Source organism: Schistocerca americana, chromosome 5 (assembly GCF_021461395.2).
Source record: "Schistocerca americana isolate TAMUIC-IGC-003095 chromosome 5, iqSchAmer2.1, whole genome shotgun sequence".
In the NCBI taxonomy this organism is placed as follows: Eukaryota; Metazoa; Arthropoda; class Insecta; order Orthoptera; family Acrididae; genus Schistocerca; species Schistocerca americana.
In genome coordinates, this window is record NC_060123.1 from 675,101,044 (window position 1) to 675,173,132 (window position 72,089).

Genomic DNA, 72,089 nt, shown 5'->3' on the forward strand with positions numbered 1-72,089 from the left:
AGGTATGGGACCCTAACTACTATTTAAAATAACTGAGGTATCCGAAGAATTTTGTTTTTAAAAATAGAAATTTTCGTGTTAATCTTATTGCATTCATTTTAGCTTGGGTAAGGAAAAACTGTGTGATAGTCTAGTAATAGCTAGTTACTAATAACGGTAATAAACAGTCCCATATCCATGATATGAGTGTTGGGGGTCACATGCAGGAACCCTTCACAGCTGATGTCAAGCTCCTAGTGCAGATGATCTTCCGTTGCCTTCCTGCAGCCTGTTATGAAGTGTTAAGTGTGTATCCGTGTCGTGTGATTGTGGTGAGTGTTTGTGCAGCGTGGCGATGGATTTGCGTAGTAACGGACGAAGGGAATCGAGAAGGTGAAACACGGTGCTTGCACGTAACCATTTCCTTGCGAACAACACCAGTTGTGCCGCCGAACTTAACGTTCCCATCCGACTGACGGATCACCAGCCACTGTGTCACCTGCCCTCACTACATGGGACACTGCGGAGAGGCTTGGAATGTAAAACAGGACGTTGGCGCAAAGTCTGGTAATAACTTTACGCAACCGCATCTCCTCCGCTTGCCAGCCAAATACTGTCAGCGAAAATTTCGTCCACCACTATGAACTGAACTGGCTTACCTCCGGGTCAAGCGCGACCGCAGAGGCCTGCATTTGCAACCATGGGTACGGAGGAGGTATAGTTATCAATACGGCACAAATATTGATATTTTTACAGTTATTACTGTTTGTAACGTATGGCTTCCGTCGTTTGTAGTTACTTTTTCCATAAGAGGATTTACAGAACACGATCACTGATTGAATGACTCCATAAATTTAGAACATTTTTCTAAAGTTTTGTCAAAGCATTATCATTTCAACCACCGTGCTGTCGCTGCACTACAGGAACAACTGCGCCGCAGAAATACAGGTGCAATAAATCCGTAAGAACGGGGTCGTTATGCAGAAGGATAGACGTGAACATGGCTACGTATTCTTGTGTCACGCAATGCCAACAGCAACCAGACAACGCAGGAGAAAAGTGTGCCCACGTAGGTTACTATGTGAACGTAAATATAAGAAGATTTCAGATTCTTTCACAACTTCTTCTGCAGCACCCACTGAGACGGTAGTGAACCTACGCCACTGAGTGACTCCGAAGAACCTAGAGTGCAAAAGCCGTTAAGTACCGGTACGTAGATTATTTGTCAATTAATAAAACAGTCAACACCGCAAATTTTGTTTTTCAAAAATAACCGTTTCCAGCCTTTATGCTGGCCCGTATGGCTGTGGCAGACGGTGAACGGAAAGCTGCAATAAACAACAGTGATCTTACTCAGCTCCTAGGTGCACCGACTTATGGTGCGTTAGATGTGCAGATGGCCAGACATAAAGGTCGGAAAAGGTCATCACTTTTAAATAAATGATAACTGCGATCTTGGCTACATTGATAATTTACAACAGATCGCTATTAAATCACCAAACCGTATTGTCTAAAATTACAATTATTTGTAGTCATACATCATGATAGTATTAGGAATAATAATGGCGGAGACAGACATACTGTATGTAGATGTAGTAGTAGCAGTAATAATATTTCGGACTTGTTGATTTCCTCTAAGAAAGGTCACAGTTCATAGTGAGATGATGGGAGGCTCTGAGCACTATGGGACTTAACATCTATGGTTCAAAAATGGCTCTGAGCACTATGGGACTTAACATCTATGGTCATCAGTCCCCTAGAACTTAGAACTACTTAAACCTAACTAACCTAAGGACAGCACACAACACCCAGCCATCACGAGGCAGAGAAAATCCCTGACCCCGCCGGGAATCGAACCCGGGAACCCGGGCGTGGGAAGCGAGAACGCTACCGCACGACCACGAGAACATCTATGGTCATCAGTCTCCTAGAACTTAGAACTACTTAAACCTAACTAACCTAAGGACATCACACACATCCATGCCCGAGGCAGGATTAGAACCTGCGACCGTAGCAGTCGCGCGGCTCCGGACTGAGCGGCTAGAACCGCGAGACCACCGCGGCCGGCGATGATGGGAGGTCATGCAGTGAAACCGAAGTGATATGTGGTGTTCCGCTACGAAGTATTACAGGCCCTCTGCTTTCGTTAATCTGTATAAAAGATTTAGGAGACAATCTCCGGATCTGTCTCAGAATATTTGGACCTGACGCTGTCATTTATCTTCAGTAAAGTCTTTAGAAGATCAAACCGTACTGTAAAATGAAATTGACAAGATATCTGCACAGAGCTGAAGTTGACGATTGATCCCGAGCAATAAGAATTGTGAGGGACTCCACATGAGTACAAAAACACTCCCGTTAAAGTACGGTTACACCAAAAACCACGCTGGTTTAAAGATTGTCGATACCGCTAAATGCCTAAGGTTTACAGTTCCGAGCAACATACATTGGAACTACTAGATGGAAGATGTTGTCATGAAGACGGGCCAAATATTACGTTTTATTGGGTGAGCACTTACAAGACGAAAAAATCTGTTAAAAAGACAGCCTATACTGCCCCTATCTGTACCGTCTGGAGCTTAGCTGCACGGTATCGGGTCCTTACCGGACAGGATCGATGAAAAACATCGAAGAAGTGCAAAGGAGGGCAGCCCGTTGGGGGAGACAGTATCACGGATTTGATAAGCAAGCCTTCATCGTGTACGTATCTTTTCATGAAGTTTCAATCACCATCTTTCTCCCGCGAATGGAAAACTATTTTATGTTTACTACCAGCTACATAGGACCATGGTGATAAGAGAAATCAGAGCCTGCACGGAAAGAGTTCATTTTTCCTATGTGCTATGCGAACATTGAACAGTAGAGAAACAGACCAATTCTTTCTGTTAGCCCTTTGCCAAACACGTAAGTGTGATTTGCACAGTTATTATGTGATGTATAGAGGCAGGGCGAAAATATGGAAACACCACGAGAAACGCATGCTTGAACATAAACGGAGATGTTGGTGAAGCCCGCAAGTTGATCTGTATTTGGCCACTAACGGCACCTGTCCAATGTCATCATTGCGTTGCAAGTCTCAGCGGCCGTGATAACGGTATTATCAGTAGTGGTGAGAACAGCTCAATTAATTCATTTTCGGTATCGTTAGTGCTTTCAAAACCAAGGTCGCCAAGTGTTTGGTGTTTTAAGACGGAGATTTATACTTCATGCAGGGAAAGCGGAAAAACATACGCAAAGTCTCAGCCCGAACAAAAGTGTGTATTGAGTGATCGTGACGGGCGTTCTTTGAGAAGGACTGTGACGAGAAATAAGACGACGACAGCTGCACATGATAAGATAACGAGTAAGGCGTGGTAACTAAAGATTCACTCTAATAACAACTCGCGAGCCTTATATGCAGGGTATTGCAGGATGAACGGCAATTCCAGGACAAAGGATCAGTGATGCAAATGCGCATAACCGGGAGGTGTGGTGCCTAGACCATGGATCAATGGAAGAGTGACATTTGGGGGGGTGAATCTTGTTTCACACTTTTTCAGCTTATGGCTGAGGTTATGTTCCAAGAATGAAACGTGGCGTGGTTCGGTGATGATTTGGGCGGCCTTATCACGGTATTCCATGAACCCCCCCCCCCCCCCCCCCCCACCCATGGTTAGTTAGTCTGCAACGTCGCAGTCGCACTACTGCCAATGATAATGTGACCATTTTGTCTGGTCACTTACATCCCATGGTACAACGTTTGTGCCCCAATGGTGATGTTTTTCAAGACGACAGGGCTCCCGTCGTCCAGTTTAGGCTTTGTCAACGTGAGGCTGAATTGTCGCAATTCTTCAGTTAACTGAAGCGTTTCTTTCAATAATGGGCGTATAACAATGTATCCCTGGAGGTTCGGCCAATTCAAACATACCTGTTAAGCAATAAATATAGAATCATGGCAATGTAAGCTCACCGAGACATACCTACTAATGAGGGAGGTCATTTTAAATTATCTATATTTGTATGATATGCTCAATAATAGGTTATCAATGTGTGTGTACACGACGTAAACGGGAATATATTAAATGAATTTGTTGAAAGTAAAATGATTCATATATAAATGTGGCTGATGGCTCTAGTTAACACACAATCAAAGAGTGACAGAGGTTAACTGGGTACGAAAAAATTGAAAATAGCATTCAGTTAGTGCACATTTATTTCAAATGGCTCTAAGCACTATGGGACTTAACATCTTAGGTCATTATCCCCCTAGAACTTTCAACTACTTAAACCTAACTAATCTAAGGACATCACACACATTTATACCCGAGGCAGGACTGGAACGTGCGACTGTAGTAGCAGCGCGTTTCCGGACTGAAGCGCCTAGAGCCGCTCGGCCACAGCGGCTGGCACATTTATTTGACAAGAACTTGCAGACATGAGGAAAAACTAGACATAACGAACATCAACATGCAAAAATAACGAAGTGGGCATGAAACGTTGTATGTGCTACACGTAATACACACATGATTGGCTCACAAGACACTGGGAAATACACATAGTATCAAAGAAGTGTTACCTCCAGAGATCGCGTACGAATCAGCTTTAACACGTTCTGTGCCACCGCCTCACCAGGCGTGGTAATTCGGGGAATGGCAGATGGCCGACGCCACGCCTAGCGTGATCTGATTATCGGCCCATGTTTCGTTTAGTGTGCGGGTGCGATCTGCCTCAGTCCCTGCCCGGACACTCTGCAGTGAACGTCGGACAAAAAGTATCCCAAGTTTCATACTATACCTTCGTTTTCGGTCGAGCCGGTAGAATTTGAAGGTCCTGGTAAATCACAAGAAGAAATCCCACCCTCCTCGCGGTTCTAGGCGCGCAGTCCGGAACCGTGCGACTGCTACGGCCGCAGGTTCGAATCCTGCCTCGGGCATGGATGTGTGTGATGTCCTTAGGTTAGGTAGGTTTCAGTAATTCTAAGTTCTAGGGGACTGATGACCACAGCAGTTGAGTCCCATAGTGCTCAGAGCCAAATCCCATCCTCGGATTCAACTGGACAAAATGTTAATTGTCAGAGATGAAGTGGAGAACAAAGAATGCTGAGAATGTTGCATACATTGTTTGGCAGATAATCTCAGAATACTTCACTGAGAAAAGAAATTGAACATACAGTAAAATTCCATGTTGGGCGGCATGTGTCAGATGAGGAAGCGTCCGTCGGCAGCAGGAGCACCCTGAAACACCACACTGTCACATTCTGCTCGGCCGTGCGCAAGCCCCCTGCCGGACAACGGAAACAAGATGCGTCATCCGCGAATGCCGGAGGCCACGCGCGCCAAGCGAATGATAGGCAGTGCATCGAGTAGCTCTGCGTATCAATTATGATATCGAGTATAAGATATTTACACAAAGCAGGCAGTGAAGAAAGATAATAAAAGACAAAACAAAATAAGAAAGATACGCATGTTAATTTACTTTTATAACAAATTGACCAAATTTATAACAAATTTCCTGTTACACCCATTCCTGTATTGAGACATGTGTATAAAAATGAAATTAGTGTGCAATTACGCTGAAAATATTTATTTTATAGATAAAGAATGATAAAATGAATACAAGTGCACTTAGCTGGACAAGTTTTACCACAGAATGGTAGAAAGATAAACCAACAGCTAAATCGGAACCGACGTTCGCTGCAGAGTACCCGGGCATGGACTGAGACAAATCCGACGAACACTGAAAACAAAACTGGGAAATCGTTGCCGGTAGTAAGGACACGCTAGGACGATTGATCCTGAGCAATAAGAATTGTGAGGCGTCGGCCACCTGCTGTTTTCCCAGCTACGCCTGGAGTGGCGGGGGCACCGAACGTGTTAAACGATTTGTCAGAAATAACTGCATTGCCCTTGCTGCAACGTGAGGTGCTGTACAGAAGTGGACAGGAACTAATACATGTACATGACAAGGTAACGGGCAACACTTGCTAACTCAAAGTTAACAGAAATAAGCATCCATTCTTGAAATGGGAAAGCTGTCGGTGCCAGTCTTGATATAAATTCAAACACTGAAGAAAGAGCTCCTACCAATCTTTGAAACATCCGGGTCGAACCCCACCTATCCTGCTACCGAATCGGAGCCGAAACTATACTGCTGCAGCATCGGACTCCGAATGCATCGAAGAACACTGCGGCCCTGTGAATTCTGAAATCCCACCGAAACACTCAGCCAAAAACCAGCGTCACCCATCCACCGCTGATAGCTATTTGTTGATCTACTAGAGAAAAGAAATTTTCCACCCGAATCGTCTCCACTTCTAATACGCCACCGAGAAAAATCAACACAATAATATCAGTGGCCAAGACAAATGTCGAGAAATACCCGAAAAGTGTATGAAAAATGTTGAACATGTTACGAGACATCCAAAATACAGAGTGTACTTTTGAGCCAGCGCTTGAAATGATAACTGAGTGATGCAATACTTGCATTCAAACAAATGGCACAAATTTGGAACAATTTTGTAAATGTGATATGTTGAAATATAGAATTTGCAAAATTATTATCCTCTTACTTGTGACGCAGTGCGCTATGTTTTTATACTATACTTAGAAATAAAACAGCGGAGACAGGAGACCGGTACATAAATTAATGAATTAGTACCTCAGTGTAAACATATAATTCTCTAGCGCAATGAAAAAAATTGCTGCTAGACCCATGATTCGAACCCTGTGCCCTACATGCTAAAGTCGCGTACTTAGCCTCAGGGCCACGCCGACATGAAAACTTGACTTGGGGTGGGATGACCAGGTATGACAGACAGATGGGCTGAATCACTGCACTGTAGCGAAGTACAGCATCTGACGACGTCGTATGTTCAATCTTTGTCATTCACTTTCGGGTATTTTCCGAGATTTATGGCCCCGTGTTTCCTATATTGAATTACTTGTCTAAGCATCATCTATATGGCTTCGGAGGTTTTTCAACGTTAATAAGAACCACCTCGTATGTAAGGAATTACGATTAAATCAATACCATTACTTGCTGACAGGTGTTGATATACATCAACGGGGACAATTGAAAATGTGTGCCCCGATCAGGACTCGAACCCGGGATCTTCTGCTTACATGGTAGACGCTCTATCCATCTTTTTTTTTTATTTTGTTCGTTGTATTTGGTCGTAACTGACATCACATGACATCCGCTGAAGTTCGCTGTTGATCCTTTCACTCAGTTTTTTTATTACAGAGACCAAACAGCTCTCTGACCGAACACGCTGAGCTACCGTGCCGGATGCCACCAAGGGCAACGTATCGCCGGCACGCTCCCCGTGAGACCCACATTCTCAACTTAACGTCCACACACTACATTCGTAGTGCCCCTGCCATTATACACATTACTCGCGGCACACAACCCACCGAGTCCCGTAAGAGTTCAGACAATTCGTGTGCATCCTCACTGAAGAAGGCCATCAGCCGGTTAGCCTTAATAATATGAAGATGGCATCTATTCTGTCAGACACGTCCGAAAGAACAGATGCCGTCTTCATATCGTATGTAAGGGGTGATCAAAAATGTTCCGCTCGAAGGTCCCATATGCCAATAAGGCAAAATCGCTATGAGCATTGATGCAATTATCCCAGACATGCACCAGGTTGAAGATACCTTTTGGAAAAACACTGTGCCCTGCTGCTTGAAGAAATCCGTAACTCCCTGCTGCAGTCAACTCTCCAACGCTTTTCTAATGGACCGAAGAAGTGAAAATCACATGGGGAGGGATCAGGACTATGGGGCTTCCCAGATCGACCGACTTGTATTGAATTCCGAACACCATGGAACTTCGTTCACAATTCCACAGTGGTGGTTTTCGACAGACATGCTGCTCCATACACATTCTTCACTGTCCGATTGATGTCTACCGCTGTTAGTCCTTCAGGAAGCAACAAAAGAATAACAGCACAGTGGTTCTTTTTTATACGCATTTGGTAATAACGTCGCCATAGTTCACGTTTTCGCATTTACTGCAAGCTCCTCGAAAAAATTCGAATGTTGCGTAAATACCTAGCCTACGTATCGGTGGTACTGAAGAGCCAAAGAAAGTAGTGAAGGGTCACCGTGAGCACACAGAAGTGCCACAGTACGACGTGGCATGGACTCAACTAATATGTGAAGTAGGCTATCCATAAATCGGTAAGAGTACGAGGGGGTGATCTCTTCTGAACAGCAAGGTATTCCAGATATGGTTCAAATGGCTCTGAGCACTACGGGTCTTAACTGCTGAGGTCATCAGTCCCCTAGAACTTAGAACTACTTAAGCCTAACCAACCTAAGGACATCACACACGTCCGCAGCTCGTGGTCGTGCGGTAGCGTTCTCGCTTCCCGCGCCCGGGTTCCCGGGTTCGATTCCAGGCGGGGTCAGGGATTTTCTCTGCCTCGTGATGACTGGGTGTTGTGTGATGTTCTTAGGTGAGTTAGGTTTAAGTAGTTCTAGGGGACTGATGACCATCGATGTTAAGTCCCATAGTGGTCAGAGCCATTTGAACCATTTTTTGACATCACACACATCCATGCCCGAGGCAGGATTCGAACCTGCGACCATAGCGGTCACCCGGTTCCAGGCTGTAGCGCCTAGAACCGCTTGGCCGCTCTGGCCGGCCCCAGATATGCTCAATAATGTTCATGCCTCGGGAGTTTCGAGGCCAGCGGAAGTGTTTAAACTCAGAAGAGTATTCCTGGAGCCACTATGAACGTGCAGGATGTCGCATTGTCCTGCTGGAATTGCCCAAGTCCGTCGGAATGCGCAATGGACATGAATGGATGCAGGTGATCAGACAGAATGCTTACGTACCTGTCACCTGTCAAACTCCGATCTAGATGTATCAGGGGTCTCATATGACTCCAACTATACATCATTACAGAGCCTCCACCAGCTTGAACAGTCTCCTGTTCACATGCAGCGTCCATGGAATCATGAGGTTGCCTCCATACCCATACATGTCCATCCCCTCGATACAATTTGAAGGGAGACTCGTCCAAACAGGCAATATATTTCCAGTCATCAACAGTCCAACATCAGTGTCGACGGGCTCAGCCGAGGCCTAAAGCTTTGTGTCACGCGGTCATCAAGGCCACACAAATGGGCCTTTGGCTGCGAAAGCGCATATTGCTGTGGCCTTCTCCACCAGACATCACGACGCCTAGAGTATCAGCAACCAAACTGACAGCCTGCAGCCGCGGGTTGCCCGCTTCACAGGCACACCGAAGCACTACACAACCGACAGGCAATATTGATGAACTGCCACAAGAACAACAACACCACAGCAAAGACACCAGCGGCCACCAGGGGCCACTACCGGCCCACATAAACATAAGGAAGAGGTCGCTGCAGATTCTGGAACTATTTCCACACATCAAACCACGTGATGGAAAATAGTTCTGAGGTTCAAAATGGTTCAAATGGCTCTGAGCACTATGGGACTTAACATCTATGGCCATCAGTCCCCTAGAACTTAGAACTACTTAAACCTAACTAACCTAAGGACAGCACACAACACCCAGCCATCACGAGGCAGAGAAAATCCCTGACCCCGCCGGGAATCGAACCCGAGAACCAGGGCGTGGGAAGCGAGAACGCTACCGCACGACCACGAGATGCGGGCAGTTCCGAGGTACTCATCCGCAGAAGTGCTATAAAGGCCGGCGCTCGGCCGCACATCGGCAGTTCATCGACCGCCAGCAGAAGTGGATAGTTGCCGCCCTGGCAGCCCGGCTTGGATCTTTTCGCTGATCTCTGGATTAGGCTTGGTGTATCGGTGAAGTCTCTGGCAGAGACTAATAGGAAATTATTTCGGTTACTTTCTATATTATTCTTGTATGTAGTTGTGATTCGAAGATGGATCACTGTTGTGTGTTGGTGTTATACTTGGAGAATTTGTTTTGGTTAATTGAATAGTCCAATAAATTGTTTTCGGACTTTGATCGTTAGTTTCTTCTGCTTATGCCAACATATCACATACCGATGATGTTCCGTTGAATGGTTCGCACGCTGACACTTGCTGATGACCCAGCATTGAAATCCGTAGCAATTTGCGGAAGGGTTGCAGTTCTGTCACGTTGTAAGATTCTCCTCAATCGCCGTTGGTCCCGTTCTTGCAGCATCTTTCTCCGGTTGCAGCGACATCGGAGATACGATGTTTTACCGGATTTCTGATATTCACGGTACACTCGTGAAATGGTCGCACTGGAAAATCCCCACTTCATCGTTACCTCGAAGATGCTGTGTCCCATCGTTCATGCGCCGACTATAGCACCACGCTCAAACTCATTTAAATCTTGATAACCTGCCATTAAAGCAGCAATAACGGATCCAACAACAGCTCCGAACACCTGTCTTATATAGGCGTTGCCGACCGCAGCGTCGTAATCTGCCTGTTTACATATCTCTCTATTTGAATCCGAATGCATATATCAGTTTCTTTGAAGCTCCAGTGTACATCCACGTCGGCGTCGCGCTACGTTGCATATACGCTGCAGCAACTCCCTCAGACTGAAACTTTTTGATCGCTCCTTATATTACGTGGAAGGATTCTCCATTGTATGAGGAACAAACAGGCTCATCTCCCAGAAGGCACACCACTCAAGTAAAAACCATAGAGTGGGACCATTACACCAGTCGGAAAATACTATTTTTTTAAAATCTTTTTTTTTTTTAATTCAGTCTTGATCGCACCACTATGCTGCAAGAACATAGGTGCTTACGTGGTGCGATCAAGACTGAATTTTAAAAAGAAAAAAAATTTAAAAATTTTTTGCTCGCTGATCCAATAATGTTTATTAATACTGTTTTTTAAATGAAATGTTACTTTATTATTGCTTGCTGCGTTAAGAGGGGCATCTAATTATAAATGCAAGTTGAGTAAAATGAACTAGCTACTAAGCTGATTGCAATTGCTCCTGCTCTAACTGGCAACTGCTTATACTTACACTGAAATAACTGACAGAAATTAATTTTGCACAGCTACACATCACAGAGAAGGCATGTCTCACTTGAAATTCAACCGTGCAACGTCTGCCAGCATCTTCTTCGGTTTATTTTATTTATTCTCTGGTTATTATCCATTGCTGAACTGATTTTTCATATTAGCTGACTTGGAAAAGCATTAGGTAGGGAGAGCACATTGATTATGAAAAACAAAAGAAATAAGTGACACACTTCCTTCTGAGAGGTTTATCACCTTCGCAACCATGTAGCGAATGGTAAAGCAAATAAACTATCAGAAATCTGAGTAATAATAGTGATAGAAATAGTAATAAAAATTTTGCTACATTTTAAACTGTGGAGTCATTGTTTTATTTCAAGTGAAGACAGCAATGAAACTGTTGACAGAAATTATGCCCTATTGCAGAATATTAGGTAATAATATAATGTAGAATACACATAAATACATGGTTGTTTATAAGTACAGGTTGGTGAGAATGAAAGTGCATCTGTTCAGAGAAGTCCACATTAAAGCATCAGCATATGTACCAAGTTTCGCTGTCATACGATAATTACAACCCACTCTAGATCTCCGTGAGTAGCTACACTTAAATTGCAACCACCAATTATCTTCAGGCTGTAATATCCACGACACTATGTTATAGCCACAAGATGCTAAAATGAACTAAGTGTACAAACTTCAACAAGTATTATCGATACTGTGTATAAAAAAGACTGTATCATGTAAAAATGACGATAATTATTTCATTATTTCTGTAATAAATTAATTTCTGTGTGAATTAGAACTATTCTCAGAAAACTACATTCATGGACAACGACAGTTATAATCTTTTTTTTTTTTTGTTATCTGTGATAATTGTGGTTCAATTGTTCTTCCTGTGCTAACCGATGAACTGTTCGGACGTGAGACGTGTAAAGTCCGTAAAGAGAAAACCTGTAATTACATACTGTTAATTATTATTTGAAAAATAGAGTCGCTATTGTCTAGACGTGGATTTGTATTTATTTCAATTGTAATCCAATTTAATTAATGTTTTTAAGTGTTAATTTTCAGCTCCACAATTACGAGTGCAGCCGTTAGCTCTAGTAACTTACAGCGGAGTTTGCTAGTGGCTGGTATAAGAAATATGTCGGTATTTGTAAATGATTTTAAATGCTAAAGAATAGAGATAAAAGGCTTAAAGAGTTTTATCTAAATATATTACCTTTATAACATAAATCGAGAATAACAATAGACAAACTGACTGTCGTCTGTCTGTCGACATTGTAGCAAAAATATCTCCATGTCAGTTTTGAATCAAGAATTTTCACAAACATAAATGTTGTTAGAAATAAATGAATGGAAATAAATGTGCACCGGTGGTCCCGAAACTACTTTAAAAGACAGAATTCAACTTAGATTGAAACTTTAAAAATAGTGTTCACAGTATGTTACATCGTATCAATTTCATATTTGCTGATCTATGAAGCCCAATTATTTCTGACGATTTGCATGAATTTAATAGGAGACATACGTCAGTGTTGTGGGCAGATAGTATTTTGTGACTAAATGTTCCTTTTGCTAAAGAAAAGTGCTTGCATGATAAGTAACAATTGTGTAAAATCAGATAAATGATATGCAATTTAGTGCCACTCACACGACTTTACAGACAAAATTTCTACACAACGTCAAGGCGAGATTTCTTTAGCAGAGTGACAAATATTAGCCGGAATAATCACTTTTGAGATTAAACAAATTGTTACGATGACAATAGGTAACTGGTTTTATATTTTTTGTCTACCTGAAATATCATTTATAAGTAATTAAAGTCACGAAATACTATAAACCGGTTCCGCCATAAGGTTCAGAAGACAAATGTGTGAAAACTGCAACACATATGTACCTATAGATAGAGCGCTCCTCCAATTTTCGATTCGTAATATCTTCATCTGCATCATCTGGTCTGTTCTGTCAGATGGAATTTTCTGCGCCTGCAGATAGGCATCCAAATGAACAGATTTTCAATGCTCAGTGCTGTCGGTGCGCCTGCCCGGGCAGCAGCAGCACCAACTACAATATCAATGAATGGCATCCATATACTGACATTTACTGCAAGAAAATTGGTGACATTTTGAGCAACTGTAACGTGAGCTAAAATCTTGGAAAGATGTTCAGTCCACTGATATATCTTATAGTTTTCAAGCTTGTCATCTTCTGAAATCACAGAAGCATTTATGAACAAACCTATTAAGTACAGCAAGTCTGGTTAATGCAGACCTGAGACTGTACATATAACCTAAAACACAAATAAGCCAAAACATCAACGTTTTAGGGGCAACTGCTGTATATATATATATATACACAAAAAATTATGCATGTCACATTCGAAAGAAGACAAGTGCATTAGTTTCCACAAGCACTGGTCTTTAGTTGCTAGAGTACGGGCTTTGAAACAATATCAATCGGAAACTGGCTGTGCAAATGTTACAGAGCTTCCCACCCATTTACGTGAATATGAAATGTAAAATGACGGAAATACAGTGTATAACGGGTATAAGTGCAGACATTTTTATTGATCATTGAGGACAGGACAGTGTGCTGAACAACATCACAATAGTATTTACATCAACTGCAGACCAATAATGATAACTATTACAAGTCATATGTTTTTCGGCTGGCTAGTATCTCAAAGTATGTGTGGCAAGAGCAAGCCATTAATGCTTATTTTCTTCTGGGTAGCAGCTTAGGTGCTGAAGTGTGGATGTGTAGACGCACACCGGTTAATCTACACTCACATGTGTAGTCTACTTAGTGGCGCAGTTGCGACAATGCAGAAAACATCAGGTTGTAAGGTTTTCGATGTGTTTGTGGGAAGACTTGAATCGAGAGAATAAACAACCAGCACACTAATGCATGTACATATTAAGGAACCACATCAAAAAATGTTTTGCATAACCGCAGTTTCCAGAACTCCTGAAGATAGATGTTGACTGTGGATATTGTATCACAGACACAATCCCTCTGATTGTTCAAAGATGCCACTTAACCCACCCAAAGATGTAACCCACCATCCATGAGCAGCGCCTATTAGACGGAGGGGTCCGACAGCCGATCAGTTTCAGCCATTCCACTAGGAAGAGGGTAACAGATCGTGTTGTCTTTAGTACAACCAAGCCTAAACTGTCAATACCATGGTTCGATCACGTCCACATTGTTACTTTGTGCCAGGAAGGGCTGTCAACAAGGGAAGTGTCCACGCATCTTGGAGAGAACCAAAGCCATGTTGTTCGGACATGAAGGATACACAGAGAGACAGGAACTGTCGATGACATTCCTCGCTCAGGCCACCCAAAGGCTACTACTGCAGTGGATGTCCGCTACCTACGGATTTTTGTCGGAGGAACCCTGACAGCAACGCCACAATGTTGAATAATGCTTTTCGTGCGGTTACAGGACGTCGTGTTACGACTCAAACTGTGCACAATAGGCTGCATGAAGGGCAACTTCACTCCCGCCATCCATGGCGAGGTCCATCTTTGCAACTACGACACAATGCAGTGCAGTACGGATGGGCCCAACAACATGCCGAATGGACCGCTCAGGGTTGGCATCACGTCCTCTTCACCTATGAGAGTGGCATATGCTTTCAAGCAGACAATCGTTGGAGACGTGTTTGGAGGCAACACGGTCAGGCTGAATGCCTTAGACACACTGTCCAGCGAGTGCAGCATGGTGGAGGTTCCCTGCTGTTTTGGGGTGGCTTATGTGGGCGAATGTACGCCACTGGTAGTCAGGGAAGGCGCCATAATCGCTGTATGATACTTGAGTGCCATCCTCCAGCCGATAGTCCAGCCATATCGGCAGCATATTGGCAAGACATTTGTTTTGATGGACGACAATTCGCGCCCCCATCATGCACATCTTGTGAATGACTTCCTTCAAGATAATGACATCGCTCGACTAGAGTGGCCAGCATGCTCTCCAGACATGAGCCCTATCGAACATGCCTTGGACAGATTGAAAAGAGCTGTTTATGGATGACGTGACCAACCAACCACTCTGAGGGATCCACACCAAATCGCCGTTAAGGAGTGGGACATTCTGGACCAGCAATGGCTTGATGAACTTGTGGATAGTATGCCACGACGAATACAGGCATGCATCAGTGCAAAAGGACGTGCTACTGGGTATTAGAGGTACTGGTATGTACAGCAATCTGGACCACCTCCTCTGAAGGTCTCGCTGTATGGTGGTACAACATGCAATGTGTGGCTTTCATGAGCAATAAAAAGGGCGGAAATGATGTTTATGTTCATCTCTATTACAATTTTCTGTACAGGTTCCGGAACTCTTGGAATCGAGCTGGTCAAAACTTTTCTGATGTTTGTAGAAATGTCTACACTGATACCTGTTACATTCTGTATATTACAGAGACGTTTTATGGTAGCATTGTGGTGAAATAGGAATCAAATGTACAATAGGGTATTCTAAAAGACAGCATTCGGTCTGATCACAGCATGATACAATCATAAAAGAATATTTCAGTCTCTGTTTTATTACTTATTTTCTTTTCAAAATCCTAACTATGTATGGATAAGGGCCAAGAATCTGCATCTGTACTAACTGTAGCTTGCTGTAAATAAATAAATTTAATGTGTCACATTTAAGTGTTGATCCTAAAGAATGTGAGAGTGCAACATATTTTAGCGACGAGGCTAAACTGTGGGTAGGCCGCAGAAGGTGCCGGCTGAGCTCGAGTATCCGGTACGAGGATTTATTGCAGCAGCTGCGGCGGCTAAGGAAAGGACTTTGGCGGGTGGGATGGGGTTGGAGGCGGGCCGCGCAGCCAGGGAAGCGGGCGGGGCGACCGCAGGTGCGTGGTGGCGGGAGCCGAGCGCAGCCCAGGCGGGCACGCTGGGTCGTTAATTACGCGAGCATTCCGTCGCTGGCTGCCTGCGCCGCGCCAGAAAGACAGCAGCACGCCTGCTGTGCCTGGCGCCTGCTGCAACTATCGATTAGCGAGGTCCTCGCCCCACCCCCACCACACTGCGCCCCAACCCTCGCAGTCCCACTACTACTCCCACAACCCCCGACGTCAGATTAGCCCGCCGATTGTCTCGGCAGTCACTCTCTCCACTGTCGCAACTCTCTCTCTCTCTCTCTCTGGCACTCTAACAGTAGCCTGAAGCTGGCGAAAGCGTAGCATAACCTAGGACCGGCTTAAGGCCTAAGGGGACTCGTAACACAGATGAACCCTGCCCACCTGTTCAACAATAAGTGCTAGTATTTCTTTAAAACTTTTAATTTTGTTTCCTAGTAGTATGCTGTATAAGAAAGGTTCAGGAGTGGAATTAAAATTCAAGGTATCACTGATACTATTCGATGCTTTTTTATTCCAGTCTCTGATCACAAATGAATTCTTTAGACAATGACCGGTTTCAGTCTGTAATGAGCATCTTCAGATCTTTTCTACACCGTGTCCTAAAGTGATACGGCTGCATCACTGAAGATGGTCATTACAGACTGAAACCGGTCATCGTCTAAAGAATTCATTTGTGATCAGAGACTGGAATAAAAAAGCATTTTACAGTATTGGATCACTGTTTGTACACACGATTATGTCACAGTTGGTGATACTATTCGCTGATGACATTGCTATCCTGAGTGAAAATGAAGAAGATTTACGTGATTTGCTGAATGGAATGGACAGTGCAGTGTGTACAGAATATGAATTGAGAGTAAATCGAAGGAAGACGAAAGTAACGAGAAGTAGTAGAAATGAGAACAGTGAAAACTTAACATCAGGTTTGATGGTCACACAGTAGATGAAGTTAAGGAAATCTGTTGCAAGGGCAGCAAAAAAACCAACGAAGGACGGAGCAAGGAGGACATCAAAAGCAGACTAGCACTGGGAAAAGGAGCAGTCCTTGTCAAGAGAAGTCTACTAGTATCAAACACAGGCGTTAATTTGAGGAAGAAATTTCTGACAGTATACGTCTGGAGCACAGCATTATATGGTAGTGAAACATGGACTGTGGGAGAACCGGAACAGAAGAGAATCGAAGCATTTTAGGTGTGGTGCTACGGACAGATTTTGGAAATTAGGTGGCCTGATATGGTAAGAAATGAGGAGGTTCTGCGCTGAATCGGAGAGGAAAGGAGTATTTGGGAAACATTGACCAGGAGAAGGGACATGATGGTAGATCATCTTGAGCCAGATCGCTGGTTGATCATCAGCGATTGGCTTGTTATCTTTGGCTCGTCCCCGGGCATGAGTATCTTTGCGATTTCGGCTGGGGCCAGAGGCAGTCGGTTTGGGGTGGCCGGTGAGACTGGCGGAGATGTGGCTCGAGCGTAAGCACATGTGTGATGTCTGTTACGCTGGGTCTATTAGCTAATCGTGAAACCCTTGCGGCAGTTACTGGTTGCCTGGAAGGCATTTCATATAATTTGTGCCAAGTCCCACAGTGAGAGGGGAATCCAGAGTTGGTGTTGGCCTGGATGTTTGTACAAATTGAGGTGCCTGTGTGAGAAGTTTCGTCCTTCTGGCAGCCGCCCAAGCGGATGTTCAGCTGGAATGTCTACAGTTTGTGGTGAGCATAGTGTGAACAAGTTCTCATAGGATGTGCTCCCAGCCTGACTCTTAGCCTGTGTTATTTGTGGGTGCCGACCCCTTGTCTGTAACTGCTTCTGGGTGTCCTGTAAGATTGCACAGCAAAACTGTGTTTTTGTGGCATTCTGTGTTTCTGGCTCAACCTCCGCCTAGAAAGGGGAAAGATTTGTGCCTCAACTGAAAAGGGGAGGGGGGTTCGATTGAACATCTATTGGAATTCCTTAATACTGTAATTTAAACATATAAAAAAATTGTTCTGTCAGAATAAGCGCCTGTTTCTTTGGGGCACTGCTGTTCAAACAGGAGTGGCGTAATGTTAATGAGTATTTGTTATTCGTCAAATGAAGTGTATTTAATGTCTTTCAGTTTTCTGTGGCACGCAGCTGTGTTATTGAACTCATTTTGAAGTGTTCTGTCGGGTGAATAACTGCTCCCCACTTCAGTGATTCTTTTGAGTCGTATTGTAAGGTTTTTTGGATATTTGTTAGTGGGGTGTATTGATTCAATTTTGTTTTTCTCTTTCTTTTGAATTACGGAGAATTGTTTAGTTTATCTAGTTATTGGCTTAACTCGCGCTTCACGCACTAAATCAGCTGATATTGATTTTTTTAAATTTCTGTTTAATGTCAGACAGATTCAAGTGTAACTTCATTTATGTTAATTGAAATAAATGTCTTCGATTGGCCTTAATGAATTATGTGCAATCGAAGTAAGGGACCCAGTCCTTCATTAGTGGCGTGTGGTTCGGGTTACGAGCCCCGTGCTCGGACCCCATCTGTTAAAATATCAGAATCTTCATCGGGTTACCTTCCATTCAGAAGGCTGTTGCACTCAGTAACTGTTTTATTGCCTTCTAAATAATAAATTTCAGCTATCAGTCGTCCTTTTTTAAATTTTATTGTCAGATCTAGAAACTAGCCATTCTCAATGCACTATCATTATTGATCAATGCATGTAATGCCTGTTGGTCGAGCTTCATCCACAGTTCATTGAATACTTGAACAATATTCAATGAAATGTGGATGAAGTATTCAATGTATAGTATTCAATGAACTATGGATGAAGCCCTACCAACAGGCATTACATGCATTGATCAAAAATGATAGTTCATTGAGAATGGCTGGTTTCTAGCTGAAATCTAGATCTGCCAATAAAATTTAAAAAAGGACGACTGATAGCTGAAATCTGTTATTTACAATATCAGGGTCTGACTTCCGTGGTACTAGAGGGAGCTGTAGAGGGCACAAAACTGTTGAGGAACACAGAGATTGGAATACATCCAGCAGATAATTGACGAGACGTAGGTTGCAGTGCTACTCTGAGATGAAGAGATTGGCATTGGAAAGAAATTCGTGGAGGGCCATATCAAACCAATCAGGAGAATGAGGACTCAAAAAACCGGATATGGTAAGGTCATGGTGTTCCTGGACATTGAGAGGGCATAAGATAGTGTGAAAAGATGCAAGATCTGGGGAATTGGAAGGCTGACTGTGAGAAGTATCAAGGAAACACATGAAGGAAGTGTAAGTCGTGGAAAAGTATGAGGAGAGAAGACAGACTCGTTTTAAGAGAAAAACGAGGTTCAAATAGGTGGGCCTGCAATAAGTATAGGGTGGTCAGAATCAGTCTCAGAAGTCTGTAACAATGTTGCAAGATAGGTTGTGCTGAGAAATAATTGCTAAGAAAAAATTTTGATACGCTGCACCGAGTAAATTATCATTGAAATTAGCTTATCAGGTCGTTGCACTCGCGAATTCAAGCGGGCCACTAAAGACGGTGTCGCCACGCGTGTAGTTTGTCTCGTTTCCCAAAAGCGAACAACAGAGCAGTGCTCTGGACATGGGCGGTAGTAAAGATCGAACCAAAGCCAAAGACCGAGCAGTATAGTGCACTGTTATCTACGCTAGGATAACAACTGACACAAATAGCATCTGCAGGGCTGCTTGAATCTGCGTACGCAACGGCTTGATTGGCTAACTTCAATGCTAATTAACTCGGAAATGGAGCAACGTACTGAATTTTTTTGTTAATTATTTATCAGCATAAACTCCCCTGCGACACCCTTACAAGCTTTTCACACTGTTTCTGATCACACTGTCTATACGAGTGTCCCTTCCATGGGACGTTAACCAAATTTTCTTTGGTTTTTCTCGGGTACTTCCAATACAGTTTTTTCAGTATGTAGTTGGAGTCAGCACAGACAGATATTGTTGAACACGTCTTTCATACGATACCGAGAGTCGACGGAAAATTATATATACAATAGAATTGTACATGTTCATTCGATGGAACGGTCCCAGGCTAATCGTTTTATCGATATGTACTAACAGTCACAGAAAAAAGAAGGGTAAGCACTACTCCAGCAGTAACTGAGCTCTGTCCAGAATCGCCCTGACTGCTGCCGCCATGCAGCAACTCTGCTCAGTCGCTGTTGCAGTACTGGTTACTTTTCGTGTTTTGGTGTACCTGTTAGTGCATGCCTTCTTAATCCTCTTCTGCTGACCAGGGTTTCCCCTGTTTCTCGGCCTCATTCCATGCACGTTCTGGACCAACTGCTGTCCCATCTCTTGACTGGTCGCACGGATAGATGTTTCCCTTACGATCATCCGCGTTTACGTATTTTAACGTCTTGTGGGGTCCAAACATTCCACGTGACCCTTACAATTTTATCTTCTTCCATTTATTTTTCTCTTCTGTTCCACACTGTTCCCTTATCGACACTTTTTACCTATCGATAAAATGAATATTGCCCCAAGCTAATCTGTGACCACTCTTTTGATGGTGGTGGTGGTGGTGGTGATTGTTGGGATATTTAAGGGGGACTAAACAGCTAAGGTCATCAGTCCCCCACTCTTTTGAATCCTCACGTAAAATTCGATTTAAAAATCGTTTTATTTGTAACGAGAAACAATCCGACGCTTTCCGTCGACACTGGTGGTCTCATGAAAGTTGTGTGGGTTCACTCGAGCTACACATTGCGTAAAGGAAATTGCTCTATCTGCCGAAACGTCAGAGAAAATGTGCCTCGTGACTCTTAGGAGGGACAAGCAGTATATCTTGATATAGGTACAGATATTGTGATCATTGATTAATATGTACCCACTTTAGTGTGTTAGCTGTTTTTTTTTTCTCTGTGTCTAACAGCATTCCTTAAAACATATCACAAAATTTACTACCTGATGTTTTTTTCACAGTCATAACTCTATCACAGAGAGGACTATGGCATTCAGTATACATTATCTGTTCTGCATCCACGCATCCACACTGCAATGCCTGACCTGCTGCCCAGGGAGAAATAGACTTAAATGGCTTACTAGTGCCACATGTACCTGGAAGTACTAATCAACCTAAAATAATATTACTCTTAATAGCCATGATTATTTGTCTGCAAACGAAGTAAATAGTGATAAAATGTTGTTCAATATACTGTCCTAAGTTGTCAATAGAATTATCTGCTTGTACACCATAACACCCTGTATATACAAGGTGATGCAATTAGCACAGGCTACCCCAAATGGACTGTGCGGCTGGTTCTGGCGGAGGTTCGAGTCCTCCCTCGGGCATGGATGTGTGTGTTTGTCCTTAGGATAATTTAGGTTAAGTAGTGTGTAAGCGTAGGGACTGATCACCTTAGCAATTAAGTCCCATAACATTTCACAGGCATTTGAAGATTTTTTTTTTTGCTACCCCAAATGTTTCCAGAATGAATAAATATATCTAGATGCGCTTTTTGACTAGTAATAGCGGACAATAAAGCGAGTTTTCCTGTCGTTGGAACTGATTTATATTGTTTATAGTTGCTGAATTATGTTTCTTTTGTTATTGGTACTACATACCTTTTTTCTTTGGGAATTTCAGTTTGTATTTCTAAAGGTTCTCATACTGAGAAGTCTGTCTACACATACAGTGAAAATGTACTTCATTCATTAGACAATAAATTAAAGGCTACTGATGTCTTTTGTGATCTGTCAAAGGCATTTGAATGTGTAAATCACAATTTCCCTTCAAGTAATTTAGAATATTACTGTGTAACAGGAATGGTTCTACTCCTATATCTCTGACAGGAAACAAATATGTAATTAGGAAGGAGACATGTGTTAAACTATCAGGCCTCATTCAACTGGATACTAATTACATGTGCGTATCACGAGGTTCCATCATAGGGTCCTTTCTTCTTCTTGTGTATATCAATGACTTCGTCAGTAACATTACCAGACACAAAGTTTGTTTTGTTTACAGATGATACAAAAATTTCAATAAATAGCAAATCTAATGTAGTCTTAGAAATATCAAAATACACTACATGTAATACTGAACTTGGAAGAGGTTTCCGACCAGTATACGCCTAAAGTACGATAAAGAGATAGTAGAAGTGGACAGTGTTAAATTCTTGGGATTACAGCTTAATAATATGTTCAAGTGGGAGGAACACACCTGAGATCTGCAGAAGGGCATAAACAAATCTCCATTTGCTGTGGGAATATTGTCAAACATATGGCATTTAAAATGAAAAAACTGACATAACATGCTTACTTTCATTTCATAATGTCATATTGTATTATTTTTGGGGGTAACTCACCAAGCAAAGCTAAAGTTTTCCGGGTACAAAAACGTCTAACAAGAATTTTTCGTGGGGTGAACTGAAGAACATCCTGCAGAGGCCTGTTTACGAAACTAGGAATGTTAACTAAGACTTCCCAACATATTTAATCCTCAATGAAATTTGTCACTAAACATATAGCTTTTTCAAACCAACAGCTCCGTTCATGGAATCAGTACTAGAAACACGAACATTCTTAAAAAAAGTTATTTAGTATAGTCCAAAAAGGTGTCCATTATTCAGAACCAAACTTCTTCAATTACTTGCCAGCAGCAATACAGAGTTTAACTACCAATGAAGCTCAGTTTAAGAAGAGGGATTTATTGGTGGTCATCTCCTTCTGTTACAAATTTTTTTGATTCGTTCCACATCTATGACAATCATTCCACTTGGATATGTGGAAGGTACATTACCATACCCATACTCGTTTTAAATTGTAAACATTTTTGGTGTATTCTTCTTCCTCTGACATTTTCCACATTCTGGAACATCTCTTCGCTATAGATCAAGTAGGACGGAAAGTAAATCTAATTTAATGTAACCTGAAAGAAGCCTCTAAGAGAACTTCATCCGCATAACACTTACGGGACGTGATCAGACAGTATCGAGGTAACAGCGCCAAAAAGCACTATCCCATCGTCAAAAGAGAAGGCTTCACAAACGTTTGGCACATTACACCAAATGTATGGAAACACGTATCCGATGAACGGTTTTTGTGTTTACCTGCCCATCAGTCTGTGTTCTGCTTTTGTCGTACTGAGGTGCCCTCCTTGTAAAGCTACTGAGGCACTCACAACGTACATGTCAATCAAATAAAGAATAATATTGTTGCGAAAATCGTCAACTGTTCGGGCGGCGGTGCGCTTTGATGGAAGTAATGAAACTAACATTCTAGCAGCAGTAACACACAGTAAAAATGTCACTAAGGGGCATCTCGGAAGTACGAGACGTATCAACCAAACGAGTTTTCTTCGAACACCACATTCCACAGCTTTTCATCTGCTTCAAATTTCGTTGCATCTTCAGTTTCCTGGAAATGATTTCACAAACCAGGTACAGTTCTCTTACTTTTATCTACGAAAAATTCAAAGTGATGCAAAATTTTGCTTCAGGAAGAAGCATCATTTACAAACCATGGCCAAGTCAGTCCTTGCAATATACGGTGATCGTATGCTAAATATCCACGCTGACTCAAGGAGGTCGATAAAAATAACGCACTTGACTATCGACGTTTGGTGAATGTTTTCCAATACTTCAATAATTTTTTCCTGTTTTTTTAATTTTTTTATTTGTTATGGGAATCTAAATACACTCAATAACCTCGCGTTCCTAAGATGTCCTGCAGACGCAATTACTGAAAGACATCAAACTCGGCTTAAGACAATCAATGTGGTACCAACATGACATAATTCTCTCCCGTTCCGCATATGTAATGACAGATTTTCTTAATAGAACTTCTGGAGAACATTAGACCGGTCGTTCAGAAAGCGCAAAACTTCTATACTTTTGTCTGTGGCGAAAATTAAAACAAAACATCTGTTAGGACACACCGGCGACTCCCGAAGGGATGAAATGCCTTATAACAGAGGCCGCTAACCCCAGATGAAATTCAAAGTACAGTATACCTGAAGGTCAAGGTCAACACTTTGAGCTGCGATAGTAAGCAGACGAACAGTGTCTAAGTTATGCGCTTGCTCACGATTGTAGAACCTCTAGTCCTAAGGGCGGGATTTTGGTTTGCGGCACTGTTATCGTGATATTGTTAGATCAAGTCCCATACATGTTCTGTCGCTGACATTCTCTCCAAGTCCCATACATATTGTGTCACTGACATTCTCTCTAAGTCCCACATACGTTATAATACTGACATTTTATTAATCTTCTTTCAAATACAACAGAAAAAGGACATAGTTCCATTAGGAAAAAGAGTAGTCGAGTATAAACGATAAAAAAATCAAGAAATTCGCCATATTCACCTCTTCAACATGACGAAAGCTACACCTCGATATACAGGGTGTCTTAAAAGATACACTACAACTTGAATGTGTTATAGCATCCAAATTAATTAAGATTTTCACACCATGTTTGGTTCTTGTGACGGACAGATCTACCGAGTTTCCTTTGTGTATGGCTATCATTGTTAGCATTCAACCGCGATTCTTATACATATATTTTAACAACGCGTTTCAAGAGACAATGCTCTCATCATCAGGTTGTAAAGTCTATGTCATGAAATTAAACGGACTAAAAAGACAAAATACCATCACAAATAGTTGGGAAGTCCATAGAGTAAAACAGAATTAAAAGTATATTGGACTGTGGGTCCTCGTCTTACAGTGAAGTTGTTGACACAAGTCGATGGCCGTCCCATAGCTACCAAGTATGCTGTCGCACTGTGCCGGCTCGGGAGCTGTTGTGGACTGACGTGCCTAGGTGATGTGGCGTGGTTACAGCCGTGTGCTTGACGGTAACGCTATGCTATTGGGCGCCTTATTTCCTTATTGCATTGGTCTGCCATCGTTAGCCTCTCGCAACTCCGTCAGTGACATGCTACAAGTTTAAAGTCGCATACATACCCTAAAATAATTCCAAAAACCCGCTAAAAAATCTCATTTCTTTAAAATTATCTTGTGCATTTAGAATATTGCTTTGTTTCTTTTCGTGGGTAGCTATCTCGAATTCCTCTAGTAAATGAAGTTTCCTCCCTTTCTTTTCTACATGCAATATTTCTACGTTATCTTCTATGCTATTAAGGGGATGGCCTGTTTCATATATGTGGTTCGCAACAGCTGATTTGTCATAATTTCCTAACCTGAACTCATCTTTATGTGCTTTATACCGGATCGCAAATGATCTTCCTGTCGGCACTATATATTTTGCATCACAAGTTCTGCACTGAATCTTATAAACTCACGATCTTTCAAACTTATTTCTCTTCTCACCAATATCGCGCTTAAGGCTATACCTCACTAGGTTATTAGTCTGAAAAGCTATTTTAACATCGTATGGCTTAAAAATATTTGCTATCTTTTGTGTGGCTGTTCCGTAGTATGGCATTGTGATAATTTTCCCTTTCTCTCCATCAGGATTTTTCTTTTTGCGCTTATTACTCTTCCGTAACAGTTTTTTAACCATATCTATTCTTTAACCGTTATTCATCGCTATTCTCTTAGCGGTATTAATTTCAGTCTCCCTATCTTTTTCGCTCATAGGTATACTGACTGCCCTACGCACGAGACTACGGAAAGCAGCTTCTTTATAAGCCTGCGGATGGCATGAATCATTCGGGATCATGACATCAGTCGTAGTTTGTTTTCTATAAACGGAGAACGCATGTTTGTTGCCCTGCTTTTTTATATTCAGGTCCAGGAACTGTAAACAATTGTCAGTTTCATACTCCACGGTAAATTCTATTTTATTATGTGCGTCGTTGAACTTTTTTACTATTTCCTCAATGTCCTCACGGGAACCATCGACAAGTAACAGAGTGTCGTCAACATAACGTTTGTAATAAACAATTTTATCCATAATGTTATCGTCAGAATTTAGAACTTTATCTTCAAGGTCGTTGATAAAATGTCCGCCATAGTTCCTGAAACACTGGACCCCATGGCTAACCCAACGTCCTGAATATAAAATTTGTTATTAAACGTAAAATAATTAAAACTTGTAATGAGTTGTAGGACTTCAATAAATTCAATTGTCTCTTGCGTTGAAATTTTACCGTATTTAAGGAAACGTCTCTTAATGATTTCTATAGTTTCGTTAACCGGAACACTGGAGTATAAGTTCTTAACATCCAACGAAACCAAACGGGAAGTGTCAGTGACTGGCTTATCTTTAATTTCACCCATCATGGTCATACTACCACGCACCGAATAGTTATTTTTATACACGTAAGTCTTTTTCAGAATTTGGTTCAACAATTTCGTTATTTTATATGCTGGACTATTTCGACCGTTAACAGTCGGACGAACCGGATGCAGATCTTTATGTATCCACACCTGTGATCTTAATTTGGGGGCCGTTGGAGTCGTGATAACACATCTTCTTTTTTCGGCTTCTGTCAGCAGGAAGTGTGTGCGTTTAAGAACATTTTTTAGTTTAATTTGGAAATTGGCTGTTATGTCTTTCGGAATTTCCGTAATGCTATTTTCGACAAAAAACCGCTAAGGTCTTCGAAACGCACTCCTCCTCTTTTAATATTACGACCGTATTTCCCTTATCCGCTTTCGTGGCAATAGCTTTCACTTCATTAAGTTTTTTATTTATAGAATCGACAGTTAGTCGGTCTGCTCTAGTCTTATGATTAACACTATTTCGCTTATTTAGTTCATTTTTTTCTATTTTATGTAGCTTATGACCGACATGCCCGGTTTCGTTATTATTTAATTTGGCGATTTCTGTTGTCATTTTATTGAGGGCAATTACTTCTTTCGCGATCTTCTTGTTAAATGACGGCTCAATATTAAACTTTATTGCCTTATTTAACATTTCTACTTCGTCCCGCCCATGATTTGGAATCACAAAGTTTCAACTTCACGTAATTTGGGATAGCATGATTCTTAACACATTCTTTGTTAAAGTTTGTGTTTCTGTGTGGAAGTTTCAACTTCACGTAATTCGGGATAACATGATCCTTCACACATTCTTTTTTAAAGTTTGTGTTTATGATTGCAAGTGATGGGCTGGACTACTAGCTGTTGAAAAAGCAAAAAAGTTGTGGATACGCACAGAAATTAAAGATCTGTATAAAAAGAAAGACTTAATTAAAATACAAATAGTTCAAGCAGAGACTAAGGTCAAGGAAATATTACCGGTGAACGTATGGGAAGAGGTTACATGTAGACTTCACAAAGTACTACAGACGGAGTTTATAAAGAAAAAAGAAAAACAAGATAAAAAACTTCGTAAATTGAGTAATAACACGCGCGAAGATGGAAAAGATCAACAACAGAGCCATTCGTCTTTAGACTTTTATTCACGGGTGGTTAACAAAACGGATATTGTAATTGATAATACGGAAGTAGAAATGTTAAATAAGGCAACAAAGTTTAATATTGAGCCGTCATTTAACAAGAAGATCGCGAAAGAAGTAATTGCCCTCACTAAAATGACAACAGAAATCGCCAAATTAAATAATAACGAAACCAGGCATGTCGGTCATAAGACTAGAGCAGACCGACTAACTGTCGATTCTATAAATAAAAAACTTAATGAAGTGAAAGCTATTGCCACGAAAGCGGATAAGGGAAATACGGTCGTAATATTAAAAGAGGAGGAGTGCGTTTCGAAGACCTTAGCGGTTTTTTGTCGAAAATAGCATTACGGAAATTCCGAAAGACATAACAGCCAATTTCCAAATTAAACTAAAAAATGTTCTTAAACGCACACACTTCCTGCTGACAGAAGCCGAAAAAAGAAGATGTGTTATCACGACTCCAACGGCCCCCAAATTAAGATCACAGGTGTGGATACATAAAGATCTGCATCCGGTTCGTCCGACTGTTAACGGTCGAAATAGTCCAGCATATAAAATAACGAAATTGTTGAACCAAATTCTGAAAAAGACTTACGTGCATAAAAATAACTATTCGGTGCGTGGTAGTATGACCATGATGGGTGAAATTAAAGATAAGCCAGTCACTGACACTTCCCGTTTGGTTTCGTTGGATGTTAAGAACTTATACTCCAGTGTTCCGGTTAACGAAACTATAGAAATCATTAAGAGACGTTTCCTTAAATACGGTAAAATTTCAACGCAAGAGACAATTGAATTTATTGAAGTCCTACAACTCATTACAAGTTTTAATTATTTTACGTTTAATAACAAATTTTATATTCAGGACGTTGGGTTAGCCATGGGGTCCAGTGTTTCAGGAACTATGGCGGACATTTTATCAACGACCTTGAAGATAAAGTTCTAAATTCTGACGATAACATTATGGATAAAATTGTTTATTACAAACGTTATGTTGACGACACTCTGTTACTTGTCGATGGTTCCCGTGAGGACATTGAGGAAATAGTAAAAAAGTTCAACGACGCACATAATAAAATAGAATTTACCGTGGAGTATGAAACTGACAATTGTTTACAGTTCCTGGACCTGAATATAAAAAAGCAGGGCAACAAACATGCGTTCTTCGTTTATAGAAAACAAACTACGACCGATGCCGTGATCCTGAATGATTCATGCCATCCGCAGGCTTATAAAGAAGCTGCTTTCCGTAGTCTCGTGCGTAGGGCAGTCAATATAACTATGAGCGAAAAAGATAGGGAGACTGAAATTAATACCGTTAGGAGAATAGCGATGAATAACGGTTAAAGAATAGATATGGTTAAAAAACTGTTACGGAAGAGTAATAAGCGCAAAAAGAAAAATCCTGATGGAGAGAAAGGGAAAATTATCACAATGCCATACTACGGAACACTCACACAAAAGATAGCAAATATTTTTAAGCCATACGATGTTAAAATAGCTTTTCAGACTAATAACCTAGTGAGGTATAGCCTTAAGCGCGATATTGGCGAGAAGAGAAATAAGTTTGAAAGATCGTGAGTTTATAAGATTCAGTGCAGAACTTGTGATGCAAAATATATAGGGCAGACAGGAAGATCATTCGCGATCCGGTATAAAGCACATAAAGATGAGTTCAGGTTAGGAAATTATGACAAATCAGCTGTTGCGAACCACATATATGAAACAGGCCATCCCCTTAATAGCATAGAAGATAACGTAGAAATATTGCATGTAGAAAAGAAAGGGAGGAAACTTCATTTACTAGAGGAATTCGAGATAGCTACCCACGAAAAGAAACAAAGCAATATTCTAAATGCACAAGATAGTTTTAAAGAAATGAGATTTTTTAGCGGGTTTTTGGAATTATTTTTGGGTATGTATACAACTTTAAACTTGTAGCATGTCACTGACGGAGTTGCGAGAGGCTAACGATGGCAGACCAATGCAATAAGGAAATAAGGCGCCCAATAGCATAGCGTTACCGTCAAGCACACGGCTGTAACAACATGCCACAACACCTAGGCACGTCAGCCCACAACAGCTTCCGAGCCGGCACAGTGCGACAGCATACTTGGTAGCTATGGGACGCCCATCGACTTGTGTCAACAACTTCAATGTAAGACGAGGACCCACAGTCCAATATACTTTTAATTCTGTTTTACTCTATGGACTTCCCAACTATTTGTGATGGTATTTTGTCTTTTTAGTCCGTTAAATTTCATGACATAGACTTTACAACCTGATGATGAGAGCATTGTCTCTTGAAACGCGTTGTTAAAATATATGTATAAGAATCGCGGTTGAATGCTAACAGTGATAACCAGTATAACGACAACTGCTACCTCGACTCCATAATGGATTATATTAAATTCATTGGGTATGTTTCAGGTTCTCGTGAGTGAAGCACAATCACAACGGTTCAAGAAAAGTGTCAATGTGTGGAAAGGTTTGTTCAGACCATATCGGACACGCAAATTCAAGGCAATTTTCAGACTGCCACAATGGCAGAAGTAATTATTCACGCCACTAAATGTTGGAATGATGCTGTGAGTTGGTTAGGAGGGCAGCTGGTATGTAGAGCCAGGCTTATGTCCGACGACAAATCATATGGGTTGTAAAGACGTAAGTTAATTTATTGCGCATTTAAAGTTCAGCAGTTATAATGTTATCTTGCTGAACTCAGCTCCCAATAACGCAGTTTACCGCAGGCAGTGGTCAGTGTTCTTTACTCAGCACATGGCGTCAAGAGACGGCCAGGTCACAGCGTCACGCAGTCGAGCAGGCAGCAGCAGCAGCAGTGGTGGAGTTACGTTGTCAGCAGCTCGATGAATGAAGCCCCAAGTAGGAGGTAAGCACACAGCAACCACAGGTTTCGCAGAACTCGGTCCAATGAGTGGCGCACATGTGAAGCTCACTGCAGGTAACACCAGAGTGCCGAAGCGTAGTGGGAATCACAGCGTGGGATGCAGAGACAGAGTCCTGCGAATGCAGGTCTACAATAGTAGAGTGCTCGCACTGTGTAGGTGGCTCAGCAGCTAGTCGGCCCCACGTGTGAACCATTCACCTTGCGGTAGACGTTCTGAAGTCGGCAGTAGTCAGCCACCACGTGACCCTCTCGCTAGAAGGCTCCAGTTCAGCTCCCAGCGTCATTTGGATTCATGCGCAGCCCATAGTTCCACAGCTAGCAGGGGCAGAATTTAACAACAGCAGGTGGGATGACCCATGCCAGTACTTTAGCGGAGTACCTCTTTATTGAAGCCTCAAACCACCCCTGTTTTGACAGGTCATCGTTCTTAATCACATAGGCCACTGTAGTGCTCGGACCTGTGTCATTACAGGTTACCACCGCAGTTTGGCTCCCATATTTTGCTGTACTGGCAATATTCCGGCCCTGCAGCCAGATCCTGAGCTGGTTATGTGTTCTAGTGCCGCGACAGAGCCTTCCGTTACGTCATTTCAGTCCCTGTTTCTTGGTAGCAAGTTTCCGTCAGCACGATCACGGGTTTCAAATGCCGAATAAAAAGCGGGTTAAATAGCGTGAACAGCTTCATATGTTGAGTGATTACTGTGAAGGACATGGAAATGCATGGTACTCGTGAGAGACAGCGTTATCAACATCTTTCAGAATTTGTAAATGGTCTCATTGTGAGTCTACACTTGGCCGTTTGGTGGAACCATTCAGTATTCCGATCTGTGTGTCATTCAGATGGTAATTTGAAAATTTGTGGTAAGATCTTATGGGACCAAACTGCAGAGGTCATCGGTCCCTAAGCTTACACACTACTTAATGTAACTTAAACTAACTTACGCTATGGACAACACACACACCCGAGGGAGGACTCGAACCTCCAGCGGAGGGAGCCGCGCGAGCCGTGCCAAGGCGCCTCAAACCTCGCGGCTTCCCCGCGCGGCTCATTCATATGTGACAATGGCCCTTGGTCAAGCAGAAAAGCATGGGGATCTTGCAGAATTTGGTGAAAAGAGCTTATTTCATTTCCGATGCTGAAAATTTGGTACACGAATTGGACAATCTTAAAATTGTTTTTAAGCAAAATTATTATGCTGTCAAACAAACGCATTGTACTCTTCAGTTCGCACTGCTGGTGAAACCATCAGTGAATACTTGTAGATCTGTTGCTGTTTTTACCCCTCCATTGTGAATGTATCCCCGAAAATTTCAAGAAATTTAACAAGCTATGACATCAAAAGTGTATTCGTGCAACCAGCTGAGATTACAGCTATCCTTGGATAAATGGAGACTGACTAGGTCCGGAGAAAATCTGGAGTCTACAAAATTCCTCGTCATTGTGGGAAGCCTTATATTGATCAAACTATCCTTACTATTCACGACCGATGAGTAGAACACCATCGGACACAGTCGTTTTTCTCCTGCCAGGAAAATCTGCAGTGACAGAACACTGTCTTTACGAGGGATACAAAATGTCTTATAATGAGAAACAAATGATCCTTCCCGCTTCAGAGAATGACTTTTAAAGGATACACGATAATTAATTGAAACCCTCAGCTGCGACAGGTGTTGTTGATGTACCTCGATGGGGACAGATGAAAATGAGTGCCCCGACCGGGACTCGAACGCGGGATCTGCTGCTTACATGGCAGACGCTCTATCCATCTGAGCCACCGAGGAAACAGATGAAGAGTGCAACTGCAGGGACTTATCCCTTGCACGCTTCCCGTGAGATCCACAATCCCAACTGTCCGCAATCTACATACGTAATGTACCTAATAGATATTTGCCCATCCACTAATTACTCGAGACTTTTAAAGGAATCTATTGACATTCGACTGTCTCATAATATTGTTAATAGAGAAAAGGTTTTGAGCCAGATCGCTGGCCGATCATCAGCGATCGGCTTGTTATCTTTGGCGCGTCCCCGGGCATTAGCATCTTTGCGTTTTCGACTGGGGCGCGCGGGACGGCGAGAGGCAGTCGGCTTGGGGCGGCCGGTGAGACTGGCGGAGTTGCGGCTCGGGCATAAGCACATGTGCGATGTCTGTTACGCTGGGGCTGTTTGCTAATCGTGAAACGCCTGTGGCGGTTACTGGTTGCCTGAAAGGCATTTCATATAAACGGTGCGAAGCCTCGCAGAGAGGGAAGTCCGGAGTTGGTGTTGGCCTAGATGTTTGTACAAATTGAGGCGCCTGTGTGAGTAGCACGGCGTGGGCCTGTCGGTTGCTTCGTCCTTCTGGCAGCCACCGCAAGTGGATGTTCGGCCGGAATGTCTACAATTTGTGGTGAGCATAGTGTGAACAAATTCTCGTAGAATGTGCTCCCAGCCTGACTCTTAGCCTGTGTTACTTGTGGGTGCCGACCCCTTGTCTGTTACTACTTCCGGGTGTCCTGTAAGATTTCACGTCAAAACTGTGTTTTTGTGGCATTCTGTGTTCCTGGCTCAGCCTCCGCCTAGAAATGGGAAAGATTTGGAATTCCTTAATGCTGTAATTTAAACATATAAAAAAAATTGTTCTTTCAGAATAAGTTCCTGCTTCTTTGAGACACTGCAGTTAAAACAGGAGTGGCGTAATGATAATGAGTATTTGTTAATCGTCAAATAAATTGTATTTAATGTATTGCTGTTTTGTGGGGCACGCAGCTGTGTTATGGAACTCATTTTGAAGTGTTATGTCAGGTGAGTGACTGCTCCCCACTTCAGTGTATTCTTTTGAGTAGTATAGTAAGCTTTTTGGATATTTGTCAGTGGGGTGTATTGATTCAATTTTGTTTTTATCTTTCTTTTCAATTACGGTTAAGTGTTTAGTTTACCTGGTTATTGGCTTAACTCGCGCTTCACGCACTAAATCAGCTGATATTGAAATTGCTTTTTTATTCCTGTTTAACGTGAGACAGATTCAAATGTAACTTCATTTATGTTATTTGAAATAAATATGTTGGATTGACCATAATGAATTACGTGCAATCGAAGTAAGGGATCCTTCATTAGTGCTTAACAGTGGAGTGTGGTTCGGGTTGTGAGCCCTGTGCTCGGACGAGTTTTCTCTTTAAGAAAGATGTGGAATCAGATTTTATCTGATGTTAAATAACAGTCTACATTTCGATCAGCGGATTGTTATAATTACTGTTCTGCTAGTGATATATACAGGGTGTTACAAAAACACGCCCGGGTTCCCGGGTTCGATTCCCGGCGGGGTCAGGGATTTTCTCTGCCTCGTGATGGCTGGGTGTTGTGTGCTGTCCTTAGGTTAGTTAGGTTTAAGTAGTTCTAAGTTCTAGGGGACTTATGACCACAGCAGTTGGGTCCCATAGTGCTCAGAGCCATTTGAACCATTTTTGTTACAAAAAGGTACGACCAAACTTTCAGGAAACATTCCTCACACACAAATAAAGAAAAGATGTTACGTGGACATGTGTCCGGAAACGCTTAATTTCCGTGTTAGAGCTCATTTTAATTTCGTCAGTATGTTCTTCCACCTACGCTCAATGGAGCACGTTATCATGATTTCATACGGGATACTCTACCTGTGCTGCTAGAACATGTGCCTTTACAAGTACGACACAACATGTGGTTCATGCACGATGGAGCTCCTGCACATTTCAGTCGAAGTGTTCGTACGCTTCTCAACAACAGATTCGGTGACCGATCGATTGGTAGAGGCGGGCCAATTCCATGGCTTCCACGCTCTCCTGACCTCAACCCTCTTGACTTTCATTTATGGGGGCATTTGAGAGCTCTTGTCTACGCAACCCCGGTACCAAATGTAGAGACTCTTCGTGCTCGTATTGTAGACGGCTGTGATACAATACGCCTTTCTCCAGGGCTGCATCAGCACATCAGGGATTCCATGCGACGGAGGGTGGATGCACGTATCCTCGCTAACGGAGGACATTTTGAACATTTCCTCTAACAAAGTGTTTGAAGTCACGCTGGAACGTTCTGTTGCTGTGTGTTTCCATTCCATGATTAATGTGATTTGAAGAGAAGTAATAAAATGAGCTCTAACATGGAAAGTAAGCCTTTCCGGACACATGTCCACATAAAATATTTTCTTTCTTTGTGTGCGAGGAATGTTTCTTGAAAGTTTGGCCGTACCTTTTTGTAACACCCTGTAGTTTTGTCTATTTCTTCCACCGGTGCACTACTAGTTCTCTTGCCCTTGAGGGCAGCAGCACTGTTGCCCGCGGAAGCACGGTAGGCCGGCCACGGTGTACACAAGGAGCTGCCGGTTTTGCTGTAAATCACCGTACTCACCTAAGCATGGCGGCCAGTTGATACGTTGAAATATTGTGTCAAGATGACAACATTACCCGGCTACATACTCGAGGAACGTATCGTCAATCATTACGCCATCAACACTTGATTCGCATGATTTTGTGGTGGGGAGCATCAGAATTTCGCTATGGACAAATGTGGACCTTGGCTTACCAGGTTTGTATATTACGTGAAGTAGAACCACTGGAAGGCAATGCAGTATTGGACCTAGCATGTTCTTCGATAAAACATAGTCATGTACAAGTACAAGAGAGGGACGGAAGTATATTATTTACCTTGAATGAGGATAATTTTGGCACCGAGTAGGTAAAGTTCTTCAAGGGAACATTACTGGCTACGCTGGACGTTTCGGAAGAGGAAGATTGTCATACAGACGGTATTGGGTATAAGAGGGCAGGAGGTATTTAGATACTTCTAGGACTGCATTTCGTGAGATATTGTAGCATTTGAAGGGGCCAGGACAGAAAAGACGCAGATGGAGGACCTGTTGCTAGAATTTCAGGATTTAATCGAAGGCTGTACAGAATGTCATGGTCGCTGCAACCGGTTTTAGAGGACCTTGTAAGTCCGCCATTAACTGAAGGGATAACAGAAGAAAGTAAGTAGCTCCTGGCAGGTGGTAACTGCAATCATGACCAAGAAATCTATCGATGCCACAAAGACATTTGACAGTAAGACTATGATGAGTACTTCCTAATTCCAAACATCAGATATACAATAGATAACCTATTGCAAAGACAGTATTCCTCGACAATGGACTTTAGGAGTGGGTACCATTTGTTAGATGCGGTTTCAGGCGATACACCGGAAACGCCGTTTCCGCTACTCTGAGGACTCTACCAGTATAGAAAAATGCCTTTTGGGTTGAAGAATGCGTCAGCAACATTCCAATTTTATTGAACAGTGTGTCTTAACGACATAACCTTCTTTTCAGGGTATACGCCAGAGCATAGAAAACACCTGAGCTTATGAGCAGCCAGTTTGAAACTAGCCACAGAAAAATGTCACTTTGCGTTGGAGGAAGTTAACTGCTCGCCCTATATTATTATTAAGGACTGCATAAGAAATGATTGAGGGTTAGTATAAGCAACACAAGATTTTATGGCTCCAGGAACTACCAGGGAGTTGCAGACGTTTCTTGGCCTCATGAAGGTTCGTGAAGGGGTTTGCAGATATCGCAAAAAGACTTGCACATTTGACATCGAGACCGTGTTGGTTCTCCCAGACTTTCAAAAGGAATTCATACTGTCATAGGATGCATCGAGTCATGCTCTTGGGTGTGTTTTAAGTCAGGAAGTGGGTGGCCAGGAACATACTATCGCCTTTGCATCAAGACAGATGAAGATGAACGTTCCAAAACACACAGACACACACACACACACACACACACACACACACACACACACACACACAGAGAGAGAGAGAGAGAGAGAGAGAGAGAGAGAGAGAGAGAGAGAGAGAGATAAAGATATGGTTAGCTACCTGTTTGGTAGAAAAATCAAGGTAATGACAGACCTTGCTGCTCTGGAGTGGTATCTAGGTTTGAAGGTCGTACCCCGTAGACTGACGAAGTGAGCACTTAAACTCAGCGAATCTGAGTATGCAGTAGATGACAAACTTTAAAATAAACACTGTACTGCAAATGGGTTGAACAGGAAGACAACAGTAGTAGAAGCACTAGGTCAGTACTTTGGGGGACGACAAGCAGCTCAGAGCGCTGATTGAAGAGTGTAGACAGTACAGAAAGCAATAACAGTTCAGCCTGCATGACGGAATTATTATCTAGAGAAACGAAATTAGGACCACGAGTGGTGGTGCGGTCCAAGTTAAAGCTGTAAGTATTACGTGAAATGGACGATCACATCTTATCACGCCAAGGGGATGCAGGGCGACGAATTGGAAAGTAGCAGAAAAATACTCGAGGAAGGCAAGGAAGAATTTTTTGATCAGTGCACTAGAAATTCTGTGGATTGTGCACAGCGGGCAGATTTCAGTCATAAGCAGGTACTGTTGCAGATATTGTCTGCAGGAATAAAACTATTTAGTTTCGTTGAGGTGGACATGTTAGGTTCACTCAACCAAACAATGTCAGACCTCATGAAGAGCTGTGTCGGTTCCTCAAGAAAACGAACTCAATGCTTGTCGGCGTCCACATAAACTAATGGAAGGGCAGAATGAGTTCATTGGACAATTACAGAAGCTTAGTGATTATATAAATACACATCATTCAGATTGGGACACATACCAGTCCTCCATAGTGGGTGCATACAACTCCGAAGTACACACCAACATAGAATTGTCGCAATTCGAAGTGGTGTGTGGGAAAAATATGCCACTGGCATTCGGCATGATTAGCCAGAAAGAAGACTGCAAAAGAGAGTCGGTTCAAGAATTTGCAAGGACGGTAAGGGAAGTCTGGAGAAAGGTCCAGTAGCCATACTAAAACACTAGATAAGCAGGAATAGCCAGTGAAACGAGCGCTAATATTACCTAAGTACATAGGAGGCCAGTGGGTGATGTGTCAAGCTCATATACTCCAAAGGGGGAAACGAATAAGTTTGTAACATAGTACAAGGGCCTATACCAAGTGCTGAAACTACATCATCAGTAAATGTTAAGCTGCAGCTGCCAACGAGCGAGAATGTGGGACATTTATGACCAACAGAGAGAGCGCCCGAGGCAATTTCACGGGAGGTAATAAAAAAGGCGAGGAAAGAGGGCAAGAAGAAGAAGTGGGAGAATAAGGAACAGGAGACAGGTGTTCAGATACCTCATACTTAGTATGCTTTGAGATAAAATAAGTAAGTATGTGTTGTAATTGTGTGATCTTGGAATACGTATTTTTCTTTTATATGCAGTATATTACTGGGCGTTAACGTGGTTTTTCGATAAGGTTACATTTTTGTTTGAAGGTCAGTTTTACAGTTAATGTTCGGAGACAGTTCGTTTCTGAGAGGAGGGAAGGTATTATTAATCCGTGTTCTCAGGTTATAGTATGGGAGAAGGACGAGAAAAGAAGAATGCTAATTTTGGCACTGCACCTCTTTGCAGGGGTGGAGTGGAGGCGCTGTAGGATCATCGCGTGGACGAAAGAGTTCTGTTTTCCAGGCAACCAGACGTGGCGTTATTCAGTCACAGACAGTCAGTAGGTTTAGTGTTTAATGTGTGGGAATTAGGAGACTGGAGGAGGAGTTTTCAGGGGTACAGCAGTTAGCGAAGTGGGAGGCTGAGACAGGCCTCAAAGGAGCAAGGGAAATTGCTCAGAATGACATGCACCACTAAAGGAGCAGATGCTGGAGGTGACAGGAGGGTGAAGAGGGGTTGGATAGATGTTAGAGGTAGAACATATCCGGCAGAGGATGCCAGGGGTTTAGCAGAGGCAAATAAAGTAACTATGGAGCGGCTACCACATGATTGTGAACTTGAAGAGTGGCTTGCGAAACAAAGCAAGCGTGCTTCAACAGCTGACTAAGGAACTAATTGATTGTGCCAGGGTCTTGGCTAGCACCCTGTACAGGGACTTGGAAGCTGTATAAACATGATGCAAGTTCTAGATCTCAGACTAATGATGTCGAGACTATTGTTGTCATTTGAGGGAGGGAGGAGGGGCGCATAAAAGGAGTTAACGAATTTGCAGGAAACCGTCCACCAAACGCTCCATCGATACTTAAGTCCGTTTCTCTGTCGCCTAAGCAGTATCTAAAGCGGATATACACTGTAGATCCAAAGAAACTGGTACACCTGCCTAATATCGTATAGGGCCCCCGCGAACGCGAAGAAATGCTGCAACAATTGACGTGACGTGGACTCCACTAATGTTTGAAGTAGTGCTAGAGGGTACTGACTCCATGAATCCTGCAGGGCTGTCCATAAATCCGTAAGAGTACGAGGGAGTGGAGATCTCTTCTGTACATCGTGTTGCAAGGCACCCCAGATATGCTCAATAATGTTCATGTCTAAGGAGTTTGGTGGCCAGCGGAAGTGTTTAAACTCAGAAGAGTGTTCCTGGAGCCACTCTGAAGCAATTCTGGACGTGTGGGAGCGTGGCACTATCCTGCTGGAATTGACCAAGTCCGTCTGAATGTACAATGGACATGAATGGATGTAGGTGATCAGACAGGATGCTTACGTACGTGTCATCTGTCAGAGTAATATCTAGACGTATCAGGGGTCCCATATCACTACTCCCTTGCTGACATGCACGGTCTATGGATTCATGAGGTTGTCTTCATACCCGTACACGTCCATCCGCTAGATACAATTTGAAACGAGACTCGTCCGACCAGGTTACATGTTTCCAGTCATCAACAGCCCAATGTCGGTGTTGAAGGGCCCACGCGAGGGGTAAAGCTTTCTGCCGTGCAGTCACCTAGGATACACGAGTGGGCCCATATCGATGATTGTTTGCACGCTGTCACTTGTTGATGGCTCTAATTAAAACCTGTAGTATTCTGCGGAACTGTTGCACTTCTGTCACGCTGAACAATTATCTTTATAGTCGATGGTTCCATTCTTGCAGGATCTTTTTCCGGCGGCAACAATGTCGGAGATTTGATGTTGCACCGGATTGCTGATATTCAGGGAACTTTCGTGAAATGGTCGTAGGGGGAAATCCCCAATTCATCGCTACCTCGGAGATTTTGTGTGCCGTCGCTCGAGCGCCAACTATGACACCATGTTCAAACTTGCTTAAATATTGATAACCTGCCATTGTAGCAGCAGTAACCGATGTAACAGCTGCGCCAGACACATTTGCTGTATAGGCGTTGCCTTACGCAGCGCCTTATTCTGCCTGTTTACATATTTCTCTCTATATTTGAATACGCATGCCTATACCAGTTTCTTTGGCGCTTCAGTGTATGTCAAATTGGTCAAAAATTTTGAAGTTTTCTGCCATCAGGTAGTTCAATAGCATGTTAGAAATACTGTCTCCAATTTTCAGAGTTTAATTCGTGCAACAACTGATGTAACATCCATCTTGTTTCAACTAATGCGCAGAGCCACACCCTCTTTTCCTCACGACTCTCCATTTTTTGAGATATTTTGTTATTTCTTGGCAGTAGAGAAGACATCTGTAGAATTAAGAAAGATGTCAGCCCATTTATGATGTGATTAATTGGGATTTAATAAAGAAATGCAACATGATGGAACACAAAACCCGTACAAAGGCTTTATTAACCTCATTTAGAATAGACGCCGAAATTCAACATTTTGCTCATCTACTACTGTTGAAAATTCATCACATATCCGGCTTTCAGTGATGGTAACTTTGGAAGAAGCAGGACCCTTATGAGACAAGTATTTGATGCATGTTACTTCACAGAAAACCTATTACAAAAGATTGATAATGGGTGGCTAGTTATGAAATGTCATTGAAGCATATTGGCAAAAGGGCACACCAGAAGGATCAATCTAGAAGAAAAGTGCTATTCCGAAGGAGAAAACGCCCTAATGTATTGTTATTGCCGACATTAAGGTACTGGTTTCTCGCATAAACGCTAATAAGATATTTTTCTGCATATCCCACAACATTCATTTTTCCGTGTATAGGGAACGTTCTTGGCTGAACCATTGCAGATAGAAAGGTGAAATTTGCTACAGACCTTTTATATTGTAATACACAACTTCCTATGGTACAAAATTTTTCCAAGTGCGTTATCCTCAAATTACAAAAATTCTTGTGGAATAGAAATTGCTATGTATTAAGCAAATAAATTTAAAACATTGTTGCGTGACATCTATGACTGACATTAAAAGGGGTACACAGATTTACTTATCTAATTACTAAGAACAGCTCACCGCAAATTGAAAGTGATAGGTAAAGCAACGTTTGAGAAAATGTTCCTCGTGCGATAGAATGTTTTCTAAAAGTATCCAGCAACGTCACAATCAACTTGTTAGACAAAAAAATTGAAAAAAGTCCCAATATTATAGCCAATACCATAATGACAGCATTTGAAAAACTTGGTTCAATTATCTGTCAAACATTAAAAGCTACATTAGCTTATATGTGCCTGCGTATTTTCTCATACATCCACCCTTAAAGAATGAGAAAGGTGCAAGGAGAATTGCCACTGGAATTACAGCAAGTGTTGGAGCTTATCAGGCGGATCTTAACGATCTACCACCATTGTGCTACAGGTGATGTAAAACTGGATAGTACATGGTTCAACATATCGGTGAAGTTACCGGTAGCAAGCATGCATGCAGTGTTTAGCTGTTACGCAGTGCATACTTTCCTGATGAAGATAGCGACAGTTGGGAAATTTTTGTGAGTGAGAAAGGAAGGCGTGCAGAAGATAAGTATCGACACTTATTGATGAGCAAGAGAGGGCTCTAGCAAATTCAAATTAGGCTAGTCGTCATAAGCGACACTCGTGATATTGCGATGAGTGGGAGTACGTGCATCGTGCAACTGTTTCAGGGTAAAAATGGGGGAAAAACCTTGCCAGAAGGAGGTGATCGAATCAGAACTATACTTTCAGAGAGCAGGTTTAGATCGGTACTCAGAGTACAACGAAATGGTGGCGGTTGTTAGTTGCTACAAGCAAGGGACATTCGTGATGGCGATGTGTCTTGAATTGAAGGGTAAAGGAATGTTAATGAATGGGACTATGTGTGAAATTATGGGACCATGTTTCATTTACCAGCTATTATGATGGGAGTTACTCTGTTGAATGTAACACAGCCATAACTGTATTGACCAGACGAACATCTAGAGATGTTGTCCCAAGAAGACTTTACCTTCCTTAATGGCACCTGCGAATCAAGCCTGAGCCGTTTATTAAGTAGGATGATAGCAGCACAGGAATGGCAGATCATTGTAGAACAGTAGTTGTAGCATCTGGAGCAGTATTGGGATGGTAGAGATCAGGTGAGCAAGACCTTGATTATTGCAGTTCCTAGCAGCTTTATGTGTCTGATTTTCTTCTGCCTAGCTCTCATGTGTCTGAAAGAATGAGCTCTGAGAGAACCCAATCCACTGGTAATTTAAAGTCCAATGGACTGGAACACCTGAGCGATGTATTTGTGGGTTCATAGATTAATGTCCATGTAATAGTTAATAGTAGCTGATTTAGTATTTAGAGGTTAAGATCATTACAGTAGGGGACTGGGTTAGAGAAAGATCTGAGAGGCTGGTTCATCTTCATTTTGGGGAGGGGGGCGCTGTGTAGTGGTGGTACTTAGTCTATGACTAAAGATTCTATGTCTTTAGCAAATGTCTTGAGAAGTAGCGTGGAAGCCACCATGGAGTGTTGCGTTGACAGCTGGAAGTTGGTACTCTCCAGTGTGGTGTCATGTGGGTTATAACAGTGGTCGCACATGTGAATTGCCAAGCCAGGACAACCCAGCACAGCAGCAAACTGTACCCCACAGTGGTAGCTGTTCAGCAATGGGGTTACACTACCACATCAAGACAGGTCTCTTGTTATGGGAAACATGACTCAGCACCGGGTTTTTAGTGAAACAAATGCACCCCAGAGGCATATAAATGAGTCTGAGTTTCAATGCAGAGGTTCACTTCTCATCACTGGAAATCTGCAGCACCACCATGACTGCAGAGCTACACCAGACCGAGAGATGACTTGGCACCATCAGCAGGTGCCATTGGTTTGAGGCCAACAGCCATCTGCACTAAATCGTTCATGGGAGTTGGTGTCACTACTTCACTGACCTGCCAAGGGTGCTTACTGATTCTAAGCTCCTTGTGACAATTGGTGCCATAGTGTTAGCTGTCATCTGACTCCTACCAGAGATCAGAAAGATGTACCCTGTGCACAGCTGTCTATATGAGTCATCACAGTGACGGAAGTGGAGAGAGGGGCCATGTGACCTTTACAGTGCTGAGGGAGGTACAAGCTGCTGATATCAAAGGCTGTGGCCTGAGGCTCACGAGAAAGATATGCCATGACATGTACACTACTGCCCATTAAAATTGCTACGCCAAGAAGAAATGCAGATGATAAACGGGTATTCATTGGACAAATATATTATACTATAACTGACATGCGATTACATTTTCACGCAATTTGGGTGCATAGACCCTGAGAAAACAGTACCCAGAACAACCACCTCTGGCCGTAATAACGGCCTTGATACGCCTGGACATTGAGTCAAACAGAGCTTGGATGGCGTGTACAAGTACAGCTGCCCATGCAGCTTCAACACTATACCACAGTTCATGAAGAGTAGTGACTGGCGTATTGTGACGAGCCAGTTGCTCGGCCACCATTGATCCGACGTTTTCAATTGGTGAGAGATCTCGAGAATGTGCTGGACAGGGCAGCAGTCGAACATTTTCTGTATGCCGAAAGGCCCGTACAGGACCCGCGACATGCGGTCGTGCATTATACTGCTGAAATGTAAGATTCCGCAGGGATCGAATGAAAGGTAGAGCCACGGGTCGTAGCACATCTGAAATGTAGCGTCCACTGTTCAAAGTGCCGTCAGTGCGAACAAGAGGTGACCGAGACATGTAACCAATGGCACCCCATACCATCACGCCGGGTGATACGCCAGTATGGCGATGACGAATACACGCTTCCAATGTGCATTCACCGCGATGTCGCCCAACACGGATGCGACCATCATGATGCTGTAAACAGAACCTGGATTCATCCGAAAAAATGACGGTTTGCCATTCGTGCACCCAGGTTCGTCATTGAGTACAACATCGCAGGCTCTCCAGTCTGTGATGCAGCAAACGTCGTTGTCTTCAAACGTCCCCATATGTTGAGTCAGAGATCGAGACGTGGCTGCACGATCCGTTACAGCCATGCGGATAAGATACCTGTCATCTCGACTGCTAGTGACACGAGGCCGTTGGGATCCAGCACGACGTTCCGTATTACCCTCCTGAACCCACCGATTCCATATTCTGCTAACAGTCATTGGTTCTCGACCAACGTGAGCAGCAATGTCGCGATACGATAAACCGCAATCGCAATAGGCTACATTCCGACCTTTATAAAATTCGGAAACCTGATGGTACGCATTTCTCCTCCTTACTCGAGGCATCACAACGTTTCACCAGGCAACGCCGGTAAACTGTGTATGAGAAATCGGTTGGAAACTTTCCTCAATTCAGCACGTTGTAGGTGTCGCCACCGGCGCCAACCTTGTGTGAATGGCCTGAAAAGCTTATCATTTGCATATAACAGCATCGTCTTCCTGTCGGTTAAATTTTGGGACTGTAGCACGTCATCTTCGTGGTGTAGCAATTTTAATGGCCAGTAGTGTATGTCACAGTACCTGAGACTACAGGTCTTAGAAAGTGTCAGCAGCAATCTTCACTGGCGAGTGAGTAACTATTTCAGATGAGTATAAAAATTCTTGAGTGCACGTTCAAATGCGTCCAAGCTCTTGATAGCCCACGACAGAGTTAAGACCTTTAATGGGTACCATTTCAATTTGATATTGATTTCCCTTTGGTCCTACATGGAGCAGAGCATTTTCAGTGGGACGAATAAGGCGACTGGTGTGACGTCACAAGTTCGTTGTGAGGCTAGTATTTCTCCCACTGTGGCCTGTCAAGGGTTTCCATCAGCAGTGCCGTGTGATGGTTCATCAGCTAGGGCGAAACCCCCACCCATACATTAACACCACTCAGGGCCAACACAAAGAGGTGGGGTCACCTCACTACATCACGCACTGAAGGCAATAGAAGTCATTTTTAGCTGTCAACAATGTTCCCCCTGGAGAGACAGTCACCCCACCACTTACTCACCCCCTACAGACGGCTGTTATGTCTTAACACTTCAGCTTGCACTCTAAAGAATCAAGTTATAGTTGCTACAGAGTTTCTTGAATTTCAGAAAGTAGTACAGCCAAATTTTAAAATGTACATAAGTTCTCTGACCCTCAAGAAAATTATATAAATGAACAACAGATTGTGGCATTTCATTACATTCACTTTAACATACTGGGTGATCAAAAAGTCAGTATAAATGTGAAAACTGAATAAATCACGGAATAATGTAGATAGAGAGGTACAAATTGACACACATGCTTGGAATGACATGGGGTTTTATTAGAACCAAAAAAATACAAAAGTTCAAAAATGTCCGACAGATGCCGCTTCATCTGGTCAGAATAGCAATAATTAGCATAACAAAGTAAGACAAAGCAAAGATGATGTTCTTTACAGGAAATGCTCAATACGTCCACCATCATTCCTCAACAATAGCTGTAGTCGAGGAATAATGTTGTGAACAGCACTGTAAAGCATGTCCGGAGTTATGGTGAGGCATTGGCGTCGGATGTTGTCTTTCAGCATCCCTTGAGAAGTCGGTCGATCACGATACACTTGCGACTTCAGGTAACCCCAAAGCCAATAATCGCACGGACTGAGGTCTGGGGAGCTGGGAGGCCAAGCACGACGAAAGTGGCGGCTAAGCACACGATCATCACCAAACTACGCGCGCAAGAGATCTTTCACGCGTTTAGCAATATGGGGTGGAGCGCCATCTTGCATAAACATCGTACGCTCCAGCAGGTGTTTGTCAGCCAGGCTGGGGATGATGCGACTCTGTAACATATCGGCGTACCTCTCACCCGTCACGGTAGCAGCTACTGACGTTTTGCTGTCCAGCGCCATCTGTCGGACATTTTGTGAACTTTGTTTTTTTTGGAAAACCCCATGTCATTCCAAGCATGTGTGTCAATTTTTACCTCTCTGTCTACATTATTCCGTGGTTTATTCAGTTTTCAAATTTATACTGACTTTTTGATCACCCAGTATATCGGAAACGAAATAAAATGTAGAAGTTTAATCCAGAAACATTTGTACATATTAACACAAAGTTAACAATTTTCCCTATAGGGAGCAGTATGGACTACAAAGATTAGCAGATTTCGTGGCTAGCGCAGATCAACAGAAACTAGTGGAGGTATGATATCCTATGGAACACAAACAAACAAAGAAGAATTTGTAGAAATGGACGGCTATATCGTTAGTTTAGGCCCTCTCCGATGCTACTGAAAACAGTATTTGGTGTACATTTAAAAGAATTTTGTCATAACTCGGCAGCTACGACGTTAATAAGTTTTTAAGTACGTCAGGAAATTTGTCACATGGTACTCTGTACATTAGAGAAAATCGTAACTCCACAAATTTACTCTTCAGTGAACAATTTCGGTGACTTGTCTTAGCCGCCTGTAACTGTACATAACAGCAATAAATAAGTCGTGTACGTAAGCCAAAACAATTGTAGAGATGAGCTGTTTCTCGAACAAAAATTTCTAGCGTTAAAGTATTAGCGTCTTTATATTTCCTGTATAATGTGTAAGCATGTGTAAAAAATACGAATGCCATCTCTGACTCTGCTCTTTCAGATTTCCCTCGGCTTTAAAATATCTATTTGTGGGAGGGATGCTTGCTGCCCGTTTCTAGCAATTCAAATTCTTTCAAAGCAAGCGAACTGAGGGAAGCAGCTCCCGCCCTTGCAACACGAGCTTCTTCATTCTGCAGCGCCTAAGATCAGACGGGGCTATTGGGCCCGGCGGCCCCCGGCACATCGGCTGCCTACTGGAGAGGAAGTGAATTCGCCCTGCTTCCGCGTGCCGGGCTGCGCCTGTCCCAGCCGTTGGCGGCGCCGTGCAGCCGTTCCACCGGAGATCGACCGCTGATAGCGGCGTTCTCGCCAGCGCTACAGATTGCTTTCCGCCGGCAGGGGGCGTTTAGAGTTTTATTCAACAACAAAGCGGTTGAAAAGTGGGCAACGGGCTCCCACCTCTCTGTCTGTCAATAGAACGCCGTGCTTGCACTGGAATTTGCTAACTACACCTAAAGGCGTAATAAAGTTACTGATATCAGTATACAGGGAGTAAACGGTACAAGACGCCAAAATTATGCAGATGGCACATCTCGCAATGCTTGACGAAAAAGTCCAGTAACATGTTTGCGTATTTCCTACGGTTGTCCCAGAAAAAAACAGTTCGTCTCAGGATAATGGTTTTGGAAAAGTAGACACTTGGCCGTGCAAGTACGCAAGCAATCGGTTCCTGTTATTGCCCGCTGCGCGTATTGACACCGCGAGCGTAAATGGTAAACACGTAGGCAACTGCGGCCTGAGTGGCTGCGTCATTGTAATACAACGAGCGACGACAGTAGGCGAGTAGCCTGTGCAGATGTTATTGCAACTCTGTTAACTGTTAGGATGGAAAGGAGATTTACTGTAGCTGAACTATGCGATATGCATTTAATTTATGGCGAGGCAAAAGGTGTTGCGAGGGCAGCTGTACGAACTTATCGAGAACGCTTCCCACAACGACGACTTCCTGCACGAAAGACATTTGCTGCTGTGCACCAAAGGTTTGTAAGTCTCTACTTGTATGCGATTATTATGCATTTACGTCTTAATAAAGTACAGTAGTTGTCTGCACCTTTGTAAATTTTCGTCCGTATGCGAAGTGTTCTGATATGCTTTCCGTTTTTGTTACATCATTACAGAATACAACTGACGGGTACGTGTTTAATTTCCCGGCTCTTTAGTGTCCCGCGCAGAACGCAGAGGCCCACACCGCGTCGATCGTACACTGGAAGCTGAGGAAAGAATTCTGGACCGCATCCAGGAGGATCCTTCTCAGAGTACTAGAAGCATCGCCCGCCACGTGGGTATATCGCACACTGTCGTTCATCGCACTTTGCAAGAGGAGCGTCTGCGGCCTTACCACATTCAACGCGTACAAGCATTGGAAGAACAAGATTTCCCTCCACGACATGAATTCTCAGAGTTGTTTTTGTTACACAGTGCGCAGCATGATTTTGTCAACAAAATACTCGTCACAGATGAAGCGTGTTTCACTCGCGACGATATAACTAATTTCCATAACATGTGGAGTGTACACAATCCTCGCCACGTAGTGGCAACACAGTTTCAGAGACGATTTTCCGTAAATGTGTGGGCGGGTATGATCGATATTTACATTATTGGGCCCTATGTTTTACCTGCACGTTTCACTGGTAACTATAACCGAACGTTTCTTGAGAAAACATTGTCACCAACGTTGTTAGAAGACATTCCGTTAGGCATACGTCATAACATGTGGTTCCTCCACGATGGTGCTCCACCCCACATTGGTCACAGAGTACGCAGATTTTTGGATAGTCGATTTCCATGGCGATGGATCGGCCTTTCGGGTCCACGTCGATGGCCAGCACGCAGCCTTGATTTAAATCCAGTGGATTTTTACTTTTGGTGCCATATGAAGGAACTTGTTTATGCTGAGCCAGTAAATAATGTGGACGAATTGATGCAGAAGATTTTAAATGTTGCCAATACCATAAAGGCCAATGTGCACGTGTGTGAACGAGTACGATGAAACTGGGTTCGCCGTAATGAAGCATGTGTAGAAGCAAATGGTGGTCATTTCGAACATTTATTGTAGTATTGGTGTAAGAGGAAACGAAGTAATGGGTTTTCTTTTCGTTACGATGTTGTTGTACAGAAGGAAAATAATGTGAATTTAGTATTCGTTATGGTATCGCCGTAAAAAGGTGAAACAGTTGATTGTAATTAATGCACAATTATCTACTTGGTGATTGATTGAATTTGTACTAATGGAAATACATTGTGTTTGATATTAGCTTGTCATTACTACTACGACTTTCGTTATCGACTTGTTGAGAAACAGACTGGTTGTTTCAATTCACGTAAAGCGAATTACACATTGTTGACAACCCAAAAACCGTTTACATTCCTTTTTTCGGTACCACCACATCGCTGTACACGTCTAATGATTTCAATCCTCTGGTCGGCTCGTTGCTTTTCTCTGGCCGCCCCGTCATTGTAGGCAATAAGCTCGGTACGCCGTGTACTATCGGTAGACTACGTAAACAGAAATGCGTATACTACCTATCCTACGAACATTAGGTTTCAATAATACAAGAAAATGTCATTAGACTTTTTCGTCCAGCACACTGAGATGTACCATCTGTATAATTTTGGCGCCTTATACCGTTTACACCCTGTATATTGGCACTTTCCTTTCCATATCAGTGCTGTCTAAATCGACACCAGGTACGTAATAATTTGAGAGTACCGTAATAAATATCAGAGCACTCGTTTCGCAACTATCGAATGGTGCTAGAAACAATAACATTCTTTCACTACCAGTTTAACGAGATTTAAAACGTATGTGGTTTCTAAATGGTATACATGCAACAGAAACACTGTAGTAACAATACCGTAGCATTCGTAACCTCGAATATACGTATCAGGTATCACCAACATCTGCACGTAATTGGTTGGAGCACTGAATTTAAACTCCAGTGAGCTCATAGTACGAATCAAATATAATTGCAGGTAAGGTTAGCATGAAATGTGAGGGGTAGAAATAGCATTTTAATTGCCATCTCGGAAAAAGGAAAAATCATGCAGGCACTAGACCTATCGAAGAGGAAGCGCATTTACTTTGTCTTTCGAAACCTTTCCATGTGCGAATGTGAGAACATTAACATGGTCAATTTTTAATGATATGTTTTGTGTAATAGGACACGATGCAACAACATTAATGAGATTCCAAGATCATCTAATGAAAGAAAGATGAAAAATACTCAACCGGCAACGAGGAACAAAACATAATCCATACATATACGAAGTCATATAGAATCAAGAGCACAAATATTTATTGTACTCCTAATATCCTAAAGAAACCTTTGTTCAACTAATTTATAAACTGAGAAGATTTCACCTTTAAATACGTAAACTACAGGAAGTTTACCTAATCGCACGAGGAATCTTATGTTAACAACTTCAAAACACGAAAAGTGGTGACAGAGATTATATATACGCTGGAAGACTGAGTTATTATTTGCAGTTTCCATTCTCTTAATGTTTTAATCAACTGCACTAAGTAGTCTAACAAAAATTAGGTTATAAAACTGATCCTGTCAAGAGTACGTTAACTTTGCATTTTTTTCCCTTCAAATTTTTTCCGCTTTAGAAGGTATTGCTTGTCTTAACAGAACAGAAAAACATTTTAATTTATTTGCTCCGAAGAAGAAAAATTCCATTTCGCTTTAAAACAATGTTGTAAGTCTAACAAGAAGGATTTTAATTTTATCAGTGTACTGTAGATTTAATTTACTTCACTTCTTTATTAATCCCATTTCTAAAGGAAAGAAGATAAATGAAAGGAAAAGTTTTAAAAGTCAATACTGAAATTGTTTTCTTTAAAAAAAAAAAATGTCGAATAAGCTCGCTGACGCAGAGGTAACTGTAGACCGAAAAGGGGTGGGAGGTGAGGGGGGGGGGGGGGGGTGCGGCGGCTAGCAGGAGGTACTTGCTGCAGAAGGTGAAGCTCACAGGTTAGAATTCCAGTCCAACACGCAGTTTTGGTCCATGCCTGAGTTTCACTTTGAGATATACAGGTCGTCGATAACTTCTTTTGCGATTGCCGGGTCTTCAGTGTCTTCTGTGGCGTGGAGGTTATAATGTGTACCAGGACTGCAGACATGTAACGGCAGACAAAATAAAGAACAATGTAGTAACTTTATTTTATTCGACGTGATCATTAAAATTTCATGAGTACTCCTTGTATGTAACAAGCTATGTATTTTGTTTTCTGTTAGAGTATTTGGCCTTTACTCCTTACGTTTGTAGTTCATATTGTATTAAAGATATTTTATGAAACTGTAGTGTCATTTATATTTTTCTCCCTGTATTCGAAGTAAGTTACTTTGTTTTCAAGAAATGATGAAAAATACAAAACCTTCTATACCTTTTTATACTTACGATACCGGTTTTTTTGTTACGACATTATCGAGAAATCGACGCAATTGTAAGTGTTGGTGTTGATAACAAATATCATACAGTATCTTGTACTGGAAGATGCCTACGAACACCCATACTACCTCCAGGTGACCGTACGTCAGACACAAATCCCCCAAGTTAACTTTAGGTACAATACAACCTCCATCCTGGACTGGTGTATCTGCATCTGTCCTCGTAATACATTAGTAAATTATTATCAGCAGACGAGGCTTTCAGAAAACGATGCTCTATACCTCCTTATACAAGTTATCGTTGAAAATGAAATACATAAAATAGAAAAGACTGACTTTGACACATTTTATCATACTAATCTTAACAGACTAGACCATCTATCCTGGTACAGCGTAAGAACTGGCTGGGAAAGACTATTAGGTTGGCTAATAGCCACTAAATAAGGTGTGGAACGATCAGAGGATGAGATGGTGTAGTACCATATATAACTCATGTAACTTAATGTGATACAGGAAATTACTCCTAAGATAAGTGATCAACTTCTACACACATGGGAATTATAAACTTTGTGACAGAACTCCTTTTTACAACGGCTGTGAGATTGCAGAGACCGGATATACGGAAACCAATTTGGACCTTTTGTTTCCTTTATTAATTCATAAGCCAAAATTTCTGCAAAAATTACTATTTCAAGAATGGCCCTAAGTACCATTCGATGTTAAACTGTCTAGTATATAACAGTAATGAAAGGAAACACTCATTTCTCTCCATAGACCTGGGACAGGTCTTGCGTTTTATTGCCAAGTCTCGCTCCCACACGATAGCACTGGGACAGCAATTATTCCGAAGATATTTATTTCTGTTTCTATTGTGCAGTGTCGTCTCACCGCCCAATGGATTGTGTCATACATGGTGGAGCAAGATCACACTCTTATCTTGAGTTACGTGAAATCTGTGATGGTGACGTTTGATCGAATGACGCGTTGCCATTTTGCTGTCGAGATTTTTGAATTACACTTTTCAGAAATTATGTATTAGAATTAAAGTTAAACAAGATTCTGCATATCACTTTCATAGGCGTCCAGAAATGCTAGGTCATCCTCAAACAGAGGGTGTTCACTGTCTTAAAAGTATGTATCATTCTATTACACAATAGTTACTGCCACAATTGTAGCCTTGCATACTCTGTATCACAATATATTTCAGTTCTGAAATCTTAGCTATAGATACCTATAATTGCATCGCCCCATGAAGAGCAGAAGATTGTGGCTTGTGAAGCAATAAAGAGTTTTCAGGAGCAGCTGTAGTAGATTAATTACGTACCAGTTTCGGAGCGCGAAATGCATAACATATTTACCTCAATAATTGTTTGTTGTATATTCGTTACGAAAGATGCTTATAGTATATGAAATTTCCAAATTGCAACGACGCCTGAAATAACTATTGTTACAAAATAAAATCCGTGGTGCAATGAGATACGTTTGCAAACATTTTTTCAGGTTCTCTTCTAACAGAACATAATGGAGCAGAGAATGGTTGTAAGTTACAGGTAACGTATATGAGGACATAAAATTAATGAAAGGGTATATTAATCATCCAAATTAAGTAAACTTAAATACTCTTCATTATACTGCAATGTTATTCGACACAGGTTATTAGGAGTGGTACCTCTAACTCAGTATCTTAAATCCTCCACCAGTAAGTCATTCACCGCTGTCAACTGCATCCATGATGACAGGCCGGTGTGGCCGAGCGGTTCTAGGCACTTCAGTCTGGAACCGTGCTACCGCTACGGTCGCAGGTTCGAATCCTGCCTCGGGCATGGACGTGTGTAATGTCCTTAGGTTAGTTAGGTTTAAGTAGTTCTAAGTTCTAGGGGACTAATGGCCTCTGAACTGAAGTCCCATAGTGCTAAGAGCTATTTGAACCATTTGTATCCATGATGAAAGGGAAATGGTCATGTTGTATCTAAGTCTACTGGATATTGTACCCATAGGTAAAATCTTCTTGGATGTTAGGCATTGTCGCGTTCGTCTTCAGTTCCCTCTTATACGATCAACATTTCGATCCTTTGGCCGGGACCTTCTTCAGGATCTTACGGTATTTTCGGTTTGTGTTACTTATTAACAGCCACTGTGTCGAGTTATCGACAACTTTTTCCCATGGGAATCAGATGAAAGGTCAGTCCGGTGTGAGCACATGCAAGGGACGATTCATATTCATAGGCGGGTGATTTTCAAAAACTATGAACATAAAACGAAGCCTAGGCAGGGACGCCAGATAAAGAGGAGGATTGGCATTTAGTGAGATTATGCTACGGAAATTAACAAAGTTAATCTTAGCAAAGACGTCTTGATCGGAAAAGGGTTAGATTTCTCTGCTCTACTTTATGTTCACGATCTACAGGGCTTCTGAGGACGGTCTGACTTCATGAGATTACATTGGCCCAATAAGAGCATTTATATTGATTAAGTGGATCGGATAATTCAGATCCATTAACACAGAAGCTCAGTGGTAAGTGAGAGCGCAAGAATTAACCTGGGATTTATTACTGTAACTCACTTTCATTTTCTCCATAAAGCATCAGTAGACAAATCACGTCGTTTGAATAAGCTGAACTTATGGAACTGGATCAAGATTTAAACCATGTCAGGTATCAAGAAAAGATGGTGTTGATAATCACAAAGAATGGCAGTCTATTTAGACTAAAGAGACGAGATAGCTACGGGTATTTACGGGAAACGAACTTACAGTTTGTAAAAAATGCATACAATTCAGAAAAGACGCGAAGACTTCTCATGGTTATTTAATGAACTGAAGGACCCCTTATCACAACCCAGTGATAGGATATTCGAATATATCGTTTTAGTTGTATGGCTACAGTGCCTTTAATTGTTGTTTTTGACGTTGTGTGTAGATTAACAGCGTCTCAAGCGTCAAAGCGAGGATGGTCACCCGTACTTAGAACGACGGTTGGTGTAGCAGAGTAGAAAATTGCTCTGGGTGCCCCAGTAAACGATTCCGATTAACTTCGCGTGGTTCGCCTCGCCCGCAGCGCACCGCTAAGAGAGCGCTCAACGCCAAGGAAGCATCGAGGCGCGGAACATTTTCAGATCATCTGCTGAGCATTTTTGAAAGATGTAAAAACCGTTTATAATATACTTTGTATGAGATTAGGCTGAAAACGGATTTTGAATGCCATTAAGCATCTCCGCATTCTCCCTCGATATACAATGGTCAAAATAAATGTTGCATGCATTATATTAATACTCGCGTCATAGATCGTGAATACAACATTTCGTAATGATGTGGAACGTATTAGTTTAACATAAGGTTTCTATACACGACTTTATTTTATTATTACTTCATATCTAAACATTCATCCTTTGAGTAGAAGGAGTACTCATTCAGATTTTTTTAAAATTTGTTTTTAAATGGTGGTTGGCTATCTTTCATGCTTTTAATGCTGTTTGGTACATGATCAAAGACTTTAGTGGCAGAATTATTCATTACTCTCTGCGTCAAAGTCAGATATAACCCAGAATAGTGAAAACCATCCTTTATTCTAGTGTTGTAGCTATGCAGTTTGCTATTATTTTTGAATTGAGGTGGGTTATTAATGCCAAATTTCGTAAGTGGATGTATGTATTGTGAAGGAGCTGTGAATATCCCAAGTTCCTTAAATAAACATCTGCAAGCCGATCTTGGGTAGGCTCCAGCTATTATTATGGTTACATGCTTTTGAGCAATGAGTACTTTTTCTTTTCATCACCAATTATCTCAACATATTATGTCATATGAAAGCAGTTAATTAAAACAGGCATGGTAAGCTAATTTACTGATATGCTTGTCATCAAAATTTGCAATAAACCTAATAGCAAACTGCTTTATTATCAATACTGGACGTATAAGAAATAAAGCTGGATTAGTTCTGTCAGGTAGAGTGCTAAGAAAAAAAGTAAAATAAAGAAGATAAATACTGTCGCGTTTGATAATAGTAACAAGAAAAAGCTTTACGAAAGATTCCACTGCAAAACACGTCCTTTCTCACTGTCATCTGTCATAACACATTCCTTATGAACCAAATGACTCTCTTCCTAATTGGAGACACTCTTGAATGTGGTTAGGTTTCTCCTTAGCAAATCTTCCAGATAACCCTGTGGAATATTTTCACTCCTCCACAGCGCCATCTATGATGCCCTGTAAGGTTTCTGTCCGAAGAGGACGATTGCAAACCGCTCGTTTTAGCATGGTTCATGCATACTCAATGCAGGTGAGATCTGGAGAATATGCTAGCCATTCCATCCGCTTGAGTCCATGCTCCAGTAGGAAGATGTTCACACTCAGTCTACGCCAACGAAGAGATAGAAAGTGAACTCGACTCCCAACCAGGAATCAGTATGCACGAGGCACTTCGCATTCAAAGTGATAGTGGACCATGGTTGTTAGTACAAGTGTTTTCAGAATCACCCGACACCACTGTCGTACTTACAAGACATGGCGCCTCCTGTAGAAACACCTTGATCCATTACGAAAGCTTATAGATGTCAGCGATGCCTCCAATACAATGACCATCCGACGGAACATTACAGGAACCCGCCCACCCAACCTCAGTGCAAGCAAACCCACCTTTACAAACCTGAACGTAATCTCCCCTCCAACCTGCAACACCTGCGACAAACCTCACCTCACCTGCGACAAACCTCACCTCACCTGCTCCCTCAAATGCAAATCCAAGCCCTCTCCCAAAAAGCCTGAACTCACCATCCGCATACGCACAGGTGATCTGCAGTTCAAAGAAACAACTTCTCTACCCTCCAACAACCGCTGAAAGTGTAATCCGTTTCACAAAATTAATCCTGCGGAACATCCATCCTTTCGAAAGACCCCACGTCCTACAACAAATCACCCACGCCACCCACACCACCTTCCATTGCAATACCTACATTACACATTCCCAAAACCAGGCTCATTTAATTTTCGATCGTCTCAAAACATTAGTCTGACCTCTCCCTTAAACTCCCTGTTTTAGGGAAAATGGCGCTACAGACATATAACATCCTATACCAAAATATCCATTCCCTCCACTGTAATAAACTTCTTCTTATTCATCCCCTCCAACAACATGAAATCGATGCCATTCTCCATCCACAGCATTCCATCTCCATGCCTCCTTACTTCCTACAACGCACTGACAATCCCGATCCTATCGCCCGTGGCGGAGCGGTCATCGACCAACTGTGAAATATCCCTTCCACTTCCTAACTGCTCCTCAGTGATCCAACTGAGCTCCTTATCCTCACTATCTTTCTCTCAAAACTCACAGTAACCCTTACCATTATCTACATCCACCTTACCCATCCCATCCCTTACGACACCTTGACCCATGTCGACCAAACCTTTACCACATACATAATCACAGCCGCCTTAACCTGCACTCACGCACACTCGCCGGAAAACGGAACTGGCGTCAGTTTATCAACATTCTCAGTGGCCATGGTATCCATCTTCCTGTTCACACCAACCCTGAGACAGATATCAGCCCTGATGCCGTTACTAATCCCCCAACCTCTTGAGGCGTTTTCACAGTACAAGTCCTAGAGCCTTCTCCAGATCGTATAAACTGTACCTGTACCACTCCTAATCATCCACCCCATCTGCAGGATTATTGCCGTGTAGAATGAAATGCATAATGTGCCCATATTCAGACCTTAATCGAAAGCCATTATTCCTACCTTGAAAATCTTCATGACTTGAAATGAGGCTGACTTCCTACGACGCACCGTATCGGATGCCATTTCCTACGATATCCAGCGCCAAACTCTCTACTACGAACGACCTCCTCTTCCTCCATGCGCTCTTGTACTGCTCCAAGAATTTCATGGTGCATGTAGAGAATTTCTTTGTACTCGTAACCGAGACACGCTCACACGCCATTGAAAGCTCCAGTCACATGTTCGCAGTTACTTACAAGCCAAACGACGTTTGGACTGGCACATGACATGCACTGAACTAACGAAACATCTATAAACTCTACAAAGTATTGGAATTTATTCTACAGAATCTCCAGAAACAATCACTTCCCACCTATCCCAACCTACATAACAGCAGATCGCTTCCAGACAAGCTCTCCAAAGCCAGTCACTTCACATTTCACCTAGAAGAGACATTCACCATCCCAAATGATCCCAACTTTGATTACGCCAGGGTCCCTTATGCGTATGGAAGTACCAAACAACTATCTCACCTCTCATACCAAACTTCCAACACTTACACAGCACTCACGGACAGGACTAAACACTCCAGTAATAGCTGACGACATCACACAAATACTCGCTAAAAAGCGAAACACTGGACCCAATCATGATACAATACCTACCGCCACCTCAGGCAATGTTCCAGGCTTATCACAAAACCTTTGCCATCCTTTACAATACCATCCCATCCACAGGTTATTACCCAGAGCCGCGGAGAAAGTCCAAGATCGTCCTCTTCCTGAAACCTGAGAAACCACCCTCCCAAAGTCATCAATCGACCTGTCAGCCTCACATCAGTTTTCAGCAAAATCTTTGAAACTATTCTTACGCAACGAATTAATCAGCAACTTACAGCCCACCTGCCCATTCCCAACGGCCAATGTGGCTTTCATCCTATTCCATCGATAACCAACTTCTTTACCTTACCCACCTACTCTCTCAGCAACTGAATAAACGGAAGTCCACATTTTTAGTCTCCCTTAACATTCAAAATGCCTTTTACTGGGGGTGACATCATGGACTGCTCTTTAAGCTACGAACCTATGCACTCTCAGTTAACTATGTCCGCCTTATAGCATCCTTCCTTCAATACCGTCCTATAGAGGTCATAGTCAACCATTCCTGCTCCCGCATCTTTCACGTTGCGGCAGGTGTGCCTCAAGGCCTGGTCCTCTCACCCGTCCTTTACATCCTGTACACTATAGACATTCCAAAGCTGCCACCCCCAAATTTACCTCCTGCAATATGCTGACGACATCGCCTACCTAGCCACTTATCATACCTTTCAACTTTCCCATGCCTCCCTCCAAAGCTACATCAATCTTCAAGTTGAGTAGTGTAATACATAGAAATATCAAGTAAACTCTCAGAAAAGCCAACTTACTAGGCACCACTGGGCGTTTACGTAGTCCAGATTTCCATCTCTCCATCTACAACCAAACTATCGCTCTAACAAAGTAAAGTACTTAGGACTAACTTCCAACAGAAAATTAAGATGGATTGCACAACTCCTTACCATGCAACACAAAGCCCAAAACCATCTGAAACTACGACAATTACTAACAGGACGCACCTCGGGCCTACATGCTTCTACGACTATCTTCACCTATAAATCGATTATTCTCCCCATCCTAACGTACACTAACATTGCATGAATCTCTGCCTCGCCTAAATTATGTAAGTCTACGCACTCTGCCTCGCCTTCCGCATCCACCTACCTCCCACGGATCAACGACTAATAGCTGTGGCGCGTGAAGCATTCTCAAGTTCGACATCTTTGGTGCTTGTAGACAAATATGGGTGTGGGCTTTGTTCATGTAAGAGTTCTTATTCTGTTTTGCCGGAAAAAATCTTAAGTGATATAATAGAGCATCGAACTGTCTTGAAGTTTCACATGAAACTTGGAGAAATAGCTACTGTAGTATTTTGCTACCAAAATATGTGTATAACGAAGATTTATTATCACGTACATGAGTTTTTGAGTGGCTCATGAGTTTCGAAGATGGCGGAGAAGATGTTGAAGATGACACACACTTGGGATGCCCTACAACGTCAAAAACGGATGAAAATGTCAAAAAAGTAGATAATCTGGTTCGATCTGACCGTCGGTTGAGTATTCGATCGATTGCTGAAACTGTTGGAAGTGAAAAAGGCATAGCGCAAATTTTACGTAACCAGTTTAACGTAAGAAAAGTATATGCTTCCACTGGTGACGAGAATTGTCACGACCGAAGAAAAAGAAGTTCGTAAAAATGTTTGTACTGATACTTCGAATACCACGGAAAATGATCCTAATTTCTTGGAAAGAGTGGTAACATGCGAAAAATCTCAGTTTTTCGCTTATGATCCAGAAACTAAGCGCCAATAGACGCACTGGAAGAACTTCATCGAGAGCGAAAAAATTCCGAATGAGCAAATCAAGATTCAAATCGAAGAGGATTGTTTTTTCCGCTATTCATGGAACTGTGTACCTTTACTGGGACCTGAAGGTCAAGCTATTAACCAGCATTACTACACTGAGATTATTGCTCGGCTTGTGAGAAAACAAGAGAAAAAGACCCGAACTGGGGAAGTACTAGTTGTGGGTTCTGCATCAAAACAACGTATCTGCTCGTACTGCATTGTCTGTTCAAATGGTTTAAAGGGCTCTGAGCACTATGGGACTTCTGAGGTCATCAGTCCCCTAGAACTTAGAACTACTTAAACCTATCTAACCTAAGGACATCACACACGTCCATGCCCGAGGCAGGATTCGAACCTGCGACCGTAGCGGTCGCGCGGTTCCAGAATGTAGCTCCTAGAACCGCTCGGCCACATCGGCCGGCGTGGATTGTCTGTTAAGAAGTTTCTAGCAAAGCACAGCATCGCAGTCAGACCACCCAACTTATTCGTCTGACCTAGTGACATTGGAAAGAGTCTTCTGGTGTATACTTATAAGGGGAATCTGGATATTGTAATGACACTAATGGAAACTAAAATGAAGCTATTATATTGTAAACGATATATGTCTCTTATGGGCTCTATAAAGCGGATCGCTGACTTTGCACGACGGCAGAGGCAAAGATTCTGCTTCATGTCTGAGATTGCAGTGTTGGCGTAAAAGCGCGGTTGGTGCACTGCTGTGAGTGTGTAAGGGTCTGTGAGATGAGGAGGATGCAGTAGGCAGTTTCCGTGGTGTGCTCTGTAAAGCCACCATGTGTTAGATCATAATGCAGCAATTTTCTCACACCATTATATTGTGTTTCACCGCACGTTAAATAGGTGGTTAAAAATTATGAGTGATTTTATAATGGAATGTAAAGGCCAACGATGAAATGAAAATTTAATTGTGACAAGAAAGGATTACTGGATTGATGTTCCAAAGAAGCTTTACGAGTACATGTATTATTGGAAATGAAAATGTGGAAGCAGAAGTCTTCTCGCACTTAACGTAAAGAAGCTAAATTTTTTATTGTTTTCCTTTTGCAGCGCGTTAGTGTAAATGAGTTGGCTGATAATTGGTAACAGTGAGTTCGGCATTGAGTAACCCCTAGAATGTACCAAAACAGATTTGATATACAGGCTAGTCAGATATTTCCCTTTTGTCATGTTTCTAAGATTTGCTAACACAGGTATATGTAATCTGATTATTTGTTAGGTAATACTTGCTGTAGAAATGTCATTGTTTGAGGCTATGTAAGCAAAGATAAGTTTAATTTAGTAAAAGGAATGTAATTTTTCTGAGTACTTTAATTTCAGATTTCAGAGGTTTTGAAAAGCCTAAATTAACTTCGAATACAGCTTCACTATTGAAAAAGTCAGTGCCAGTAATTCTCCTACATCAGTGCCACCTCCCTGTCCAGGTCATGTTTTTTTAAAGACATTCAATTTTTCTTAAATGCTTTCATTCATCAGTCAAAAGAATTTCATGTATATTTCAAAGTACACTACTGGCCATTAAAATTGCAACACCAAGAAGAAATGCAGCAGATAAACGGGTATTCATTGGACAAATATCTTATACTAGAACTGACACGTGATTACATTTTTACGCAATTTGGGTGTATAGATCCTGAGAAATCAGTACCCAGAACTACCACCTCTGGCCGTAATAACGGCCTTGATACGCCTGGACATTGAGTCAAACAGAGCTTGGATGGCGTGTACTGGTACAGCTGCCCATGCAGCTTCAACACGATACCACAGTTCATCAAGAGTAGTGACTGGCGTATTGTGACGAGCCAGTTGTTCGGCCACCATTCACCAGACGGTTTCAATTGGTGAGTGATCTGGAGAATGTGTTGGCCAGGGCAGCAGTCGAACATTTTCTGCATCCAGAAAGGCCCGTACATGACCTGCCACATGCGGTCGTGCATTATCCTGCTGAAATGTAGGGTTTCGCAGGGATCGAATTAAGGGTAGAGCCACGAGTCGTAACACATCTGAAATGTAACGTCCACTGTTCAAAGTGCCGTCAATGCGAACAAGAGGTGACCGAAACGTGTAACCAATGGCACCCCAAACCTACAAGCGGGGTGATACGCCGGTAAGGCGATGACGAATACACGCTTCCAATGTGCGTTCACCGCGATGTCGCCAAACACGGATGCGACCATAATGATGCTGTAAACGGAACCTGAATTCATCCGAAAAAATGTAATTTTGCCATTCGTGCACGCAGGTTCGTCGTTGAGTGCACCATCGCAGGCGCTCCTGTCTGTGATGCAGCGTCAAGGGTAACCACAGCCTCGGTCTCCGAGCTGGTAGTCCATCCTGCTGCAAACGTCGTCGAAGCAGATGGTTGTTGTCTTACAAAAGTCCCCATCTGTTGACTCAGGGATCGAGATGTGGTTGCACGATCCGGTACAGCAATGCGGATAAGATGCCTGTCATCTCGACTGCTAGTGATACGAGGCCGTCGCGATCCAGCACGGGGTTCCGTATTACCCTAGTGAACCCACCGATTCCGTATTCTGCTATCAGTCATTGGATCTCGGCCAACGCGAGCAGCAGTGTCGTGATACGATAAACCGCAATCGCGATAGGCTACAATCCGACCTTTATCAAAGTCGGAAACGTGATGGTACGCATTTCTCCTCCTTACACGAGGCATCACAACAACGTTTCAACAGGCAACGCCGGTCAACTGCTGTTTGTGTATGAAAAATCGGCTGGAAACTTTCCTCATGTCAGCACGTTGTAGGTGTCGCCACTGGCGCCAACCTTGTGTGAATGCTCTGAAAAGCTGATCATTTGCATATCACAGCATCTTCTTCCTGTCGGTTAAATTTCGCGTCAGTAGCACGTCATCTTCGTGGTGTAGGAATTTTAATGGCCAGTAGTGTATTATGGCTAGCTTTGCACACTACTGAACCTGTAGTTAGTACATTTTATTCTTCTTCATGAGAGAGCAGAATATATCGCGATCCGCCGCTGCTGCTTTAGAGGTAAGAGAATTTTATTTATTTATTACGTGTACAGGAACCAAAATTATCCGTTTTTAAGGGGTGAATGTATTTTGCAGTGACTGTATTTCTTGATTGGTATTAGGAGTTGCATTGCCCAGTTAGTTCGTATAATGTTTAGCTAACAATAACACGGATTAACCACACCACTTGCAGTCTCAACACGCTACACGATAACTCGAGTTTTGTATGCATTCCCAGTTCAGGCATTAATTTAAGCATTACAATTAATTTTTAAAGAACGTTACAATATGTGACTTTTATGTATTCGCCGAGGTCAAATCTACATTAAAGGGAACAAAATTACCGTCCGTCGAAGCGCAGAAAGAAAAAGCGGTAAGGCTGATCAAGGAGCTCGCAGAGGAAGACATCCAGCACTGTTCACGCCAATGGAAAACTCTCATGGAGCGTTGTAGTAATAGAGAAGTGGCGTATAATGACGGTGTCAGTAACTAAATATGTATATTTCTGAAATGTTTTACACAAAAATCCAGTTATTTTATAGCTGCACCTCGTACTGAGGCACATTAGAGTATTTAGAAACTCCCGTCGGGAAATGCGTGATATATAAAATTAATAATAACAGGTCAGTGATCCAGAAAGTGCAGAATAAATTTCTGCTTTTCTTCTACGATCACAAACTTCTCGTCCTCAGACTACCGGTTTCTTTCAGCAATCACCATCTTCAAATATGTTTTAAAAACATGTCCTAACGGAATCTAACCAAAGTGGTATCTCTAAAAGATTGTTTATCTTTTGACGATGCTACTGTGGCTCTGTTATTTTAAGACGTTTTTAAAGCAGATCTGAAGATAGTCAGTGGTGACCGAAACCAGAAGTCTGAGGACGTAACAAGTTTGAGATCACACGAGGAAGTAAAGAAATTTGTTCTCCAATTTCTACGTTAGGCCTATATCTCAAATGCAGCCCGTGGTTTAACTACCCTAAATATTCTTCGTATAGTAATTTCCGACACCCTAGCGAGTGTGGTATCGTAATGGGTTAGTGCAGAGAGTGTCTTCCCACGGATCTGAGAAGCGCAAGGCTGGGTGGTGGTGTAATCCCTGAAGCAGCCAGAGAACGACCCTCCTCGACTGGTCCTGAGACGGCCGTTTTCTGGGCGCCTGGACCGGTCCGGCAGCTGTAAAGGCGAACGGCGCGGCGCGGCGCGGCGTGGGGCTTCCACGGCGAAACGGCGTCCCCGGGCGGCCACTGCGGACCCGCCCCATCCAGGGATTTGCGCCCCTTTTCTCTCGCCTCGGCAGTGATCCAGCGATCCGATATGTGAGCGGTCTGACCGCCCTCGTAAACGATCCGCAGGTTGCGCAGCGCAGATATGAACACTTCGGCTTTTCGTTATACTCCCTTCTCGCAGTATTACGTTTGTGGAACCGAAACTTGAGATGGCTTTCAGCAAAGGGAAGTTAGTCAAAAACAAAATAAGATGTAGGAAACAGCAGAGGCAGCATCGTATCACGTCTAAACTGAAACTTGGTAATGCAGCCAAAGTCCTTGTTGTTACGTAGTGCACCAGCCCATCGCCCCCAAGACAATCAATAGAAATTGATGATAATAGTCGCCAGACTTACGAAACAAACGTGGGTGTTGTTGGGGACTGAGCAGCAGAGGTTCACTAGCCGTGTATTAGCCGGTTGGACTAAGTTACACGGAGCCTTAACATAGTTACTCCTCCTTGCAAAATAGGATAAGGACTGGAAGGTAGCTTGAAATGATTTCCAAAAGAAGTGCCTTGCATTTCCTAGTCTATTTCCTCAAATGCCGTCTCTTCTGTTATTCCTTCTGGTTGGATCTTGTACCCACAAACCAGTTGTTTATACAGAGACTTTGAATTGACGGCACTGTTCCATCTATACTGTATATCAATGATTACTGGTACTGTACGCACTCTGCACTGACTCTCACACCCTTTGTCTCTGTGTGCTATTCTCAGACCCTGCTACTCTCTCGAGAGGTGCCGTGCTCCCTAGTTTTGTTCAGCCTTCCCCCTTCATCCACATCTGTTTCTGATACGACATGATGCTTAAGGCTTGTCTCCTGCTCATGGGCTCTAATTTGCACTCGTCCCTTAGAAACTATCCGAAGGTTGGTTAGAGGAGGAGAGAAGTCTGTCTACTGCGTTTCTAGCCTTTCATTGGCTTCCCATGATATAAAGGTTCCCTTTCCAGACTACCTTTCTCTATCCTGTACTAGCCCTGTGCTCGCCGATACTTCAGAAAACATCCCGTTCTCTTATTTGATCTTGATGCGTACCAGGTGATTGTGACATGTGACATAAAAATGGCGGTAACCTCCTATGGACCAATAAGGATCATTCACTCTCTCAGCACTTTCATCTTTTGTAACTGCGACAGTTGTCTGGGACAGGATGCTCATGAGCTGGAGAGATCAGGGAGAGGATCAGACAGTCCCTGTTTGTTTATACCAATATTACCTTACGCCAACAGAGGCCACATCCAGACATGTATGTAAGTACAATCAGTTTTCTAAAATTTTCGTATTTTTCCCGATTTTAACCATTCCCACAATTTTCTTATTTTATAACTGAAGACATTCTGGAGCATCATAATTTTAGTATGACGTTACAAATGGTTCAAATGGCTCTGAGCACTATGGGACTTAACATCTATGGTCATCAGTCCCCTAGAACTTAGAACTACTTAAACCTAACTAACATAAGGACAGCACACAACACCCAGTCATCACGAGGCAGAGAAAATCCCTGACCCCGCCGGGAATCGAACCCGGGACCCCGTGCTCGGGAAGCGAGAACGCCACCGCGAGACCACGAGCTGCGGACTATGACGTTACAAAATCTAGTAATGTAGAGTGGCATGTGTTACACAACATCTCTGTTTACAGGATTCTCTGTGACGTCATTATTTCTACCAACGTGTTCGTTTCTATCGCTATGACGCCACACACTAGCAATGATACATAACTCGGGGCAAAAACTAAGTGCATCATGACATTGGCGCTACGCAGCGCGATCCAACGATTTGTTGTCACATATCTCACGTAATTGTGTACAGTAAACAAAAATCTGGAGAAATGAGAGTAATTACATAACTACTTGGGTGAGGCATTTCCTGGTGTCTGTAAATATTAAAACAACAGACCTCAAATGACGTAATTTGCTATTAACAAAGCAACCTCGACCTATACTTACGTCGGGGAGTGCCTCCAGTTATGAACTGTGGATAGTACGTAAAAATGGTAAAAATACAAAAAATGTGTAAAATTGTGTGTATTTATAGATCAACCTGGGATTGGTACCTGCTGGTGCCACGTCATGTTGCCATTACCTGATAGACCTAGTGCTATGCAATTTGTTGTAAACATATAGACACAACCTCTCTCTACTTTCCAGAGTGTATCCAGTTACAAAATAAGAAAATTGTGGAAATACGTAAAATTGGGTAACTTACGGAAAACTGAGAGTATTTACATATTCGTCTGCTTGTGGCCTTTGCTGGTGTCACATAATGATGGTATTAACAAGCAGACACAGCCTGAACCTCTCCCTACGCTCGGCGGCTCCTGAATAACCCCTCCCACGTAAGTGTCCCATTATAAAAGAGAAGTGTGGCGGGAGTGCGTGATCCTTATTGGTCAATAAGGAGTTGCCACTATTTTTATATTGCACGATACAATTACCTAGACGATTCCCCTGGATGACCTTTTCAATTTCCGGTGGTTGGCTGAGGGGACAGGGAGTTGGGGGACACGAGAGGCCCAAGAGCCTGATGCCGGATGTCCTTATCAGTGACCTTGAAATAAGATGGTTATATGCGCTTGAACACTTTACTCCTACGCGCAACGTTCGTGCTCACTATATTCTCTGGTTTTGGCTCTTGAGGAAGAATGTGCTGCAATTGCTAAAGGAAGAATGGGCTGCCATTGTGCCACACATATACGGACACAACATTGAAACTGTCCCCAGAGTAGTTCAAGCTGCCATAAATGCGAAGGCTGGCCACACTTTATATTGCAGCCCACTATTATGCGCCAGGATACTGTTTCGCTCGACTAGACTGGCCAGCATGTTCTCCAGACATGAACCCTATCGAGCCTGCCTGGGATGGATTGAAAAGGGCTGTTTACGGACGACGTGATCCAGCAACCACTCTAAGGGATCTAGGCCGAATCGCCGTTTAGGTATGGGACAATCTGGACCAACAGTGCCTTGATGAACTTGTGAATAGCATGCCACGACAAATACAGACACGCATCAATGCAAGAGGACGTCCTGCTGGGTATTAGAGGTACGGGTGTGCACAGCAGTCTGGACCGCCACCTCTGAAGGCCACGGTGTATGTCCGTACAACATGCAATAAGTGGTTTTCATGAGCAATAAAAAGGGCAGAAATGATGTTTATATTCATGTCTATTCCAATTTTCCGTGCAGGTTACGGAACTGTCGGAACCGAGTTGATGCAAAACTTTTTTTGGTGTGTGTACATAAGCTGAATATTATAATTCTAGTACTTCATATCCATTAAATTTTTGAAAACACGATATCAATATGATTGAACTTTATAATACTTGCTTCAACATTTGTTGATACGTTCGACAACGATGGTGTAATGTGATCGAACTCATAGAGTATTCCTCATAGCCAGAACGGTAGTTTGCGAAATTGCCGCGAAAAAAATACACAGATTCTCGCGTAATTTCCGCACACTCTATTTACGATTCTCTATCGAACTTCTCCTGCCTTGGTAACAGACGACACATCAGTCTTTGGAGATTTATGGTATATCAGTTTGTTTATGCCACCGTATTAAAAGAAATCTTAATGAGTCATCACAGCCTGTATAACAAATAGAAAGACTGAATATTAAATTCTCCTTGCTCAAGTAAGAAAATAACCTATGTTGAATAAAGTTTGTTTTAGCTTAGACTTCAGTTTTATTTACACAAACACTAATTGAATAGTTTAACATTAGCAATTAATTTTTCATTTTCTAAATGTCCATTAGAGACCATTGGCAGGTCAATATTGAAGGTACCTTTAGTACTACAGTATATTCGGATTCAGTGTGAACAGTTCAAAATTTCCGCATTCAAATTATAATTTACGTTGTGTCAAGGGCCGGTCCCTGTTGGCGCTATCCTAGCTTAATTTGTTTGATGATATTACTCGTAGAATGCTCTTTCATCAGCTGGAAAAAGCTCGTCTCGCCACTCCACGCCACAGCGTTGTTACTTAGCCCTTACTAATAGACAGAAAATGGAAATGTTGACTCCACTTACCATACTTTTATTTCACCTTCCTTTATTTTGTTTCCACTTCACTATCTTACTTACAATTTTGCAAGACATATAACTAAATGCAGTGGAAATAAAAAAAGAAAAATTGCGTTGCGTCTACATATACACTGTCTAGTCACATTAGTGTGATCATCTGTCAGAAACCTAAAAAACCACCTTTCTACAGCGTGGACCTCTGCGAGACGTGCAGGAGGAGAGTCACGGAGGTTCTGGAAGGTGCCGACAGGGATGTGGGGCCGTGGCGATCTCTGTGTGCCGTGGCCAGCTGTAGCAGGTTCTTCGGCTGAGGACCCATGGCGCGAACAGACCGAACGATGTGGTCTCACAGATTCTCGAATGCGTTTAAATCCGGCGAGTTTGTTGGCCAGAGGAGCACAGTAAACTCACCACGCCGTTATCTGAGCCATGCACAATGCAAGCTGTGTGACACGTTGCATTGTCCTGCTGGTAGATGCCACCGTGCCGAAGTAAAACAAACTGCATGTAGGGGTTAAAACGGTCCTGAAGGATAGATGCATATTTGAGTTGATGCATTGTGCCTTCGAGTGCGAGGAAATCATTCATGGATTTGCACTAAAACATTCCCCAGACCATAACGGTTCCTCCTCCGGCCTGGTGTCATCCGACTATTACTGCCGGATGTTTGTCATCTGTCCCATGGATTCTTCCGAAAAGCCACGTCTCGCAACTCAGCTGACATCCAGTTCCAGTATTGGCGTGCAAATTCCAGCACTAGTTGCATATGAACAGCAGTCAGCATGGGTTCATGAACCAGTTACTTGGTGCAGAGGCCCTTAAACAGTAATTATCATTGAACGGTCGTTGGGGAGAAACTCTTGGTAGCCCCATAGTTCGTCTGGATGCTCAGTTGCTCAACAGTTGCACGTCTTTTCACCCTTACACATCTCTCTAGCCGTCGTTCACACCTTTTATGTATGGCGCGTGTGCACCACAGTTACCTGGATGCCGGTAGCACCATTCTGTCATGCACGATATACTTTAATGATGGCGGCACTAGAACAGTTTACAGGCTTAGCCGTTTCGGAAATCTTCCACTCTTGTCCTGAAAGCCAATGATTATGCGCCTTTGGATGTCAGATACATCTCCGCGTTTCCGCATTACAGCGACTGCACTGTTTGCCGCGTCCCCGGGAGACTCTTTATATACCCTCCACCGCTAGTGCTGCCAACTGCGTCTGCGAGTGGTTATCGCACGTTGACGTCGAACATATGCGGTAGCCACATTCATGTGATTGGACCATGTAAAACCTTTTGTACCATGTCAGGACAAAGTGACAATAATTTCCTGTTTTTAACAGTCCAGGCTCACCATTTCAAACTTGTGTGAATAACAATACCAAAAATTTTTGTTGGAATATTCGAATTCCTTTAATAGAACGCACTTCTTTCGCCCTATACATTACGCTGTACGGAATGTTAATGTGCGCTGTCTTGGCCATATAGTCTGACGAAAAGTTATTCTAATAGCTCATCGTTGCAAACTATTATCGTGAATTATCCAGCAAAGGATGGAATAATTGGCGGAAGCTGACTTCAGGGAGGAGATTAATTTGGATTGAGGAGAAGTGTAGAATCAAGCAAGACAATATTGATACTACTGTGAAAATGTAAATGTCGTATGGTATTGTTGGCTGGAATAACCCGGGGGATGGGTTAGCCGGCTGTTCGAAATGGTGTACATCCTCTGCGGGCAGTGGCCCCTTTCCTTGCGGATATGTGAGTAGTGTCGTAAGTGTAGAGCGACGGTAAAATATAATGGATGCATCTTACTGTAGTGTTACGTTTGTACTGTATGATGATGACAAAAGGAAGATTGTGAACCCCATTGCCGACACGTAGCCTGCTCCTTTCGAATAGCGCAGCAGAGGCCGCCGAGTTTAACATCCCTATCCCACGGACGGATCAACAACAGTGTCACAGTCTCTTGTTTCATGAGACACTGCACAGACTTTTGGAATTTAATTCAAACAAATGTCTCTGAGCAATATGGGACTTAACCGCTGAGGTTCAAAATGGTTCAAATGGCTCTGAACACTATGGGACTTAACATCTATGGTCATCAGTCCCCTAGAACTTAGAACTACGTAAACCTAACCAACCTAAGGACATCACACACATCCACGCCCCAGGCAGGATTCGAACCTGCGACCGTAGCGGTCGCAAGGTTCCAGACTGTAGCGCCTAGAAACGCTCGGCCACCCCGACCGGCCGGAATTTAATCCAGAACACTGTGGCAAACACTTGTGATCAGGAACTGTACACCATTACTTCTACTTCCCTTGCCATCCGAATACTGGCAGTGAAAATTTCTTGTACCACCAGCATTCGAACCGGCTTACCTCTGCGTCGAGCGCCACGGCAGAAGTGTTCGCTAGCGGCCTCGGTTACTGAGGCTGAGACACTATCATTTATCTTTGAAGATAGTTTCAAGAAAGGCAAACGTCCATATACAGATTCAATAGACCTAGAAAAATCTTCTAAAAATATTGAATATAGCACATTATTCTAAATAGTAAGGTTGTTGCAGATAAAATACAGAGTCTGAAATATTATCGACAATTTATGTAGGAACCAGCTACCATTATAATATTCTGACGACATGAAAGAAAGCTAGTAATTAACAAGGCTCTGAGTTGTAGCTTATTCCTACATACGAGGGTTGGAACTTAAAATACCGGCAACTATTATTTTACAGCTCGTACAAAACAGATACGTGTTTCAAAGTCTTACTGATCTTCAAAGTAGTCACCAGCATTGTTTACAACCCGTTGATGGCGATGTGCAAGCCGTAGGATACTCTTAGCAGTGCCAGTTGTGTTGACAGTTCGAGCGGCGCAGTCTATTGCCCGATGAATTTGTAGCAATTCTGAAGCGAATGCCATGAAGTGTTTCCTTCACTTTAGAAATCTAGGTGAACTCACGAGGGCTTAAGTCATGGGAGTGCAGTAGGTGGTATAGGACTTAGCAGCCCCATCAGTCAAACAAATTAGTAACAGCTTTCACTGTAAGTGCTTGAGTATTATCCTGCAAAATGATGGCCATGTCCCGCAAAAAAAATTCGTAGTCATGAGAAATCGACTATCCAGTTTTCCCTTACATACAGAATGAAGTTACACCTACCCAATTTGGGTGTTGCATTGACATGTAAATACTTCGGATATCCAAACGCCCAGTGAACATCACACCAATTCAACGTGTGTTACAAGCTGCCTTCATGACGTAGCCAAACAATGACCTGAATGGCTCCTGACGTGAAATATCGACAAACACACCGCAAATAACTCCTAACCATGTAAGCTCTTTCAAATACGTTCTCACAGTTAGCTACTGGTCATCATAAGTAGGCGGGAAAAAATCTGAATGAATGCGAAAAAACAGGAGAAATAGGTGGTTGACCACCCTACATTAGTATTCATCCTGAGTTATACCAAACAGTATAACTGTATGCCCTTTTCAACCTCTCAGAAAGAAAGATAATCGAAAATAACTTTGCCAGTCAGTGGCTCCAGATTGCTCAATGGTTTTGCACCAGCGCAATCGATAGCGATGTTGAACTATATGGCACACACACACACACACATAAAAATGGCTCTCAGCACTATGAGACTTAACATCTTAGGTCATCAGTCCCGTAAAACTTAGAACTACTTAAACCTAACTAACCTAAGGACGTCACACACATCCATGCCCGAGGCAGGACTCGAACCTGCCACCGTAGCGGTCGCCAGGTTCCAGAATGAAGCGCCTAGAACCGCTCGGCCACCACGGCCGGCGCGGACTTCTCATTTGGGAGGAAAAGGAATCGTGCTCTCGGGTATTAGCCACAACTGGTTGACCGTAACGTAACGTAACGCGGCGCACGCTGTCCAGAGAGCTGTCGCATTTGTCATGGTCGAGCGCGGCGGCATTTGTCAGAGCGGGGTCGGCCTGGCTTGGCGAGCCGCCCGCAGTCCTCTGGCGAGCGCCCACCGGTGCTGCGGTCTGCTACGGCCTGGTCTGGTCTGGTCCGCCCCGGGCCCGCTGCCACCGGCCAAGCCACGTGACTGATGGCCCACGGCCCGCGCAACGCGTGCGCCGCCTCTGAATGCAGGCACCACACGACGCCGCTCCCTACCTGCTTCCTGCATTAGGCTACTCTAGGTAAAGAGGCCTCTACTCGTTCAGTGTTTACTGACAATACCAACGTGTCAAAACTTCAGTAGGGGAGACCAGGGAAAAACGACCCCTTTAAGGGGTCAGCCCATTTACTCTGGGTAATATTCAAAATATTTTATAAAATCCATTGGGTATATGTTTTGCACACATTTTACCTGTTATTTACCTCACTTATAAAACTTTGAAAGTTAAATGAAGTTTAGAATAAATCGTCAGATAGTTTTATTAAAAGGATCATTTTGCCCCAGGTCTAATAATTTACAGCTTACTGCCATTCTTTGTAATTTTGTTTTTTAGTAAATTAAATGCATACGTTATTCAACTTTTACTGTGCAATGTATGCAGGGTATTACAATAAGGTACAGCCAAACTTTCAGGAAACATTCCTCACACACAAAGAAAGAAAGTATGTTATGTGGACATGTGTCCGGAAACGCTTACTTTCCATGTTAGAGCTCATTTTATTACTCCTCTTCAAAATCACATTTATCATGGAATGGAAACACACAGCAACAGTTCGTACCAGCGTGACTTCAAACACTTTGTGATAGGAAATGTTCAAAATGTCCTCCGTTAGCGAGGATACATGCATCCACCCTGCGTCGCATGGAATCCCTGATGCGCTGATGCAGCCCTGGAGAATGGCGTATTGTATCACAGCCGTCCACAATACGAGCACGAAGAGTCTCTACATTTGGTACCGGGGTTGCGTAGACAAGGGCTTTCAAGTGCCCCCATAAATGAAAGTCAAGAGCGTTGAGGTCAGGAGAGCGTGGAGGCCATGGAATTGGGACCAATCCATCGGTAACCGAATCTGTTGTTGAGAAGCATACGAACACTTCGACTGAAATGTGCAGGAGCTCCATCGTGCATGAACCACATGTTGTGTCGTACTTGTAATGGCACATGTTCTAGCAGCACAGGTAGAGTATCCCGTATGAAACCATGATAACGTGCTCCATTGAGCGTAGGTGAAACAACATGGGGCCCAATCAAGACATCACCAACAATGCCTGGCCAAACGTTCATAGAAAATCGGTGTTGATGACGTGATTGCACAATTGCGTGCGTATTCTCGTCAGCCTCCAAGTCAATATCAATCGCCTTCAAACTGCGTTGGAATGAAGCCTCATCCGTAAAGAGAGCATTTGCACTGAAATGAGGATTGACACATTGTTGGATGAACCATTCGCAGAAGTGTACCCGTGGAGGCCAATCAGCTGCTGATAGTGCCTGCACACGCTGTACATGGTACGGAAACAACTGGTTCTCCCG